Source organism: Gordionus sp. m RMFG-2023, chromosome 3 (assembly GCF_954871325.1).
Source record: "Gordionus sp. m RMFG-2023 chromosome 3, tfGorSpeb1-WG-v2, whole genome shotgun sequence".
NCBI lineage: Eukaryota > Metazoa > Nematomorpha > Gordioida > Chordodea > Parachordodidae > Gordionus > Gordionus sp. m RMFG-2023.
The window spans coordinates 48,061,291-48,133,379 of NC_088777.1; the positions used below are offsets into that span (position 1 = coordinate 48,061,291).

The 72,089-nt window shown below is 27.9% G+C and overlaps 2 protein-coding genes across 2 annotated transcripts; one reads left to right on the forward strand and one right to left on the reverse strand.

Annotated features, from left to right (window-relative positions):
- The first annotated feature begins 8,540 nt into the window (after positions 1–8,540).
- On the forward strand, positions 8,541–24,788 carry LOC135926323 (uncharacterized). The gene is made up of 18 exons (XM_065462157.1): positions 8,541–9,170; positions 9,632–9,778; positions 13,769–13,994; positions 14,190–14,643; positions 16,564–16,790; positions 18,096–18,249; positions 18,485–18,614; positions 19,614–19,733; positions 19,989–20,146; positions 20,610–20,920; positions 21,318–21,593; positions 21,727–22,019; positions 22,327–22,507; positions 22,583–22,772; positions 22,922–23,084; positions 23,382–23,574; positions 23,771–23,994; positions 24,287–24,788. The coding sequence occupies exons 1-18, from the start codon at positions 8,817–8,819 to the stop codon at positions 24,437–24,439; spliced, it is 3,954 nt and encodes a 1,317-aa protein (XP_065318229.1). The 5' UTR covers positions 8,541–8,816; the 3' UTR covers positions 24,440–24,788.
- Positions 24,789–28,789: 4,001 nt separating this feature from the next.
- Positions 28,790–32,267, reverse strand: LOC135926588 (H/ACA ribonucleoprotein complex subunit 1-like). Its single transcript, XM_065462514.1, has 5 exons — positions 32,095–32,267; positions 31,820–31,968; positions 31,714–31,773; positions 31,570–31,672; positions 28,790–29,041 (listed from the first exon to the last, which is right to left on the reverse strand). Exons 1-5 carry the CDS (start codon positions 32,228–32,230, stop codon positions 28,935–28,937), a joined length of 555 nt encoding a protein of 184 aa, XP_065318586.1. The 5' UTR covers positions 32,231–32,267; the 3' UTR covers positions 28,790–28,934.
- Positions 32,268–72,089: the final 39,822 nt, after the last annotated feature.

Here is a 72,089-nt window from a genome sequence, read left to right on the forward strand (position 1 = left end):
TCCCTCTGAATGAATCCCCTCATAAAAAAATATAAGATTAAGGTGGTGAACTTTATAACAGGTTATTGACAAAACTTATACCATTAGAAACTTGAGATTTCGTATTCTCGAAGCTTAGATAATATTTTTTAGCTCGAATCTTGATTTAACCGTTTTTTTTAAATAAATCGAGGTCAGTAAACAAAACCATATCATTTTCTATTTTATTTTTTTAAGCCCTAGCCCGGACAGAATTAAGACCTAATTGCGGGGGGCTCTACTATAGATACAATTCAATTTTCAACCATAATCCCATTCTCAATGATAATTATTGACGAACAAGGAGTTGCGTGGTTTTTTTAAATAAAAATATGGCAGTCCAAATTTGAAAGAAACTATTATAAATTAAAACGCCTTAAATGTTAACGGATTTTCTCGTGCACGCTCTTGTAGATTGAGGCGAATAAACGCAAATCTACAAAATTTAATATTTATTAAAGAAAAACAAAATATTATAATAACATATGCATGCTGGTTTTAAAAAAAAATAATTTTTTTGGAACTCTTTAGGAAATTGACCCTTCTCTCGAAAATCAGGGGGTGGAAAAAAATTTATTGAAAAAAAAATTATATTTGATCCTTGTGGGATTTTTTTTTAAAAAGATATTATGCTAAGCCCCTTTTTATAAATATTATCCCATCCTTTCGAAAGTGGATTGACAATTTAATGGTGTAATATTGGGTCTATTTAAAAACGGAAATACTTTTGATCAAATCGAATAATTGACCATTCAAATTCGTTTTTGAGTAGGTCTAAATTAATATAAATAAAGTATATTTTATTTTGTGGACCAGTTTGTGATAGCATATCAGCTTAGAGTGGGAAGGTGGTTAAAATTAATAAAAATGCAACTTAAGGATTCAGATAAATCACGTGGTTGTACTGATTTAACCCCTAGTTTTCGAGCCAATCATTTTGTAAAATATATTATATTTTTTGCGTTACGTTATACCTCAGCCATAAGGTTTCAGGTATACCACGTGATTGAGCTCTCTTCCACCCCCCTCTCCCAGTTTCCGAGCCAATCATTTTGTAAAATAGATCATACAGGTTAGTTAATGTTTAATTTTACCTCAACCAAAATTTTATATTTACTAATAATTCTATGAGCCAATATTGATTTTATTATTATTATACCAAAGAGAATGTTTTATTGTTTTTGTTTTTGTATTTTATATTAAATTTGATCATTTATTCGACTGCATAACCTTCCCTCGAATTATTACTTTTTAAATATATATTATCTCAGCCATTGTTTTTTTTTAAAAATATCTTTCCTCTAGGGAAATATGGGAATCATTTTTAGATCTATTTCGGATCAAATAATTTTTTTTATATATATTGTTTGCATGTATTCAATTTATCTGGATTTCATCTGCTAGCTCTCAAAATGTCAAAATATTGATAAAATCGTTCGCATACACAATCAGTAAAATAAGAAAAGAAAATACATATGATTTTATTTGTGATGCATTAGTCCAAAATTTCTCCGATACTAACATGAATAATGAATATACTAAATTTATCACATTTCTACTATTTTTCGTAATATAAAGGGGGAATATAATCATTGCCAAGATGGAATTAAATTCTAATCCCAAGTGGGTCCATATTTTGAAAATAAGATTAATCTTTGCAAACCTTACCAAAATATTTCCATGCTTCTTGACACCAGTTTTTATTTTAATTATCGCATTTTTTTTGTTACAGTATTTTTTGCTCCCCACCCCTAAGTGATAATCGAACTATTTTTTGTTATGGTTAGGCTACTAAGCTACCTCTTTTTTTAACGAAATTTTTTCTTGGCATAATAGATGAAGAAAAATGAATCATTGCACGGATAAATCAAGTCCATATCAAGTTTCTAACCATACTCGTGATTTAACCCCCCCCCCTCCCCCGCAACATTCTTTATACCCAAAACTGATTTTTTTTAAACTCCACATCCCTTCCTTCATATCCAAAAAATGATTTCACTCATCTGGATCCTAAAAGCTGATATTCCATTTCCATAATTGTATCAGCATGACCCTTTTTTCTTGGGCAGAAATATTTTCTCTCATTTGTGTCTTTGCTGTCAGAGGACTGGGAATATAAATGCCAGAGAGGGGAATAATTTTAATCCAGGTCGGGCCTAAAATTTTTATCTCTGCAGGTATCTTAAATTTTGCCACGAAAAATATATTAATTTACGTGATTGACATTAGTTTATAGCTTTCCTAATTAAGCTTCAGGAATTTTAACCTCGATTTAGCGAAAATTTTGCTAACAGAAACTTTAATCAAACCAATTTTATGAGAAATGTCCGAACCCGCCCCTGATCAATGTTAATTTTACGAAAAGTTCATAAATCGATCCTTGTTTGGTCTGCGATCTCAAAATTCCCAACCAACCAATTTTTAAATTTCTGAACCCTAATTAGGGCTCACTGTAGTGTTGTTAAACGGCTCGTTTTGAGCCGTTTTTTAAAAACGGCTAACTCAATATTTTAACCAGAAAAATATTGCCTAAGCCTCGAGATTTCTCTAATAGATGTCCAAAACCTTTGTTTCTTCTGCAAACAAAATCTTCTAGCTTGCGTGATAGTATTCTGGATGGAATATTGAGTTAGCCGTTTTTAAAATTCGCACGAGCCGTTTAACAACACTCCTTGCTTTTTTTTAAAAGAAACATAGTGTTTATTTCCGAAATTAAAGTGACATTAAGAAGGATAAAAGACACAACTTTTTCGAAAAAGTCACTATTATTTTTAAAAAGTTAACACTGTACTACTATAGAAAAACTATATAATCGCAATCTCTCACGCCATTTGGCCATAGCTTTATCTAAAAAAATTTAAAAAAATGCGCTGAAAATCGGTAGCAAACATTCAATTTTATATAAAACGGCTAATGCCATAATCTTAATATTATTACTGAATTAAATTTTTTTTTTCTTCTAAGTTTGTTGGTTCCAATGGAGTTGAGATTCTAATCAGTCAAAATCTAGAAGGAGAAGCAAAAATAGCCAAGATACTATTATTAATTTTATTTTATTTTTTCAACCCGCATAGCTTTACTTACAACCTTCGATTTGAAATCCTCTTTTAAAAACAATCTTTTTTTTACTCAATTACATTATAAATTCATATTTTTTTTTTGTAAAATAAATTATTATTTCTTAATATATTAAAACATATTTTATTTACAAAATTTTTATAAGCCTTTTTCCCTATCATATTTTTATAAGGAAAAGATTTTACAAAAATGAAAAACGATTTCCCTTTTCAAAAAATAAATCCTTAGCGGAGGAGACAACGACAAGAGATAGTTAATTATAATGAATCCTTCCCTCAATTTTTATAGCTTTATTTCTAATTTTTCTAGTGACTTTTTAAATCAAAAAAATTTTATTTTTTTGAATAAATTGGATATTTATTTTTTTTGCGAAAAGGCGGGGGGGGGGGGGGGATATCTTCTTCTTTATCCAAAAAATAATAATCCAAAAATGCTCAAAAAAAATACAAAATATTAATCAGATTCAGAAATTATATTATATATTATTATAATTTATTCATATATTTTATTTTTTAGCATACCACTTACTATATCCTTATTGATCTATTTTATTTTATTTCTTATTTTGCTATTATTATGCTCTTAGATTTTTTTTAAAAATAAATCAGCGAAACTTTTGCGCGAATTAAATTTTTTCGAACTCTAAGCCCGACCGGCCCGGTCAAATTTGCTCGACCCCGGGACCGAATTCTTATTTCTACAAACCAGTCGATCGACCCCGAATAATATAAGTTAAAATGCATTTTTATAAAGTAACATAAAAATGGTTAATTTTACTCTCCTATAATAATCCCATTTGAAATTTGTAATGAATGTCTATTTTAAATTTTCTCCAGCCCGGATACAAGCATTAGCTATATTAAATCGGAATACGAAGGAATCACTTGTCCAAAAATTATGATGGACATCTTTTTGGGTAATTTTTTTTTATTTAAAAAGAAAGTTAAATCTTATAAGAAATAACCAATAATAACATTTACCAGTTTGATTTTATCGATAAATTATAAATATTGTCGCTAAAATTTTCAAGGAAGAAAATTTATACTTTAGGCTGTGTCCTAAAACCCGTTTCAAAATTCGAAAAAATAAAATAATAACTTTCAGATGTTTTTAAATTTTAATCAAATCATATGTTAAAATTTTATACAATTGTGTTTAAGTACAAGTTTTTATATTAAAAATAGCTTATTTCTCTTTTTTTTCGTTAAAGTTACTAAGGTTTGCAAATTATATTTTTTATATTCAGACCACAGCCTTATATTAACATAATTATTGTTCCGAGCCATAGAAGCACTATTTTTTGCACAAAGCAAAACCTAGACACCCAATTTGGAGGCAGTGGTATTATTTTCTTAATGTTAATAGAAAAAGTGGGGGGGGGCATTTTTAATTAAAATACTGACCAACTAAACAAAATAGAGATAAAATGACAGTGCTTACAAATTGAGCCATAGCGATTAGCGGTTGTGTTTTTAAATAAAACGCTTCGTTGTTAGTAATTTAAGCGATAAAATATAAAATACTCCTATACTTATACACTCGAAGAAAGCAACTAAATGCTTCAATTTGTATTTTAGCCAGAAAAATAAGTCTCGAGATTTCGTTAATAGATGTCTAAACCTTTGTGCCATATAACAAAATCTGCATAATATTTTTCTGGACAAAACATTAAGTTAGCCGTTATTAAAAATCGGCTCAAATTGATATATTTAGCAACACTAGTTGCACTACTATTATCCTCAGAGACCTGCAGGCCCGGTTTTAAACCCGGCCCTGTCAGTATTTTAATTTTTTAAATATACCCGAGCCGGGCCTGAAATTTTATTTAAAAAAAAATTCGGGCCGTATATTTTAAAACCAAATATTCGAAATCGCCATTATTAGCTATAAAAATCAAAAATAAATATAATATATTTTAAAAAAAATCCAGGCCGGGTCGTGTAAATAGTACCCCTGCAGGTCTCTGATATAATGATTAAATATTTAAACAAATTATTTATTTTTTTTAAAAAAAAAATTCCTTTAAAATTTAGGCAATTTTAATTATTATCCGGAAATGGGTATAATATAATTTTCATCTTTTTACAAAAAATATGCATGAGCTTAAACCTTACTTTTCTTTCTTTTTTAAAAATTTAAGATTTTAATATTTAGATTAAAATTAAATTAAAAAATTTTTTTTTTATTTTACTCCTACATAATTATCTTTGCTTAATTTTTTTTTCTCTTTTTTAATTATATTTTATTTATATAATGTAATATGACTATGAAGATCTATAAAAAATAATAAAGTTTGTTATATAAAACTTAGTGTAACAGAAAAGATATTAAAATAATGTTATATATCTAACAAAAAAAAATGGAATTTAATAACTATTAAAAATAGCTAAAAGGAAGGAGAGTAAAAGTTAGGTAAAGGGTAACGCGGCTTAATTTACAGGCGTATGCGACAGAAAATTCGCCACGCATTGAGGGTACGAAATAATTTAAATGCTGAGCTGTCTATTCAAAAATGTAATGCTCGGTCACAGTGTTGTCAAACGGCTCTTTTTTAAGGACGCGGCTGAAAGCCGGGAAAAATGGGGCTTGGCAACGAAGCTCTCCAAAAAAAATTAACCCCCCCCCCTCATGGATAAATTTTGGATACGCCATTTGAAAACGGCTAATCCAATATTTTAGTCAAAAAATATTATTCAAGTTTCTTTCGTTCTTTCTTTAAAGATTTAGACATCTATTAACAAAATCCCGAGGTTTGTTTTGAGTAAGGTTTTAATATAAAATTGGTACTCTAACGGACAGATAATATATATTTCGAGTCTGGCCTACCGAGACAAATGAAAGGAAATTCGTTCGGACTGGACTTGAAAAATTAGGCTCGATGAAGAGCACTAAAATAAATAGCCTAATAACAGGTATGTAGATGCGAATAAATTCTTATAAATGTATCTAGTAACGATACAGATACAAATTTTATTTTATCTGAATAATTTAAGAATCCCGATTCATGTAAAAATAGTCGCTCACCGATGAAAAACTCTTCTTCCTTCTTTTTTCTATTCAAAAATTAAAAACGTGTCCAAAATTAAAATTTGTTAAAAATTTTTTTTTTTAATCGTTGGACCCAAATGTAAATGTAATATTTTGAAATAAGTAGAATTTCACTATGCGTGCTTAATATTTTTCAACATTACGGAATTATTGGTTTTGGGCCGGAGAGTAAAATTTGGTTCGCGATGGCAAATTTTTTTTTTACTCTGCTCAGATTCACAATGGTGATCGGTTATATAGTGTTTAATATAGTTGGGGGTAAACGGCTAAATGCCTGCTAATTTTGGTTCAATCTTCAGGCGCCTGCTGGGGAAATTAACATTAAGACGTTTTCATTTATATTAGTTTCTTTCAAATTTGAACTGCTATCTTTTTAAGAAAAACCCCTAGGTCAAGTGATTGTTTTCGGTTAAAAATTTGGTTTAGCCGATTTTTTAGTCCGCTAAAAATATAGTTAATTATCCAACTATAGTGTTTATGTTAAGTGATAATTCCTCAGGCCAAACCTTAATCAAAAAAATATTCCATTATATTAATAATTTATTATTAGTATTTACTATATAAATATAAAAATAATAAATATTAATTGAAATCAATTATTTTAATATTAATATTTATAAAAAAAAGGAGGAAAAAAAAATATATTTCAAAATTAATAAATAATTTATAGGATTGCGGTACAATTTTTTTTTTTGAAATTGTTATGATAATAATTTATAAGCAATCGGACTCAATAATTAATAATGTTTTATATAAATAAGATTGAAACCTCCAAAAGATGACCACTTTAATTTCTGCAATCTACTTAGGTCCGTCTCCACCCTGGCGAATTACTATTTTTTTAAGAATCCTAATAGTTGATTCTATATACACATTGATAACCTCTACTATGTTAGAGCCGCCAGTTTCCTTGGAGGCTTCACTACTGGTTTTTGGATTTATTTTACGGAATTAGATCATAAATCATTATATTTATGATTTTTTCAAGGTTTTTTTTTATTGAATACACTCATAGTCATACATATAATCCAAAAATTATGGATGTATTTAATAAAAAATACGGAAAGAAATGAAGAGAGAGACAAAAAAAATATTTTATTATTTGTCGAAAGAGTTTTTACTAAAGAAATACGAATAACATTTATTTTAACTTTGATTCGAACTACCGCAAAAATTTATTGAGCCCCACCAACCCCAAAATTTATTTTAGGTGGGTTCAGTTAAGTTCCTGGTCTAATATCTAATTTTTAACTCTGGCTTAGAACGGAGTTGATTTGGATTCATGGAAATATGAGTAAATTGTGTCTCTAACTCCCTTACCCTAATTCAAGTGTTTTGAATTTGATTTAGTCGCAACTGCTTGAAAATTTTGCATTATAATGGAATTTGTAGTTTGACGGCTATATGTTATAAATTTATTAAAATCGATGGTTCAAATACCTATTATATTTAAATTTATTTCTTATTTATTTTTTAACCTGAAAATATTATAAAAACTTCGTATTTTTTTAAATTTTTAAAAGTAATAAAAAAAATATAAAATAAAAAGAAAGCATTATCGAAATTTTCTTTTCATTTTTTTTGTCCAATAATAAATATAAATACTCTCGCTTAAAAAATTATTTTCAAAAATTTTAATTTCATAAAAAGCAAAGCACATTAAAAATTTTAATTTAATTTATTTATTTTAAAAAAAAGTGTATTTTTAATGGGGTCTCTTCCCCTCTTGTTGCGAATGATTTTGATTTTAATCTTTTGATATCGTATTTATTTTTAATTTTTAAAAATAAAAATAGGAAAAATTTAGGTTTTACTTTTCCTTCGTCGTTTGTATATACCAGGAATATAAGCCAAAGTTTCTAGAAAGAAGTATATAATTTTTTTTTATTCCTTTTTTTGGGAGGAATTCGCGCCCTCTGGGACCAAACAATAATGCGCGGGATTAAAAAACTATAGCTTACTCATATTGATCCAACAACTAAAGAATCGTCACAAAATTATCGAAATAGATCTTAGACTTGAACATATTCGCAAATTTTTTTTTTTTTAATAGCCAAAGGTCGCGAAAATTAGCGTAAGTGGATCCAAAAAAAACGATTAGCAGCCTTTTTCAATATCGACACATTCGTTATTAAAACTTTTTAAGAGATAAACGAATTACCTCTTCGTGATAAATTCTGGAATCATAAACTTTTATTTGAAACTTTTTTACCAAAAACTAATCGTTTAGCCTAAAATTAATATATATTTTTTTAAATTCTACCTTAACGCAAATCGATATAAGATCTCTAAAAGATATAATCATATTTAATGCGCCTTTTTTGAAATCGAAAGATATTTCCTCGACTTATTTCATCTTTTTCAATGATGATTATTATTAAACCTTATCGATTAAACAATAATTTACCAACGTATCTAAAGTATTAACACTTTTTAACACTTGAATATTCAAAATAAATAATCGCATCGATAGCGTATATATCCATACTAGCCCAGAGGAATTCTGATTGAGGATAAAGAAATTTGTAATAACAACATTACGAGATGCCTAGATCTTCTTCCTGCTATATTCAAATTATAAATGATGATTATTTACCCGCGTTTTTAAAATCCCTATTATAGCGACTCTATTCAATTTTTTTTAATATAAATTTAAAAATATTAAATAAAACATGCTGACTTCCAAGTTTACTCCCGACAATAATATTAATAATAGCGCCATCTACAATTACGATGACGATCCCAGTATTTTCCATCAAGTTCCTGCTCCGCCCCCTCCACCCTCCGCTTTGAATTATCGCTCATTCATGGAGGGTGGTAAAGGGGTCAAGGAGTCTTACAGTATAAACGTCAGTTACGGACCTTCCAAGGGAGCTTTGGACGGAAGATTCGAGAACGAGGACGGGAAACGGGGATTTTGGGAAAGATTGAATGGCAATACCAGACCTGGCGAAATATCAGGAGGTGATAACAAAGATAATCGGGAACTGGTGGAGAGAAAAACCCAGCAGAGAACAACGCAGCAGGTTTTGTATGTTACTTTAAAAAAATTTGCTCAGAAACAAAGGGATTTTTTTATAAAACGATTTGTATTAGGAAGCCTAGAGGTCGGCGATGGCCTACCCGTGGAAATTTTTGAGGGTTGCCCATCACGTGAACAATTTTGCCCGGGCCCGTTTATACTAATTGTCCGACCCTACCCATAATAATTTATTATGAAAGAAGGAGATATAAATTTGCCTAGATACTTAGCTTTAAAAAACTATCATTAGGCCCGCCCCCGAAAATACTTTTGCTCGGTCCGCTCCAACCTCTAGCGCCTCTCTTTTTGTTTACATAGTTTTTGATCTATATGCGATGATTTGAATTACTTCCCTATTTTCTCGAATATTCGAAAATTTTAATTATAGCTCTAGCTGATTTAATTAAAAGTTTATAAAGGTCTTTTTTGTTAAAAAGTGCTTATACTAAATTATTTTAATTTTAGGTGACGAAAGTGACCAAGGTCTACACGACTCGAAAATTTGGAACTCCTCAATTACTGGAAAATTCGGACGCCAATATATTTACCATGGACAAAGATGGAAACATGGTCCCTTCCGGTCACACCGATACTTCCAATTACTTGGAACAGGTAAAGTCTAGCCAAATTATATTTTTTCCTTATAAGACAGCATTAAGCCTAGCGGTTCATACATCTCCATCACTATGTAAATGTTGTTGCGCACTTTAAGAGGTCTAAACTTTGTTTATTAGGAATCCAAAAATTTCCATAAGACCTCAACTCAACCCATCAGATTTACTATGGTCTATATCGGTCCAGATATCCATTATAATTTGATAGTTATCTTAAAGTTAGAACTAAAGCTAGACCACTTGGGGAGGGGGGGGGGGGTCATTTTTTTTATAGGAACAAAAATCTCGTCACATTATGGTGCCCTACCAATGCAAATAGTATTTTCCTCCTTATTTATCTATCTTGTCAAGCTTCCATCTAATCTAATATGATTTAAAACTTTATAATAACATTATCTTATATTTTAATGCCTTAGGAAGCAGAGCCCAATTTTTTATTCGCAATATATTTATACCATATAAACAGATAATTTACGTGGCTCAGCAACTAATTTCTCAATTTTTTTTCGAAAAGCAAATTTTTTTTTCTCGCAAAATACGCTAATTTGGGCTTTGAGAATGCAAATTTTTTTAGAGGAAATTCTATGTAATCAATTGTACTTTTCATTTAAGTTATCAAAATTTTTATAAGAAAATACCTTTCTTGCATCCAATTAATTAGTATCTAAGGCTGAGTTTAAATAGCAAATAAAATATAGTTTCCACCAATTAGAAACTGCGAACTATTCTCAAATTGCAAGTGATTAATCCTTTACCATTTTCTCTAAAAATATTGCGAATTCGCAAAATTTTAAGCCTCGAGATCGGAGGTTCCCTTAAGTTCGAATCTAGGAAATAATCCCCTTTTTTAAGGGTAATCAGTGCAAGCTAAAGGCTAAAAATCGATCTGATCTGATAAAATAAAATAAAATTTATCGATACATATATAGTACTTATATGAATGTGAAATACAATTTTTAAAAAAAATTTGACCAATTATTTAAAAAATATTAATATTTTTATGGGAAGTAGCGTTGTTAAGAAACTAGATTTAGCAAGGTACTTTAACCAGTTACTTTTCAAAAATAACTTAACCCTAATAAAATGGTATAATTCAAAAAAATATGCCTTGTTGAGATGAGGGGGGAGGGGTTGGATGATATTTCAAACAAGGCGCAAACAATGCTTGTCCCCCTCCATAGTTACCACTACTTGATTTGAATTATTTTTTTAAAAAATTTAACTAAATTTTAATTTCTTGAAAAAAATATTTATAAATGTAATGTTTGGTAAATTTTAAGAAATTTAATGTGATATTTGAGTCTTTAATTAAATTTAAACTTTCCATTATCTCGTATATCAATTGATACACGTAAAGTTTATTCTAATTAAAGGTTTAAAATATTTATTAACTTGTTTTTATTTTATTATTTATTTCTAATTGCTAAAAAAATATATTCATAATTCATAACAATTATTTACATTATTCCCATATTATAAATTATTATTATATATGCTATTTAATTATCCCGTTCTTCAAAAAAAAAAGAAAAATATTCTATTTCTTGTACGGAATAGAAATTAGAGATCTGTAAAATTAAGGCCGGCCCGTACTCGAACCCGGCCCGAACGGGATTTAGGCCGGAAAAAAATCGGGTTCGGGCTGAGTCGGGATAAATTTTTTTAAATATATCTAAATTTATCTATTTTATGTTGAATTTTTTATGTAAAATAAAAATATTTGATTTTATCTATAGAAACTAGACCTCATAACATATATTCGTTCATTTTGAGTAATTATAAAAATTAATTTCTATATTTAAATAAATTTGGGCATGGCCGGGCCGGTAAATTTTTTCAAAAAATATTTCGGGCCGGGCCGGCAAAACTTTTTAAAAATTTTGGGTTCGGGCCGGGCCGGGTAAAACTTTTTTATAAAGATTTCAGACCGGGCTTGAAAAATTAGGCCCGATACAGATCACTAATAGTAATAGGCATGGATTTATGGTAATATAACATGATTAGATATTAAACGAACCATATTTTGCTACCGTCTATATAACTTTAACAAGTATTTAGTCTTTATAATGTACAAAATAAAATATGTTACTTTTAATGGCGTGGAAGCTCAGAGATAACTACCTCGTCGACCGAGGAACGCATGTATCGAGCCTAAATCTAGAAAAAAAATATTTCTGAAACTAATCTTTTGGATACTAAGGAAAACAGGATTTAATCAAAAAAATATCATAATTATTTTTAGTTGGGATTGGCTGAATGTTTATAACAAAATTCTCCAAATGAGTCGGTTCATTTGGCTCTAAACAATACTATCCAGAACGGACATTTTACCATCTCTCCATACTTTTTTTTGGAAGAAGAAATGTTGATCAAAACATTGTCAGGAAATGGTATAAATAAACTGCTGCCTCACGCGATAAAATTTTTTTCGATAGCACTTTTAATTGTACGCACGACATCTAATGCTAATATTATTTTGTTTTTAGAGTTTGCAATGCATTTTTCCATAATCCTGACTCCTAAAAATATACTCTATCGAATTGCCTAGTAAGCTTTAAAAGCCCGGATAAAATCATCGTTAACTCCAAAAAAGTTTTTTTTTTGCTCCGATGATTTTATGCAATTAAAAGAGAAATGCCATGAATATAATCGAAATAATTGTTATATTTTTAGCTGGCTTAATAAACGAAATGACTAAACCTGGTTTAGCATCACCTCACCATAGGATTTTTTCTTTCAAAATATAACTCAAGCCTTAAAGAAGGAAATAAATTTATCTCTCGCGTGCGCTCGTAAATCGAACCGAATTACCCGAATTTTTAGCAGTTACCCAAGGTCTTACTCACTTTCCTAAGCCAGTGATGATTTCCTCTTCCCCACTCTTCTCTTACCCCTCTCTCCAAATCAAAATTAGCAAACTTTCATGTTTTTAAAATTATCATCATTACACAAATTCGATAATATAAATTTTTATTAATATCTTTTTTAAATAAGTTAAAATGTCACGTTTCCTCCCCTTACCAAATTTCTATGAATAATACATAAAGTTTTTTTTGTCTCTCTCTGTGTTCGGTTTCGTTTCATAACTTTTGAAAATTCCGAAATGTTTATTGGTTTCTTTACACACAAAAAAAAATATTAGAATGAATCTAAAAATTTTGACTCAAATATTCCTCTGTTTTATCCCCCTTATCTATTTCCTTTCATCTTTATTTTTTTGCAAATTTTAATTTTAATTTTTTTTAAACAAAAATTGAATCCATTTAAAATAAAACCAAAAATCAATTTATTTCTAGTTGAATTTTTATTTTTTTTTATTTTAAATATAAATATTATATTTATTTTTATTATAATTAAATTTTAATTTGCGAAGTGTTATGGTGATGCGATGATAGTATGTTTCTATATAAGAGAGTGAAAAAAAAAATTGAATAAATTTTTTGTTTGTCTACCGGAGTTAAATGAAGTTAATGTTCCCTTCTCTCTATTTTTGAAGAAATAAAATATAAAGGCATTCTTTTATTTTAATTAAAAAGGTGACGCGTTATCCAAAGAATGAGAACAAAATTTTGAAGTTTGCATTTTAAGCGTAATGAGGTAGGGAGAGATCAAAAGAGAGATATTTAATTTATAAGTCAGTGGGGAAGGATTTAAACAGCCTGCTTTTCCCGCAAATTTCCTTTTTAAACCAATTTTGTTTAGTCCTTCCGCCCGTCCAATGTTTGAAAAATAATTTGATTGATTCATTGAAACTTTTTTTATCCCTTCTCGGGGCTGGGTAAATCTCGAATAATTTAACAATCAGACTCGCAATGGTATGATTAAGACCTTTTTCTTTTTTCACAATGGTCCGCTAATGGGTAGAAACCACATACTGCCCTAATTCAGTTTTAGCTAGGCATAATGCCTGCTAGGAGTTTACAACACTATGATGGTATCATTAATTTAATAAACACTAATTGTTATCACAAAATTTTATAAACATCAGCCAACAAATGTATCAACTTCCATGATAACCTGCCCACCCCAAACTTTGGAAGAGAAGATTATAACAGAAATGTATGATTCTTCCTTCGACAGCCCAAGACACGAGGAGATAACTTACAAATATTCTCCCAGGTACCTCTTTCTGCCTAACACTTCCCCCAACGGTGCGAACGACCTTTCATCCCGTCAGACTAACGAACAACACTCTAAACCGTGTTTTATGCCTGGTAAGACCATTAAGAGATTATTTATAATCGAATTGGATGAAAATTGAAAATATTTTATATTTAATGACTTTATTTTATTACCCCAGAATTTAAAATGCTATTGTGAAATTGTTAATATAAGTTGAACATTTCATTTTGTAAACCTAATTACAAAAAATATTTTATAAATTTAATATTCCATATTTTAAAAAAAAGATATGAACGGCTTATATTTAACATCCAACCCAAACCTTTTTCATCTCAATAAAAGAAACATTCATTCACGCCAAGCAGACGATTTGGAACTCACGGCAGACGACGAGTATCCCATATCAGAAGATAATTACAATCCTTCATCCATGCATCATAAAAATCATCAGACTTTTAATAATAATTTTGATAATCGTGATGTAATAACACAGATGTCCGAAGATAATTATAATTATCCTTCATCTCTCCATCTTAAAAATTCTCAAACCAAAGAAGATTTTAATTATTACGAAAATCTTAAAACAGCTGCGCGTTTAGAAGAGGAATACACAAATTCGTCATCGGAAGGTGCTAGTAGCAGACGATACAATCATGGAGGTGGCCATTTTTTGGGAGAGAAACTTTTCCATCATAATCACAGCAATAGCAATATAACAGACGACGAATTTCCTCAGCATAAGTATAAAAAAAATAAGTAGAGATTTAAAGTGTTAAAAGCGGTAAACGTTAATTCTGAAAAATTGTAGGGAATCCGAAATAACATTATTATAAGTTGAAAAAATCTTGTCGAGTTTAGATCTAATAAAAAGTATGGGTGGTTCGTTATCAATCACTTCGGTTTCTGGTTGAGACCAAATTCGACTGGATCTATGACTTCCATTAGCATAATTGTTATAAAGATTGTATGTCGACTCCCCCCTCCCAATCACGGCAAGATGATATTTACCATTTGATAATAATATTCATTAAGTAGATTCATTATATTCTCTTCACACCTAAGAAATGGACCTGGCTTTTTAAAATAAATTGGATAGAGGCTATTAGAGATAAAAATGTAACATAATTATGAATAAAAATTCAGAAGTTTTATTTCATTGATGTAGCATGGAAACTAGAGATCTGCAAAGTTAGGCCCAGCCCGGGGCTGGGGCCTAATTTTATTTAAACTAATCGGTTTCGGGCCGGGCCTAATATTTTTAAAAAATTCGGACCGGGCCGGGTCTGGTCGGGTCGGATTTTGGATTTTTTTTAAAATATATCTAAATTTTATATCAGCCCGGTCCGGTCCCTAACGAAATTTTTTTTATCCCGAAAAGCTCCTGACCAAAAACGAATTTATTAATTTAATTATTTATTTTGATTGTAAAAAAAATATTAGCGCTTATAATAGCATTTTTATCCAATTCTTTTTGAGGCGCTAGATTCTTCCTGCGGGTGATGGGTATATCATGTTAGAGTTAATTGACCTATTGCCAATATATATATATATTATAAACCACCTAAAGGTTAATAAAATTTTTTTAAATTTAATCGGGAATTCTTTTTTTTGGCAAAAATCGGATTCTGCTAAAGCGATGTATTCCAATGTATGTAAAATGCCTTTCCTATAAATTTCAGGAAATTTTGATTATAACATATAAGATTCCAAGAAATCATCCTAATGCTACGATTATATTTGTAGGAATTGACGGAAAAACGAATATTCTGGAAGATATCTTAGAAGAAAACAAAATTAATATTAAACTCATAAAAATAAATAATTTAAATTAGAGTATAATATGCTAATTTTTAAAAACGGCTAGCTCAATATTTTATCTGGAATATTACGCAAGCATGGCGATTTTGCTCATAGATGGCAGGGTTCGAACATCTATAAACTAAATCTCGAGAAATAGTCAACATTTTTTTCTGGCTATAATATTGAGTTAGTCTTTTTAAGAATCGGCTCAAAACAAGCTGATTAGCAACACTAATCAGGGCCATGCAAAGACTTGTCGAGGCCCATAACGAAAATGAATTCGTCGACCCTTTTAAAAAAACCTCCTATTCACCTAAGCTTTAAAAAAGATCACAAATTAGCAGACCTAAGTTTATTCGCGAATAAATAGCTTAGAACAAGGATTAGACAATATTTATGCAGTATATTATTTATAATAGCGAAATATAAATAATTTGTAAGAAAAAAATGAAATGGAGATAATATAATATTAAGCATAATTTATATAATAAATATACTTTTTTTATCAAAAAAAATATTATACTTTCATTGTATAACAAATTTTGGCGGCCCAGAATTTATATAAATACAGAGGTTTCGCTATGTTTTGAAAATGATTTTTTAAAAAAAGGTTAATTTAGCATTTCCTTTTCGTTTTAATAATTAGCAACTTTGTATTCGCCTATTTTAAAAAATAAATATCATTAGGGTAGGGGTGCCCGAAAGATTAGAAGTATATAGCACCTCATCGCCCCGCTCTTCTGACACCACTTTATAAAAATGGGACAAATTTTTTGGTAACTGAGGGATTATTAATATCCAAATATATTTTAAATATTTTTTCTCTAAATTCTCATATAATTTGATATTTAAAATTCAAAGATCTTCAGATTACCAAGACAGTCCTCGCATCATATTCCCAACCCAACCGCCCATCCCTTATTTTCCCCGACACAAATTCAAAAAACAGTCACTCAACTATCCTCATTTATCGGATGCCAATCGCAGCAATCACGTTGATCAAAATGGTGGCTGTGACGATATATACATTACTCGTCTACAAAAGGTGCCCGAAGCCGCTGAAGATTATGGTGCGGATGATAGTCACGGTTTTCCAAAAAATACATTATTTGCGTGATAGAATCCTCTAAAAACACGTTCGGCTCGTGATTCATCAAAATTTTTATTATTTGGAGGGCTGGACAGATTTAAACTTATAATTTTTAAATAGGATTGAATCGGACCATAAAGTTAGACACCCTCCTATACACTCATGAGGTATATGTACTTCAACACTATTTTCGATTTTTTTTTATCAGAGTTATTAAAAGTATCAAAATATAGATACAAAATGTTATATCCTATCTTGTCACATTTTTATAAAAAGTATAGGTATTTATTTTTAGGTACATTTTTATTTTACTTTTTTTTAATGATAATGATATTAGAATTAAATAAACGCGCCAGACAAATTTTATTTAACAACTCTGATATTTATATTTTAAACACATTTTTTAAGAACGTATTTGTATTTATATTCAAATAGCTTTTTGAATTGTATATATATTGTTGAAAATATGCCCAACCCTGTTGGTAAGTAAGCACATATTCCGTCTTTATTTTTATTTGGGGAAAATGCTTTTTTGACAAACTTTTCCTTTTCATAGTATATTGCAAAATAAAAATGAACCAAATTAACTACTTTAGAAAAGTAATATAAAATAAAATAGGACGACCCATCTAACACTTACATCTTCTATCCACCTCATTCTACCCTTAATTTTTTCTCTCTTTTATTCATTTCCTATTCATCTACCTTATCTTCCAATTTTTTAAAAAAGTTTTGCATCGCATTTAAACCGAGAATAATACAATTATCCTTATTAATTAAATTAGAAATGATTCTAAATGATACTTTATGAAGTAAAATCCTCTATGTCAGATTCCCAGCTCACCTGTAACTTTAAATTATAAACGCACGTAGTTTTAATGTATTTATATCCGTCGGATACTTCAATGGCTGCTAGAAATCTGCAAAAATAATTTTTTTTTAAATATATCTAAATTTATCAATTTTATAATGAATTTTTTATGTAAAATAAAAATATTTTATTTTATTTATAGAAACTAGACGCCATATGACATATATTTTTTATTTTGAGTAATTATAATTTTTTAAAAGAATTAATTTCTCGGGCCGGGTTTGAAAAATTAGGCACGATGCAGATCGCTAATACCTACTAACACTGAATTCACAGTTAGCGCGAATTCACGCTAGCCGTGAATGCATGTGTTTTGCCATAGATTATTACAGCTGACTGTCAATTGTGCCATTTTTTAATAAATGTATCTTCAGCCTATAAGATAATATTTTAATATCATTGAGATACCTAATGATATATACATATATCAAGATGATAACGGTAACACAAAATGGCGCGATCCAGAAATGGTCGATATATTGGAATACCTCTCATCCCCCGCCACAGAAATTTCCGTCAAAATACACGCCTCGGCTTATTTACAACATTTATGTTTCAACCACGACGATCACAAAAACATGGCCAGGTATGGTAGAGTATGATATTTCTGTTTAGGCACCTAAGTTTATAGCGGAGAGTTAAGTGAATGTGGTTAACAAAACCTTTGGACTCAAAGGAAACGTAGTGGTTGAGAATAAAAGGAAGACCACGATAGATTAGCATTATTTGGTTAAAATGTCGGAAAATAAATCAATTGAATATAATTGTTTAATGAATTTATTCTATAATATTAAAAAAAAATTAAAAAAAATTGTGTATAGGAAATTGGGTGCGATTCCTATATTAATCAAATGCCTGAAACCGGGACAGCAAATTCCGTTAGAGCTGATCGCAGGCGTATGCGGAGTTTTGCGTAATTTGGCCTACGGAAAAAATAATGACGAGAGCAAGGTTATTATCAATTATATATATAAAATCAAGATCTATAGCTCCAGAGTTACATAACGATATTTTTCGGGCTATATAACCATCATTCCTTACTTATATATAAAAATGCGAATTTAAATTCTTTTTAACTTTATTCTTCCAATTCAGAATCAAGGCTATTAAATTAAAATCTTAGGATACGTTTAATTTATACCATAAAATGTGATATTTAGATGAAATTATGTCTTTAAAAAAAAAGAACCATAATTACATTTAATAAATTCATTCTGTATTTTTCGGAATAATATAAAAATGGGTCGTAAATAGTTCCAGACTCTGGGCAATGATTTAAGATTTGTCTCAATTCGGTGAAAAATGTTGGTCAGACAGATTCATATTTTTATCATGACGAATTCATATTTATTCAATAATTTGAAAAATGTATAAACTGATGAATGCAAAATCACTCGTGAGCCGATTTTTAAAAACGGCTAACTCAATTGCCTAAGCCTCGAGATTTCGCTAATAGATATCTAAACCTTTGTGCCATCTATGAACAAAATCTTCACCAGGCTTGCTTAATAATTTTATGGATGAAATACTGAGTTAGCCGTTTTTAAAAATCTGATCAATTGGAACCATTTTGCATCACTAAATATGCCGAACCAAGTAACTACAATTATTTTAAAATCGATTTTACGATTTCCTTCTAAATTAGGACAGCCGATTATTATTAATTCCTAAAGTTTATAAGGCTTATAAAGTATAAATATAAATAATTTATAAAAGATGTATTTGGAGTGGGGGGGGGGGATTAAAAATATAAAGCATTTGAAAAGAAGTTTATAAAGGTAGTAGTATGTTTATTGAGAGGTTGGGGGGGGGGGAGTTAGAGGGGTTCAAGTCTCCCGAAATTTTTAATGGGTTTTCTTTAAAAAAATGAATTTTTTTAAAGAATGGCTAACAAATTTAATAAATGTATATATATATATATATATATCATACCTCATCCCTATGATTTAGAAATTGATCGCTGCCTATGATGGCATACCCCTCTTATCCGAGTTATTTGTCAATTCAGACTCCGATGATTCATTGAAGGAGATTATAACCGGAATACTATGGAATATGTCTTCTTTAGAGGTATATATTTTTTGAAATAATTTTTTTTATTTCTTAGGATCAAATCTATACAATTCACGATTTGCCCTCTTTATAAATATTTTTTACCTTTTTATAACACTGTTTACATTTGTCCAATACTTTGGATTCTACTTTGTACTTTGAATATATTCTCAAAAAAAAAATTTAGAGAGAAATTGGTTCTATTTTTTTTAAAAAAAATCTTTTAAATTGCAAATAAAGAATAGTTGATACATAAATATATGCTTATTCCAGGAAATTAAGGTGCACATTCTCCAACATTGCACGACCATATTTCACAACTTGGTTATAGCGCCTCAACTCTCGGCCATGGCTTGCGTATCCCCTAAGAACAACAAGGCGAATATGTTTCAATGGCCTACCATATTCAGAAATGTAACGGGAATTATAAGGTATTACTTTATTATTTGTTTCTAGATGCAACCATAAACGATCACACTCCTTCCTGGCAAGATTAAGTTATAATCAGAATTTTGAAACAAAATCTGTAAATCTCAATAGGAACAAATTCAACAACTAGAACCTTGAACTAGACTGCCTTTGGCCTGAGCCATTTCTCAGCCATGTAACAATTTTTTTTAGATCTTGGTCCTACCCTCGGCCCGTTTTAAAAAAACGACAAGCTTGTAGGGAAAAAATCCTAAACTCTAAATATTTATTTTAATTTGAAAATTTTAATGGTATTTAATCTATTATTACAAAATATGTTATTAAAATTAATCAGTCTTAAAAAAATCTTTAATCAACCATTTTCTATGATTCAAGCTCTTGCTATAACTCCGAGATTAGTAAACGAAGAGATTTATATTAGAAATATATCGAAATTATATTTTAAAATCTTCAACCTTTTTATAGGAACTGCAGTTCTGCTGACGATCCTTACTGTCGCAAATATCTTATAACACACGGTGGGGAGCATTCTTCACCCCTCAACGAATCATTAACACCCAAAATTCCTTTCAAAAACACCCATAACTCGTCGAAACCCGCTCTCCCTTTGACCAACGACTTGCTGGCTATCTGCCTTTTGGCGTTACGAAATCAAGACTGCGATAATCAGTGCGTCGAAAATTTGATGTGCACCCTTAGAAATCTTTGTTATCAGCTACCCGTATCTCTAGCTTACGATGTTCATGATAACAGTTATAAAAGCGACTCTACTCAAGGTACACAAAAAATCTATAGTATATATCGGTAGGAAGGAATTAAGGGGGGGGGGGGGGGGGTGAATGAAAAATTAAGCTGAATGAAAGACGAAAAAAGGCACGATGAATTAGATAAAATATAGTAATATTTATGGTAGATTTACTTGAGATTCTAATTATGATAAGAATTTGAAGCCGAGAAGAAGTAATTATATTAAATATAGTTTCAAATATAATCTGCTTGGCTAATGGATGATTTATTTTATTATTATTGCAATATAAAAAATGTCATTTTGGATTCTACAAATATGCAAAAAAATTTAAGAGAGATAACACCCCCAAATAGTTAAAATTAATGTATGCCCATTCATTTCACGTAAATTTATCATAATAAACGTAACCTATATATAATATTTAGCAAACAGTGGCGGTGTCAAAAAGAAAATCTCCTTAAAGAAAAACTGCAAAACCCTTAATTACAAGAGTGCCACATGTAATCCTTCTTCTAAAATCTCCAATGGTTTAAATATTCACAACCCTAATAAGAAGGTTATTACGAACAATGTAAATGGAGTGGAAAATCAATTGACCAAGCTCGAAGATACACCGAGTACGTCTTCAGATTATTCGTCTTCTCAAGATTGTAATAACAATAATCAAAATCAGACTAGCCCTGAATCATTGATTAATGATGGTTTGATTTATTTTTTTTAATAGTTTCGTTATTTAAATTTTAATGGTGTACCCATATGAAATTTAAATACAAAAAAAAATATAATATCTTGACAAGTTTTTCTATATAAAATAATATTCCCTATTTATTATAGGCCATCACACATTGGGCTGTTTCAACATTCTTCAATCTTCTCTGACCCCTTACAATTCGAACACTATCAATCCAAATTCCAACAAAAATTTTCACAATTCTTCCAAACTAATCTTCGGCGAAAACGACAAAGACGGTAAAAGCAATAATGTGGTATTCCTCCCTTCCATTCTTTATTCACAAACTCTAGCTATCAAATTGTGTTTGGGTATATTGAGAGAATGCGCTAACCCTTGCACCTTAGAAGGCTCTGCCGGCACCCTTCAAAATTTGGCCGCTTACCTAAATTGGAAAGTTTCATAATATTATATTATACTACCAATGATTCTTTTTAAGTAACCTGCCTACCCCTTAATAAATATTATAATAAACCTATATTTATTTTTATTTATATATCGAGTATTTATGCAGAAGTATCACAAAAATCTTGCCCCCTCCCCTTGAATCCTTCCCCATCATTTGAAATCGTTGTTTCTATAAAATGTAGGTTCTACCTTCCTCATGGAGGTTTCTGTTGGCTTGTGTTTATGTATGATTTCTAATGAGTTAGGTCAATCTTTTTTTTATACAACATAACCTAAAAAAAATAAAATAATTTTAGCCTTCCATTGAAATCCGTACAGCCGTTAGGAAAGAAAAGGGTCTGCCAGTGCTAGTCGAGTTACTCAAACTCGACAACCTTCACAAATCTTCCATTAGTCCCTCCACGGATAAAATCGTGTGTTCCGTACTTATGGCTCTTAGAAATCTAGCCCTAGATAATCGAAATAAGGAACTTATAGGTTTATATTTTTTCAAATTTTCACTATAATAGTATAAATAATCATATTTAAAATCCAATTTTTTTTCTTCCTAAGGTAAATACGCCATGAAAGATTTGATAGAGAAGCTTCCCGACCCTTCAAACTCAGACCACATTAATCAATCAGTCAATCACGTTAAAAATTCTGACAATTGTGACAGAACACTTCGAGTCAACCAAGCCAAATTGAGTGCTATTTTAGCCGTTCTGCACCAGATCGTGAAAGATAATCCGGAATTTTCCCAGTACGCGTTTCTGGAAATTCGCTCATCTTAAGATTTTTTTTATTTATCAACGAGAAATGGTGAGGGCGCTAATAAGACATTGATTTATTCCCTGAGATGCAATTTAATTACCTTTAGAATGCTATTTAACATTTTAATTTCTACTTAAGATCCTTCCTAGAAAACAAAGGCATAGAACGATTGGTGCATCTAACCAACCATTATGACCAAATATGCCCCGGTACCAATTATAACCCTAATTCGATGTCAACTTTAAATGGCAACGGTCCAAATAACCAAACGCTACCAAGACCCGTCAAATACTCGTTTCAAGTAAGACCTTATATATAATCCCTTTTTTTTTAACTTTTCTTCTCCCATCATTAAGTATCCTCAGCTTTAATTCAAAAATTTTATTTTTTAAAAAGATCATTTATTACATATAATGCTGCTAGTTTTGGGGAATAATTTATAGATAAAAATTTAATAATATACTCTATAATTGAATATGATTTTATCTAGACTAAGTAAAAATGAATTCTTATTATTTTTTAAAATCTTTACATTTTATAACAATGTTTTAAGTGTAAAAAATATATTGTTTAACCCAAAATTTTATGCGCTACATAGATATTGCATTCCCTTTGGGGCCACAAGTCGATGCGCGAAGATTATTCTAAAGCCGGGTGGAAGGAAGAAATTTTCAAACCTCATTTGAATCCTAAATACAAGCATCTGTTTACCTCCCATGACATCAAACAACATACACCCAGTACCGGTCTTGAAAAACAAAAATCCATCAAACAGAATGGATTCAGAAACTGTGAGATATTCTATTAAAATTATATAGATATTATACAATTTTTCATCAATCCTATCATAAAATATGTTGCCTTCTCTTTTAATTTTTGAATCATTTTTTTATTTATTTAGCCTAAAATATACGATACATTTTTTTACGAAATGTGAGAGTTATTACCATTTTAATACCAAAAAAAAATATTTAATATAAAAAAAAGTAAACGGCACCCTAGCCACACCCTACTTCGGAGAAAATAACACCTTGAGTAGACCTATCCAATCCCAATGCCCAGATGATAAATCATTTCAGGCCTCGCCGGATCGCGTCAAAGCGAAATTTGCCAAAGGTCCCGAAAATATTCTACCCGGAAGCGACGCCCTTTTGAACCAGGATCATTATTACTATTATCTTAGAAAGGCTGCAGCACATCAAAATAACGGGGTAGAAAAAAAATAAATTTAATTTGTTGTCAGAGGCCTGCAGAGGTCAAAATTTCAGAACCTGGTCAGAAATTTTTTTTAACCTGGATGACAAATTTTAGTTACTATTTCGTATTTTTTTTAATTTAATTTTTCTTGTAAATTTTGTTAAAAAATCGTATTTAATTTTTAAAATCCATTGATTATCTTTAAGGATTTATACTCCTTTTCAATTTTCTCGTAAAATCTTAGAGTTTCCCTTGAGATCTTCTGACAAATTTCACTGCTTATAACCCTATTTTTTAAATATACAGAATGGACACATCTTTAACAGCGACATGGCAAACATGAATAGCAATATATTTTTTAAGGAACCCATCTATTCTCAAGTCAACAAATCTCGAAACAACAATCATTTATTACGTCATCACTTGGAAAATCAATCAGCAGCCGACTCATGGGTCTAAAATTAATGAAATACCTCTTTCCCATTATACACCGTCACTAAATTTTTGGAGTGCTTGAAATCTCCAAACTGGCATTCAGAATATGACTACTAATTGTTGGTATAATAATTATGAGATTGGGTCAGTTTAATCGCTCAAATATACAAAACCAGAATATATATTTTTTAAAACCAATAATTAATTTAAACTCTGTCATTAGGATCCAAAATATAACGATTTTCACTTGGATCAATACCAAAAAAAAATCGTGATTATTTTAATTTATAGTACAAAACCAAATATAATATGTTTTTTTATATATTTTGATATATTACTATAATATTTTTTTTTAAATATAAGAATTATGTAATGGCTTTAATCATTTGATAAGCTTGCAATCTCTGTATTTTTTTTTAGTTGCATTATAATATTATATAATATATAGAAATTGTAATATATACATTCATTTTTTTCAAATTCACATTCGGTATAATAGTTATCTAAGAATATGAATATTATAATTTATTATATATTTTCCTTTTTTTCCCCTAAATTCAATTTTTTTTTAAAAAAATATATAGAATAATTCTCATTCTCCAAAAAAACATTTAATTTACTCAATTAGGAAAATCTGCCAACATTTAAAAAGAATAAAATCTTTCCTTACATATTTTATAACTCGATTAAATTTCACAATTAGTGGTTAATTGTTTATTTAATATATTTATACTATTTTATACTCAAATTATAATTTCTTTCATTTCATAACATCTTGCATGTTTTTGCATAACATTATCGTGTACATATTATAAATTTTAAGACCCTTTTCTTTCAAGTTTTCGATAATTAAAATGCTATATATTTTTTTATAGTATTATTATACATAAATTAATTTTATTTATATTAAACTCTATTGATGATTGGTTATATATAATTTTTTTTATATTCAAATTTTTTTTTATGACTATAATAAAAAATTCAACATTTTTATAAAAAAAAAAAGATCAAGCAGCTTTTTAAAAATTTAACCAAAAGTAATAAAATTTATTTTATTTTGAACTAAAATGACGAGGAATATAAAAATGTCAATAAATGTATTTAATCATTTTATTTTCTCCCTTTAATGTATAGTCTAATCTGGTGCATCATTATTTCTAAAAAGAAATAAATATCTTTAATTCTGAGAGATTAAATAGGAGCCGTTTTATTTTTTTGCATAAAAATAAATATATTTTTATAATACATAAAAAATATATAACTTTAAAAAAAAATTTGCATATTTTATTTCAATATTCATATATTTTAATCTAACTTTTGTTTTTTAAAAAAAAGGCGAGAAACCTTAGACCACAAAAAGTATGAAAATTTTTAACCGCTAACATAAGAAAAAATTGTATAAATTTTGATATATTTTAGAGGACAGATTTTCGGGTTGGTCAAATTGTATAAAATATTTTTACGGACATTGTTTGGCCGTTTTGAAAATGTTTCTAGCCCTTCAGTTGGTGCAAATTCGCGGTGAAGTACGCTAAAAAATTAGTGTATACATGACAGGATATTCACTGGTCCAACCCCCCCCCCCCCTTCAAAAGCCTCTTACCTACCTCCTAAAAAGATTTAACCGCCTTTGGCGGCGATATTCCTATTTTATTAAGTACACGTTTTTAATTTTAATGGTATACATTTTAAAATGAATAACTTAAATCATCAAAACTTTACCAACTATAAAAAAATTGTGAATATAAGTTATTTTTTAGAACATGAAATAAATTAAAAACACCTTCATTTACATTGAATGCATTATTTGTATTGTTTGGCATGAACATGAATTTTCTGTAGAATGTTTTTAACCCTTTTAAATTACATTTAAAAAGATATTTAGATATTATTCAGAAATATTTATTTCAAAAATAATGACTATGATTGTATGCAACATATATATATGTCGTATGGGGATTCGGAATCTCTTGGTTTTAAATCCTTTACCCAGGGAGATTTAAAAAATTTAAAATCCGATTTAACCGGAAATGTAATTCTAATGTGTAAAGTATTTACCCTATAAATTTCAGCCAATTTTGACATCCACTTAAGAACTTATTCTAATTTATATTCATTTTTATACAGATTTTTCATTTAAATTAAAAAATACTAAAATGTTTTTGTTTTCTAAATCGCTCTCGGTAAAGGATTTAAAATCAAGAGATTCCGAATCCCCATATGACAATATATATTTGGTAAATATTTAGCAATATCTAATAAAGGTATTAAATATTTTTTATATCAATATATTTTGCACTATTTTATCTAAAAATTTGATAGACACCCCCCTCCCCTAATAAATTATAAAATAAAGATTTAAAATTTTTTATTTTTGATAGTTTAAATAAATTGATTAAAATGTCGGATTTTCATAATTTTAATAGTTAAAACATTTAAAAAAATTTAAGATTTTAATTTATTTAAGAACAATCAATTTATTTATTTTTTTTACGTTATAGCAAAGATTTTAAAAAAATTTTAAAAACAAATTAATAAAATATATCTATGAAAGATTAGCATTCCCTCAACCAGATAGGACTTCTTTTTTTTAAATAGTTTATTCGACAAAAACAAAAAGTTTTCCTGCCTGAAGAATGTATATTTAATTATAGATTTAATAATTATTTTCCCAAAAAGGAGCCACAATTCTATCTAATGATTTGAATTTTATTTTCGTCTAATGTATAAAAATTCTTTAGATTCTCGCTGGTAAAAATGTAATTTTTCCTTCTATATTTTTTTAAAAAACTTGAATATCATTGGCGAAAAGAGCCGTTAGTGTATCTAGGAAATAAAAGAAATTTGGGATCTTTATATTTTTTAATCCTTTTGGGTTTCGCTTGGGTTAACAGATTGAAGTTAATATTCGAAGGCATTGAAGAGACGCAAATGCTTGCACTCATTTTATTAAGATTAAAGTTAATTTTTTATAAGAAATTAAATTTGCTATTCCAGCTCCTAATTTTGCAATTTTAAATAATAACTATTAGTCAATAGATTGAAAACATATTGGGTCCACAAGAAGTTTTAAGCCTAGCCAAAATTTTCGTATAACATAGGTTTGGTGTTGATTCCCGATTTGGTGGGCCTTCCGGTCCCGGGTTAGGGCATAACTTATTTCTCATTGAAATATTTTTTATTAACTAATCAAATTTGTGAAAAACATTGGCTACGTTATGACAGTCTCATTATCTTAATATTTAATTCATAATAATTGAGCATTACATATAAAAAATTTTACTCTAAAAATTAGTGCACTGCGTATATCACAATCCAATATTTCTGGGTTCGAATCCATCAAGGACCACGTTTTTTCTAAAGCCTGGCTCCTTACTTGGGGAGATGATTTCAGTTGATATATTTATTTTTAAAAAATAACACAATCCAATATTTCTGGGTTCGAATCCATCAAGGACCACGTTTTTTCTAAAGCCTGGCTCCTTACTTGGGGAGATGATTTCAGTTGATATATTTATTTTTAAAAAAATAGCCCTTATTGTATTTTAAGAAATTTTGGTCGTTGTTAAGCAAATGGATATATGCCAATCACCATCATTACCTTATTATACCTTTGCTACTTTTATAATTTAATAAGGGGTATCAAAAAATGAATAGTTAAATAGATGTTTGGCATTTTTGAAAAATTTGACACTCATAGATATGGATTGGTTTATGGCGAAACTTAAAACGATTATAATTTTTTTCTAGAATTAAATTCCTTAATATTTATTACTAGTTTGATAATGGCTAAAAATCGGCTAGATCAAAAAGCGCGTACCGAAAAAAATTTACTAAGCACTGAGGTTCGAAATAATCGATTTCTAATTTCTTCGAAGTTGAGCTAAATCTAAAAAAAAATCCGAGGCTGAGGTGATCAATTTAGGCTAATAATCGAGTTACCCAACTCAACTATACCTCATCCCAAGAACCAGGATTTAGCGGTTGCTTAGTAAGGTAAAACTTATAGTAAGTGCTGGACATTCTTGATTTGCGTAAAATATCAACTTCCGTTCAAGAAAGAAGGAAAGAAAAATCCCGAAAGTCTTTATTCACATTATTAATTTTTAAAAATATTTTCAGCTGTTTCACGCGCCTTTTTAAATGGATAAAATTTGTGGTAGGAAAAATTCGATGTTTTTAAGGAAGAATATTTTTTCTTCTAACAATTTAAAGGCTTTATGAAAACAAATTTCATCGAATAATATTTTTGTTTTAAAAATAAATCACTATGAAGGAAACATGTCGAAATAATAAAAAAATTTACAATTTATTATCTTGAGTAATATTAGAAATAACAGTTGTAATTAAATATAAAAAAATTTTGATCCTAGAGATACCCAATATCTAAATGTTAGACATTATTTAATTTTTTTTTATTAATACCAATCAAAAAAAAACATACTTCTTTTGAAACAAATTTTTTATTCAATATTATACAATCTTAAAAATGTTCATTTTTTTAAATTCCCATAATCTTCTAAAATCTTTTGCCACCTCGCCCTCCTCTGAAAGATTGAAAACCACGTCCTCCTCTACCTCCTCCGCTGCCGCCCCTAAAGGAACCACCTCCTCTGCTGAAGCCTCCTGTGTTGATTATAAATATAAAGTAAAAATATTATATATAAAGGTATATGGACATGAAAGAATAATTATATTATATAGTGCCTCAATTATAAAAAAAAATCATTTTATATCCTGATGACCCCAGGTAGTGTTATAAATGGTCAGGTTTAGTTGATATTAAATTAATATTATATCCAAAGATAATATTAAACAAGCCTCGAGATTTTCGTTAATAGATGTCTCTAAACCTCTGCTATCTATGAGTAAAATCTTCAGACTTGCGTAGTACTTTTTGGCTAAAATATTGGAGTCAATCAAGGCTGTTTAACAACGTCACCCATAGGGATATTTAATTTTAGGAACATTATTCGGAACTAAAACCCTTTTAAACCCAAGAAACTCTGAAAGTTTTTTTTTAGTATATGTGCATATGGATGTTATTTATTTCAGGATATTGCAATAATGGCCTAATTATAAAAATTTCTAAAAAAAGTATGTTTTGGCTGTTAATAACATTTTAAGAACCTCCAATTCTTTATTAACAATTTAAAAACGGTCAAATTTTAAATAAAATAAACAGCAATTTATTTTAAAATAAACTGTCAAAACCCTGAATTCATAGTTATTGCGACTTTGCAGCAAAGTATTATAAAAATATTCAAAAATACAGCATATTTTGTATACCTTGCTGCGATATTCGTGCCAACTGTGAATGCAGCAATACCTAAGTTTGGTCAAATTATGAAAATACACTATTGATAATGATGATGCAAATAATTGTTTTACTATTTTTATAGTGCTACATCATTCTATTAGTTTTAAACAGTCAAACCTGTATAATTTGAGTTCTTAGTGATTTGGACAACTTCTTAATTTGACCAAAATTTTAAGTTCCAGTCAAATTCCTATTAAATACTATTAGAAAATGTTGCTACAATAGAAAACTGTCTATTTCAAAAAGTGGGCAGATTTGTATTTTGTCTTTGCATAAGACCCCTAGCAAAAAATTTGTTGTTTTTTGCTGCATTCATTTATTTATATTAATAAATTTAATCATCTTAAAAACTATATGTTAAATAATAAAATTAATAAAGAAAACAAATATAATAAGTTGTCAATCATTGGTTATTAAATTTCTAATCATCATACTCAAAAAGAATGTGCTAAAAAGATTTGATATCTAATAGAACTGTTCACAATATTATTAAATCCAAAGAAAACATTAACAAATGCCATGCAAATTAAACATATTATACCAAATAAACAAACAAATATAACATCTTATTTATTTCATAAATTCATGTTATATTTTTATTGTCATTTTGTATAAAACCATTTTATTTTATAATTTTATATATTCTAATATATATGCTTAATTTTACTCATGAATTGGATAAATTAATAAAAAAATTATTTGATCCCAATACCCAAATTAGACCAGTTTGATTGTTAAAAGGGTCAAATTTTTTATAAATATAAGTAAGAGATTGGTGTTAGAGTAGAAAAGTATCATTAATGGTTTGAAAAATAAAAATGTGCCAACTCAGCCTTTTGTATGACACAATATCAAATTCTATCATAATTTACCAATAGGGGAGATGTGGCATAAATGGTCAAGTTAAGACTGGTCACCACCCTTTAACTTTTAACTATTTGACCAATTTCTCTCGAAATTAGTCAAAATGTGTATATTTATATGTACCTTATATAATTTGATTTATTGATTAGAGTAATTCAATAAAAGAATATCTTAACTGTTTTTAGTACCTCTGAATTTTTTTTAATTTGAACTCTAAGTAAAGTATTAAACTCTAAATAGGGGTCGATTCTATATAATATTATATTTTCATCAATTAGTGTTAGATGCTAGAGGCCTCTACAACCTTGCCCAAAGCTCATCTCAAATCGGCCAAGAAAAAATATTTATAGACTGAACAAATGCTCTATTATTATGTGCCAGGACAAAGTTTTGAAAATTTATTTAAAGTTGATAAATGATTTACTTCAGAAAAAATTATTATAGACCAGGCCAGACAAATTGTCAGTTAATGCTGGGTTTGTGACTAAATACACTAAATAAAATTATCTTTATTTACACTATTATAGGAGGGGAGGGGGGAAAGCATATATGAGTTGGCCAATATTTTAGACAATTCTTTTAATTCAAATCTTTCACTAATCTTGCCCAAATGTCTATATTTAATAGTTTCCTTACTCTATGGCAATTTTATAATCATTATTAAAATTACATTTTTTTTATCATCAAAAGTTTTTTATTTAATTTTTTGTGAGCACGTTATAACAAAAAAACTAACGAATTGGAAAATTTTTTTGGTTAGGATTATATAAGTATTTTTAAGATATAAAGTTTTACAAAACTTTATGAGATATTTTGTATACAACAAGATTTACTCCCTGTATTCATTTTTCTTTACATTATGTCAATCAAAAAAATATGAAATAAATATTTTTCTATCTAATAAGATGTTAGTTACCAGGCCAAAAATATAAATTATTAAATAATTTAAATTATATCCATATTTATTTACCTCTTCCTCTCCCTCTAGACTGAGCTTTGAATTCTGATTTTGGCATAGTAGGTTTTGGCAAAAATCTTTCAAGAGGAAGTAGTTTGTTAGGATCAATATAGAACTAAATAAGATTATACAAATATATAAGCAGAAAAAAATTACTATTTGTTGGGTATCAAAGGATTTAGCCTTTATTTCTTCCAAGGGTTTTACAGAAAAAAACTATGAAATGTATACAATTAAAAAATACTATATAATATTAGGTTACAAAATCTTGTATTGGTCCAAATATTTCATCAACTTTGCCTATCATAGTTTTATTTTCTAAAAATATAGGTGCATTGAAATATGGGATTCGCTTGATTGTTGATTTACAGATAATGTATTCTTCACATGGATATTCATAATGGCAACATTCTAAAAGTGGTTGATATGATATTACATTTTAAAATATAATTTAGTTTTTTAGCTATTTTATAAAATAAAACATTTTCAACATCCATTTTCATAATTTTAGCTAATATTATTAATAAAATATTTTACCAACAACTCTATCAGGAATTTCATTGTAATTTGAGTTTTCTCTGTTACCACCACCACCCCCTCTTCCTCTTCCAAATCCTCCTCTGCCTCTTCCAAATCCACCACCACCTCTGCCTCTACTGAAATTTCCCCTCATAATTTTGAAAAAATATATTTTGACAGCATGTTTTTGAATAGATGATATTTAATTTAGTATAAATGTTTCGGGCTAATGCTAAATCCTAGCCTGAAAATAACAGAATAATTTGCATCAAGACTAGACGGGCATAATATCCTAACCAAAGTATTTCGTTATGTCTCTAAAAATATTTTTTTTAAAAAACGGAAGAAATTACTGTTATACAGCACTATTATTATATTGTTTTGCATGAATATCAGTTTGATGAATTTTAAATTCCTATTTAAACATTAAAACAACTATATAAAAATATATAAAATTACTAAATAAAAATATATATTAATAGTATCGAAGGCTGTAAAAAAAGCTTAATTTAATAATAAAAATGTACCTAAAAAGCATGTATAATTATGTTTAAAAATTTCCAATCGAAGTTTTTGTTTAAGAAAAGGGATTCGTGATTTTCGTTTGTTATACTAAAAAATTTTCGTGATAAAGTTTTTAAAAAAATATATGTAGACTGTGAAAAATTGTCGTTAGTTGATATGACTATTGGCTGAAATATAAAGTTATTTAATTTTGAATATTTATTAATTTTTTTTATTTTCCCCACTAGTAAGAGGGTTTGTATTATTTGTTGAAGGAATGGATGATAGGCTGGTTGCATCCCAAATAAGTGATTTTCCATTGGACCAGGGGTTGCAGGTTAAGCCGTCCGGTCTGAAGCCGTCTTGTAATGAGAGGTTGGTAGGTTCAAGGATGTTGGGTATTTTAGCCTTATTAAAAGCGTTATGTATGATTTTATTAATTGCTTTATGCCGGAGATGGCGTCCTTGGCTGCGGGTGCAGTTTAGAGCGTGTCTGGCGTTAGGTTGAACGGGTAGACTGAATTGGTGGCAAGAATGTGAATGTGCAAGCGAGCATCCAAGTCTAAAGCCTATAGTAACTCTCAGTTGGTCATTGGTTAAGAGATTATCCTAAGCTAAGGTTTGGCTTAGAAGTGCTTCGAGCCATTCATGCCCGCCGTATTTATCGTTGTTTTGTAATAGTTGTATATTGCTGATTTCGGTAGGGTTATGACTGAAAATCGCGAAGTCCATTTTTTTTAAACAAAAACTTCAATTGAAAATTTTTAAACATAATTATATTTGCTTTTTAGGTACATTTTCATTATTAAAATTAGCTCTTTTTAGAGCCTTCGATACTATTAATATATATTATTATTTAGTAATTTATATATATTTTACATAATTTTATATGGTTGTTTTAATATTTTAGTGTTTTATCATTTTTTAAAAAAATTATACCAATATCAATATTATTTAAACATTTGTAAAAATTGAACTATTTCTTACCTGTAGTGTTGTTAAATGGGCGAAATCCTAGCAGTCAAAATTGCTCAGTCTTGTAGCAAATGTATATTTTTCCCAAAATGAGTTATCCTTAAAGTCCAAACCTCTATAGAGGCTAAGATGATATTTTTCGCTAGATTTATATAAAAATGGTCTATAAATTTATTCACTTTATTTATATAATTTTAGGGGATGATTTATATATTTTACTATAATTAATTATAATATTCATGTATTCACGAATAAAAATAATTTTTAACATAAATATAGAATCTTATTCAAAAATCCTGATACAACCTTTAATATCAAAAAAAAATGGAAAAATATTTTTAACAAATTCGTTCTTAGATTTTGCATTTTATGAGATTATTTCAAATTGGAAACAAGTAATTGAAAAATAAGCAAAACTTTTACTCAAAAATTAGCGCGTAAATTAATTTTGTTAGCGTCACTGTGTTTTTTTCCGGCAATATCTTATTCTTTAAACCTTAAATCATTTTTTAAGAGCGTTTTTAAAAATTTAAAAACCGGATTTTACCTAAAATATATTCTATCATGTTTAGAATATCTATCTTATGAATTGTACATTGTTGTTAACCTTTGAGTCATTTATTATTTATATAAAAAATCTAAAAATTTATATAAATTATATTAAGTTTAAAAATTCGTGAAAAAATTATCTGAAATTTATAGTATAGGAATAACAAACATGATGGCATCAATGATATATATAACATAGATTGGCGATTCATTCATTAAATGCATGATAAAAATGTCCTCACATTGCAATCAGCTGTAGCGCCAAAAATTTATGGGGCTCCCCCCATACCCCTAATTTGCGGGCCTTTGGATATCCATTATATGTCAGCATGAAATATTAATACATATATAATATTCAAAACTAGTCTAGAAGATAATTTATTTTGAAAAGTTTCCATTTATGATATATTATTTTTCTTATATTCTTAAATATTATGGTAAGATTATAATTTGTTTTAATTATTTCTTAGTCTAGTGAATTTTTATGAACGTAGATTAGCTGATTATACCTAAAAAAAAATGATTCTAAGACTAACCCTCCTTTTAATTTTTTAAAATATAGTTTAACCCTTCACTACAAAGGTGGAAAAAACTCCCTTAACTACAAAGGTGGGGTCTATTTTACCCCAAATTTTGATTAGCTATATCTCAAACATATTAAAAATTGAGATCATGATGTTATTGAATGGAATGGGAGGTTGGTAATTCCAACCATTTTGAGGAAATCAATTTTAACGATTATACACAGAGGGCATCCAGGAATAAATGCTATGAAATCAATTTTTAGAATGTATTGCTGGTGGCCGAATTGCGATAAAGATATTGAACAATATGTTCGTCAATGTATGCCTTGTCAAAGTAATCGGTCGAATATTATGGAGGTTCCTTTATATTCGTGGAACATATCTAATATACCATGGGAACGAATTCATTTGGATTTCGCAGGGCCTATTGATTCGTATTCATGGTTAGTTGGAGTTGATGCACATACTAAATGGGCTGAGGTTGAGTTAATGAGAGAGACCACGTCCACGACAATGATCAGGGTTTTAAGGAAATGGTTCGCACGGTTTGGAACACCTAGACAAATCGTATCAGATAATGGACCTCAATTTAATTCTGGAGAATTTCGAAAATTTTGTTTCGAGAAAAATATTAAATTGATACATACAACACCGTACCATCCAAAAACGAACGGTTTAGCGGAAAGAACGATACGAACCCTCAAGAGTCGATATTTTGCAACTAGGAAAGACATCAGGGAGCCCGAGGAAGCCATGGGAGAAGTTTTGCTAGCATATAGAATGGGTGAGCATCAATCAACTGGACGTTCACCGGCTAAGTTATTATTGGGGCGAAATTTAAAAACGGGATTGAATTGGTTACGTCCTAATGTTAGTTATGAAATGGAACGATCGAATATAAGACAAAAAGTAGCGCATGATGAACATAGTCATATGAGAGAATTTGAGATTGCACAACCGGTATGGGTGCATAATGAAATAAATTCAGGTTGGAGAGAAGGAATTATAAAATCCAGAACTGGCAGATATTCTTATTTGGTAGAAAGCAAGGATAGAATGGTACGAAAGCATGCGGATCAACTTCGAAAAAGGGAGGTAGCTAAAGAAATGGAGAAGTCTGGGCCAGGGAAAGATAATGGAGAAAATATGGAGTCAGAGAGAGAAGAGGAAAATATAAAAAATAAAGAGTCGGATATAGTTGAGATTTTAGAAAATGTGGAAGATAACGGAAAACTAGAAACGCGGAAATCACAAAGAGCCAGGAAACCTACAAATCGGCTTATTGAGGAATTGTAAGATCATATGTGTGGGGATATGTTATAAATGAGATTTATATTATATATTATCAATGTTATAAATGTCATATATATATATTATCAATGATATAAATGTCATAGATACAAATCAATCATATTAATATATTTCATGAAGTGATTGCCAGTAAAATAAACTTAATTAGTATATTGTATAAATAAATTTCTTATATTTGTTTGGATGTTGGAAATATATTTAGAAAGAGAGATGGTAATTAAATTTATAAATGAATAATATAGTTGAATAATTAGTGATTTTGAACTCGGCTAATTACAATATTAAATTTATTAATTTTTAATTAATAAATGATTATATTTATTTAATTAGGGTTGTAAAATAATAAAACTCATTTGATCTGCAACTGTTAAAACTAAATTATTTTTTAGACATTATGAGTGATATTGATATTCCATTTTAACAGAATTTGAGTTTAAGCTAATATGATTTATATGTATTAATCTCTTATCTAATAATTAAATTAGCACCCATTTAATAAAAATTTAGATAGTCTTATTAATTTTAAATTAATAAAATTCTATGCATAATATCTAGTATAATTATAAAAGAAATAGTTCAGGGGCCTATCATTAAAGTTAATTTTACTTCCAGGGGATATTAGGGAGCCATTAAATTATTTTTTGCTTCAGTGGTATATTAAAATTTTCAGAGGTCTCGAGCCCCTGAGTTTTATTCCATCCCCTCCCCCTGAGTGAAGCTGCTGCTATATTTTTAAACTGGCTAAAGTAAACGATATTTATTTTTTAATTTATTCAATATATTTAATAATAATTATAATTAATAGTGTTTATAAAATGGAAATTGTTATTAAATTTCTTCAGGAATCAAATTTTCAAGATTTAAATTAGAAATTTTTAACAGCATTACTTTTAAAGGTTTCTTTTTTATATCTTAAGATTATATTTTATAATTTTGTTTTTGAGTTTTAAATATCCGATTTATAAACTTATAAATTAATTAATAATTAAAAGTCTAAGCTTGAATTTAAATCCAGATTTTTTAAAATACCTAGTATTGTAGATTCATATTATATTTACATTTAGCATATTCTACTTTATATTTTTATGGTCTTTCGTTATAATTTAATATTACAATTTATATATTGTTTTGTAGCTATAGATCAAATATCTAAATTATCGTTAAATGTAAAAGTTTATCTTGTTGAAATAATATTTTAATGTTTTTTTTAAATCCAATTAACTTTTAGTGTTGTTAAACGGCTCGATTTGAGCCTATTTTTAAAAACGGTTAAATTAATATTAAAGACAGAAAATTATTGTCTAAGCTTCGAGATTTCGTCAATAGATGTTCAAACCTTTGTGTCAACGATGAGCAAAATCTTAAGGTTTGCATAATATTTTTCCTAATAAAATATTGAGTTCCGTTTTTAAAAATTGGCTCAAAATGAGCCGTTTAATAACACTAACTTTTACCGATAAAAATATATATATATCTATATATATATATACGTATAAATTGTGAGAAAGATCATTATTATTTTATTACCACTTAAATAAATATCTTTAATTCTTATCTAATTCGATCTAAAATCCTTACATATACAAACAGATAATATATAATTACAAAAAAAAATCATTAAAATATAAAGTAGAATAATATCACTACATATATGTTAATCAAATGGAATCATTAATTGTTGATTTAGTTAATTTAAGAAAATAACAGTGAAAAATTTATACTTTCGTTTTAAAATATATTATGTGGAGAAATGACTGTTATTATTTTTACCATGTATTATATTGATTTCCTTAATTTTAATAAAGAAGGATAAGATGTTTATACTTCAACTCGCGTTTTTTTATATTATTTTTATGGATATAGATAAAAAGTATTAAAAATGTGTAAATGCATAAAACCTAGGAAAAATACCAACACATGATATCAGGAAGCCTAATAAAGTATTCTAACACTATTACGATAGCAAGCAAAACCCAGCTCCATAAGAGTTACCCCTCTGGGAAGAACAACTTAAATTCTCTATCTCAGTCACCTTGGCTGTCAAACAGTAATTCCATCTAATTGTGTTGACTGTAATAGTATAATAGAGAATAAAGGGCATCAACCCACTGCATTGCAAATATTTCCACAAATACCAACCCTGCCACAAAGCAATGAAGAGCATTATAGTACAGCTTTCAAAAAGGCGAATACACCCTCCATTTTTAAAATTTGTCTACTAAATGATTGATCAACAAGATCGATAATATTACCTTAGTTTAACAACCTTCCTCTAGACTACTATACTTGTATTAATTTCTCAGCCAAATTAACTAAATAATGCAGTATATTTCTTTTTTACATTTAATTATTCTCTTCTTTACTATATGATAAAGGTATATTTTATTACTCTCTCATGCCAAGCGAGCTCCTTTTCCTATATTATTAATTGCAGTTACTTACCCTTCATAAATTTTTGATTTTATTAATTCTACAATACATAGAATTCTCAATATTATTTATGAATGATATTGTTTTGATACATATTTTTTTTTAAATAAAGAGAATAATTAATCTTTCTTTTAACAACCGTTTCTTCATCTTCAGACCCACACCAGGCGCATAAAGGTTGTATCCAGTTTCTTAACAACGTCTCTTCATCTTCAGACCAATACCAAGTGCACATGGCTTTGGGGTGAGTCTTGCACTGAGATTTGGTCCAAATTGTGATTAAAGTCTTTATTTGTGAAAACTAAAATAAATTATTCATGAAGTAAAAAAAAGTCTTTTATTGTATGCGATAATATAAAAATTATATAATGATTTATTTTCTGAAATAATATATACTAATTTCATTATAACATATCCAATTAAAGTAAAGTCTTTAACCATGATTTAAAAAATAAACATTATTATATAAAATGAAATAAAATAATACAAGTCCAAATATAACATAATGCCTTAAACAGTCATCAATTAAATGGACAAGTATAATAACGCTTTCGACAATAATAAATAAAAGACTTTAAATTGAAATGTTACATACATGTAACATTAACTAATTCACATTTTGTCCAAGCCAACGTCGAACTTTAAACAAATATTCCGACCTCAAAATTTATTTTATGTTCGTTAATCTCAGATATGCATTGTGATCAATCTGAATAAAATTTTAAAAAATTATCAATGAATAGATGATATATTGTGAGTATCTCCCGAAAGAAAAGAAATATTTAGACGACATAATTTCGGAAAAAGTAAACAACATTTCAATTATTTAGATAAATAATATTTGTAAAAATTAAAAAAACAAAATATTTTGCTGACTTCAATTTTCAATATACAAAATATTTTAAAATGTTAATATTATATAAATAAAATAGCAAGTTAATTTGTATAATATTTTTTCTGATGTTAAATAAAATTTGTTATATCTTGTAACATTGTGTTCATAAAGATATGATAATATTCGTTAGCCATAATTACAATGGGCTATCATTTATTTATTTATCTATAAATATTTTTTTTAAATGATATTTTTATCATTTTATTAAATATTTTTTGTTGAATGATATTATTATTATTGAAAACTATTTAGCCATTTATTGTAAAAAGGTAAATAAAAACGAGATAAACAGAATAAAATTTAAATAAAGGGAAGGGCAAATTGGGTAAAAAAATGAAATAATATATACGGCGACATATTTTCAGAAAAAGTAAATTAAACAACATTTTTAATTATTTAGAATGATAATATTTAAAATTAAAAAAACAAAATATTATGCTAACTTCAATTTATTTTTTCTGATGATTAAAAAAAATTTATTATATCTCGATAACGTGTTCATTATATTTATTTTGGAGCAAAGATAAATTCGATATCAAAAGATTTTTATTTCTCAAAACCAGCTTCAAAATTGTACTCGATTGATGACCCAATAAAACCTATAAAATTTAATTTTTCCAGCGACCTACTGGCCTTTATTCACCTGCAGAAGACGGGTGGGACTTGTTTTGAATACGTTTTAACCCACGACGTCATTGGTGCGCCTAGATGTCATTGCAAGAGAATTGTGAAACTATTCGATAGCATTACTTTTGATATACAATTCCCATTTCTCTTTATAATTTTTGTCATACTTTACCCATATAGGCAAACATTTCCCGAACCATATGAAGTGAGGATGAACTCCGCAAAATCCTGAATTGTCATTGGAAAAAACCCAGGATTTGGAATGAATCGAATGTGTTCTTATATATCCTTGAGACAATAACATGTGTGAACTTGTTTCACATTTCTCTTGCAATGACATCTAGGTGCACCAATGACGTCGTGGGTTAAGACATTTTCAAAACAAGTCTCAACCGTCTTTTGCACGTGAATAAAGGCCAGTAGGTCGCTGGAAAAATTAAATTTTATAGGTTTTATTGGGTCATCAATCGAGTACAATTTTGAAGCTGGTTTTGAGAAATAAAAATCTTTTGATATTGAATTTATCTTTGCTCCAAAATAAATATAATGAACACGTTATCAAGATATAATAAATTTTTTTTTAATCATCAGAAAAAATATTATACAAATTAACTTGCTATTTTATTTATATAATATTATCATTTTTTGAATATTATTTATATTGAAAATTGAAGTCAGCAATAATATTTTGTTTTTTTTAATTTTTACAAATATTATCTTTCTGAAAATATTGTTTAATTTTACTTTTCCTGAAAATATATCGCTATATCAATATTATTTCTTTTCTTTCGGGAGATGCTCAAAATTTATCATCAATTAGATAATATTTTCAAAATTTATCCAGATTGATCCCAATGCACTTTCTATCACAGAGCCCTTAGAAATCGAACAATAAATTGGGAATGCCTAGAATATCAATTAAAAAATTACCACAAAACTATCAGAGTAAGCCCATTTTAAAAAATAATTAAGGGATCTATTTACAAATTTTTTTTTCTATCAAATTATTTTATTTAAAAACGATTTCAAATAAACATAACTAATAATATATTTTGATTTAATGAATAAACCTGCGTAATTTTATATTATATTTCGATTTAAGAAAGGGCCTTTAAATCTAAAAATCTAAAGGTATATAAAATATTTTTATTGTTAAAACTTATTTATATAATAAATAACATTAAATCTATTTACATTTTTAAAATAAATTTTATAAAAATGAAAACAGTCATTTTATCGGATCGGAAAATTTTATAACATAGGCCTATAACCGATATTTTTTTAAAAAGGTCGGTATATCCTTAATTATTGGCTATCTTTTATTTATTTATTTATCTGTCGTTATATTTTTTTATATTTAATTTTTAATATATCCTTATTTAATTTTTTTTAAAATATAATTTTAATTCAATAAGGCGAGATGTCCGTGGTAAAATCAATTGTATAGCATGCGTTCTACACTCTTTCGCTATGTTGTTTGCTTTTCCACCTAAAGCATATTACTATTTTTTATGATGAAAAAAAAATTCACAACAAGAAAAAATAATATGATTGGTTGAAATTTTATTTATCTATTACGTGATAGTAATAAAAACGTTTTCGTCCTCTGGTTGTGGATACAATAGAGCTACGATAGGTTTTACTCAAATACATCAAACTGGATATTTAATTTAGCGGGAGAATAATGAGGAGCTCTTCACACGTTTGTGGGCAAGCCGCACGTACTTGTACGCACAACAGTTCGAGAACTATTGTTTTAAACGTCTATAGGCTAATAACAGAAGAGTTGGGAAAAGCAAAAGCCTATACCCGAGAATTACAATATAATTTAATTAATTTAAGGGTGGGTGGTGGCCGATTTTAAGTTTAAATTCTTTAATCTAAGTCTTTATGATGATTACTATCTATATTGAGATTTAATGTTCATATCAATTGAATTCCAGTTTATCCTAAAAGTGAAAAATAATTAAAAGTATATTATTAACTTCTGAAATAAGATGTTTCATTTTAATATTTTAGTTCGATTAATATGTTTTTTTTTAAATCTTGGTATTCTATTATTTTCATTTGTAGCATCATCCACTTGTACCGGAAGTAAATTCAATCCATATATTTAAATAATGGTGTAGTCCCTCGTTCGAGGATGATAATTAATATTTTATCTGTAAAATCTTTACAAGTGCAAACTCGCTTTGCGAGGGCTTGATTTATTTCTAGTATTTCATGAATTTTAAAGTCATCAAAGTCTATTTCGTATTTTTTTCTTCAAAGGACAAATGTGGAATTATTTTACCTATTTCCATCACTGAATTTGTGTGGGTAATATCTGGTAATATCATAGTTGGTCCTGTGTATCTATTATTTTTATTTTTATTATCTAAAAACATTGGTTGTTAATTTTTACACATACATTTAGAATATTATTAAATTAAAAAAAAATTTTTTTAAATTAATTTTTTATAATTTGTTTAATAAATGTTCTTGCTCAATGACGGAATACCTGGTCTATTGCTGATCTTAATTCAATATCTTTATAAATGGTTTAGAAGATATTATTCAAGCATTTCCTATTATAAATATATAGAAACATATATTTAATTACACATTTTTATTTTTTAAATTTGAAAAATAAATATTTTAAATAAAGAGTCAAGTGTTGAATTGTATGCTCAAATAATATGTAATTAGAAAAAAATATAAGCGACCATTGAGAAAGAATCATCTGTTAAATTCATAAAAGTATGCAATCTAAGTAAGAAAAACAATTAAAAAAAATATCTAAATTATAAATCTGCTTTTTATAACCCATAAATTTTTTTTTACCCAATTTCTGTCCATCTCGTTTTTATTTATCTTTTTACAATAAATGGCTAAATATTTTTCCATAATAAAAATATCATTCAACAAAATAATATTTAAAAAAATGATAAAAATATCATTAAAAAATAAATATTTAGTAATGATAACAAATAAATGATAGCCAATGGTAAATATGGCTAACAAACATCATCATATCTTTTATTTATGAACACAATATTAATGATAATACTTAAACCATTATATATTTTAAAATTTTACAAAAAATTAAGTTGTATAAATTAAATATTCTCTTAAAAATAAATAACTTTTTGATAATTTTTACTTTGAATATTTTATTAAGTAGATTTTCTGTTTGTGAATCAATTTTCATTATATAGACACTATTAATTATAATTATTATTAAATATATTGAATAAATTAAAAAATATATATCGTTTTCTTTAGCCAGTTTAAAAATATAGCAGCAGCTTCACTCAGGGGGGAGGGGGTAAAATAGCTCAGGGGCTCGACCTCTGAAAAAATTTAATAGACCCCTGAAGCAAAAAAAAATTTAATGGCTCTCTAATATCCACTGGAAGTAAAATTAGCTTTATTGATAGGCCCCTGAACCATTTCTTTTAAAATTCTATTAAGTATTATGTATAGAATTTTATTAATTAAAAATTAATAAGACTATCTAAATCTTTATTAAATGGGTGCTAATTTTATTATTAGATAACAGATTAATACATATAAATTATATTAGCTTACAATCAAATTCTGTGAAAATGGAATATCAATATCACTCATAATGTCTAAAAAATAATTTAGTTTTAACACTTGCAGTTCAAATGAGTTTTATTATTTTATATCCCTAATTAAATAAATATAATCATTTATTAATTAAAAATTAACAAATTTAATATTGTAATTAGCCGAGTTTAAAATCACTAATCATTCAACTATATTATTCATTTATAAATTTAATTACCATCTCTCTTTCTAAAAATATTTTCAACATCCAAACAAATATAAGAAATTTATTTATAAAAATAGTTAACAACTAAATAGCATTTCTCGAAAGAGGTTGAGTATGTTTCAAAACGTCTTCAAAATAAATAACATATTCAAAAAATGGCCGCAATATCTAAAGCGAGGAAAAATTGAAAATGTAATTTGAAGTAATATATAAGTTTTAACAGTATACTGGTTTGGATTTTAGAAATTTTTTAAGGAAGAGGCATAGTAAATTTAACTTAAAAATGAATAATTAAGTTGATTATTGATTTTGAACTAATTTAATAAAAATCACAATTAAATTGGATTAATTTAATTTTCAATTAATAAATGATTATATATAATTAATTAAGATTGTAAAATAACTCAATAATATAAAATCAACTAAGCTTCAACTGTTAATGCTTGATTAATATTTAGACATTATGAGTGTTCTTGATATTCCATTTTTGACACAGAATTTTTGCAATTGTTAACATAGTGAAAATATAATTTATATGAATTACTCTAATAATTAAAATAGCACTGATTTAATAAAGATTTATATAGCCTTAATAATTTTTTAAAAATAATATCAAATATTTATAGATGTTAGCCACAGTCGCCAATAACATTGATTGCTATCTTAGAATACAAAATATTAAATTTAAGTAATGCTTATACATATTTTATCTATTATTCTTTCTAAATATATATTATATATATAGTATATGTAATTTATATTCTTTAAATTTTCTAGTGGCAACATAAAATGAGTATGGTACGCCTATTTTGATTAATGCTATACGAAAAAAAATAAAATTATAATAATAAAATGAATATGCCACATGAAAAATAGTAGTATCTGCATCTGGCCTAACTTTTCAAACACGACCCGGCCCGAAATATTTTAAAAAAGTTTTACTGGCCAAGCCCGAATTTATTTAAATATAAAAATTATTTTAATTACTTAAAATAAACGATATAGTATGTTATATGGCGTCTAGTTTCAATAAATAAAATATAATATTTTTTATTTTACATAAAATAATTCAATATAAAATTGATAAATATATATAAACGAATTACTAAGGCCCGACACGGCCCCAATTTTCTTAAAAAATATTAGGCAAATTAATATTTACTTTATATGCACTAATAATGGTGTTAAACGACTCGATTTTTAAAAACTACTATGCCAAGATTTTGTCCAAAAAATATTGGGTAAGCCTAGATGATATGTTGCATATAGATGGTTGAAAGGTTAGTCTATTAACGAAATTTGGAAGCTTGAGTAATATTTTTTGGCGAAAATATTGGATTAGTCGTTTTTAAAATTAGAGCCGTTTAACAACACTCTACCCTAAAATTTCGTAAGATTACTATTTAAAGGGTTTATTTAAAAATTGGGTATTCCTCTAGAGCGCCAATACATTTTCAAAATTGGTGATAGCTTTGAAAGGGGGGGGGGGGGGGGGTGCTCTAGCCTATGACACTTAGCTATCGATACCCCTGCTATTAACTATAATTATAGAAGTGTTATTGTAAAATATTACAAGAATATTTTATTAGTCTTTGTGATTTCAAAGTGTTAGTGTTTTAAGTTATCTTAAATTTAATTTTTTAGAAATTGTCAATTATTTGCAAATTATCTTTCGGCTCTTTGAGACTATTAAATACACTTTTTGTATTTCTGTCTATGTAAATTTGTTGGTTGATTTATATATCTATTCCTATTGTGGAGTTGCCAGGCACAATTAATTTATTGCAGTTAGGGTAACCGATTATATAGATTTTTAGTGAACCAACATTTGAATAAATATTGACCCGTAATCTACTTTTTAGCTTATAACCCGGAAAGAATTTGCAACTATTTTTTCTATGTAATTATTAATTCCAATACAATATTATGGTTATCACGCTAATCGTGAATTGAGAGCTTTATTAATATTTTTATTCAGTATCAAAAATATACATCTGCTATTTTATCTTTGGAAATAAATTATATATAAGTATATCTTTTACTATTTTATAATGAAACAAATAAAGATCAGATACCTTTTTCATAAAAAGTAACTTGTACCGAAGATACTCTTATTTGACAAAAGATATAAGTAACTTGTATCTTTAAGTTTTTTTAAAAATAAGATCCCTTCTTTCCCCATATAATATTCGAATTCATCAATTCATATATTTTTTATAATTTTGAGATATTTTGATATTTTTAATATCATTTGTCAATCAATTTGTATTTTTTGGGAAAAAAATTGTTACAGATTGATTGACAAAGATGAAAAAATTAAAATTATTCTAAATCTAAATACCTCAAAAATAAAAATATATCAATTGACGAATTTTTATATTATCTAGAAAAAAATGAATAAGTATTCATCAAAACAATCTCAATACTTTATTTTTAATAAGATACTTGTTTCTTTATCTACAATACTATTTTCAATAAATAATTTGTATCTTTATCAGATCCTGTTTTTATCAATAACTTGTCCAACTCTGGCCTGATATAAAACCTAAAACACCCATATAAAGATAAGTAGTCATCTACCAATTTCCTTTGGACGATGGAATGCACATAAAATATGTTTGTATTCATTTTCTAAAGAAGTTGTTTGATGAAAAATATAGATGAGTATGAAATATGTGAAATCTTTTTCTAAGGTAAAATATCTGTTGGAGTAGTAGGCCCTCATACTTTTGAAGTTGTTGGAAATCTTGTCGAAAAAAAGATGGTAGATCTTATATTGAAGGAGCAGCTTAAGTTATTGCTGTTGAATGTGACTTGAATATTATTATTCGAAATTTACAAGTAAATTGCTTTTAACTATTTTTATATTGAAAAATTTGTTATGTTCTTAATAAATGTCTAGTTTCTTCAAAATAGGACTCACCAGCCAACTATGATTTTAACACCAGTTTCATATACTTATTTCATATCAAGTTTTTCAGGGTTCTAGACTCAAATTCGTGTTTAGAGATTTAAAAATTTGGGCATTTTAAGACCATAGACCAAACAGAGACTGTTTATGAGCAACCCATCGAACCTAATGTAATATTGATCCGGGGCTGGTTCGAACCACTTTTAAAAGATCGGGGTTTGATTAAGTTACTGTCATCAAAATTTCCGTTAAATAGAGTTTAAAATTCTTTTTTTTTATGTAGAAGAATGACAGTATGGAGCACAAGCGATTTTTAAAACGGTACCGTGTTCAATTCCCAGTTTAACCCTTATCTGATGAATCCTTTTAGGACAAAACTACTCATATGTGTAACACTCACAACAATTTTTTAAAATAGCAATAGTTTATATATATAACTCACTTATAAATTAACAGAAATATTCATTGTCTCGTCAACTTATTTAATTTAAGTTGTTACTTATTACGAATGACAAAACTTCCAATTTTATTTATCATATAACACTATCATTCATTATAATAAAATCTTAAACAAAGGAGTTTCACCTTTTCTTAACATGGTCTAAAATAATTAATTGATTGACAATTTTTTTTATATTCGACATGCAAAACTTATACAATTGTCATATGATATTGTATAAAATTAAATATAAAATCTACGAATTTACATTTAAACATTATTTGATTGACAACAAACACCATGCAAAGATAATAAATCAGCAAGTAAATATGATATAAAGAGACAATTTGAAAAAAAATAGCTTGTTTTCGTATAAATATATGACAATTAAACTCATATTAATGTAAAATACAATAATATTAATTTATAATCGTCTGTTTAGAGAAAAAAATAAATATATTTATGATTATTAACTCCTTTAAGAATAGAGTTAGTAATTTTTAATTTAATTACAAATGTAGTTGCCTGCCAAGCTAGTTTTATTTGCTAATTAATTACCACTCTAGGCCCCTTACGTTCCTTTTTTTTCAATCGAAAAACGGCTTTATAACTATAAATTCTTATTTGCCTCTTTCATTTCATTACAAATTATCCTATATTAATTAGGCTATTAATATTTTTTTTTATTACCATTGCTCAATTCTTGATCGATAGATAAAAATTTCTATACTCAATTTTGTTTATACTAATTATTAATAATCTGTAATCGATTTATTAAAGATAAATTGTTATGTTATAATTTTGTTAAAGTTCGTTGCATCGATACTATTTAAAAAAACGTATTATATGTTTTTAGGTTTCTGAAAAACTTAGAACGATCATAGTTATATTGATATCTAATGTAAGTTCAGAAGGCATGAAAGATTGAAATGATCAGCATAATTCTTATTGAAAGCTAACGAAATTCATTTTTGTTTTTATCAAAATATTTTGAAAAATTTAATTGAATATTTTGGATCAGAATTTTTAATTTTCGTATAATTTTAATTAAATGTATCTCTAAATTTTACGCGTGTATCTGTTCCCAAATAGATTTATGCTAAACAATCATTTTTCTTGCTAATATCTTATAATGTTTACAAAATTGAGTAGAGGAGTGTTTTATGTTGCATTTTCTTTCTGTTTTTTTTTACACTCAGAAATAATATTTATACAAAATTTGTACGTTACCTTAGAAATACATTATATGTGAAAAAGAAGAAAAACGCAAAACAAAAGCGGCTTGAATTAATGGGGCACTATTTATGGAACCAATTCAATTTTATGGTTATGAAACTGAGTTATAATCAGAATCTTCTTAAAATTAGGCACATTTTATATTTTTTTCTAAAAAAAAACGCAAGCCAATAATTATGATAAATTATACATATCTAAACCCACCATTGGTTATCTATCATTATATTTATTTACATTAAGAAAAATTAATATCCTTTTCAATCTACCAAAAAGAGAGAATTTTGGGACACAGAGTTGCCAGGTCAAATCTTTGAATTGTGGTAAATATTCTTATATAGTTCCCTTTCGGGCGCACGGCCCGCTTTTGCCCTGCCTTTGTCAGGGTTTTACTCTCACTAATGCCATATTTATATTTTGTTTATTTATATATAAAAAAAAATTATTTTTTATTATATGATTTCGAATAAACTATATTAATTAAAAATTAGCTTATTCATTAAATTGTTAGGAAAAACTTTATTATAGAGAATGTTTTAAAACTAATCTAGAAGAAAACACAATATAACAACATATTATTATTCATAGATTTATTTTTCATATAATAAAATAAAGAAAAAATTAAATCAATAGTAAGACACTGCCAAACCTGATTTTAAATCTTTTAATGATATTTGTTTGTTCCTTTCATTCGTTTACAACATATTTTAATTATTCTGTTTTTTTAACCTATTAAATTTTAATTATCCCTTCATTGTTTTAACATTGTCTCACAAAATGTGAAATTGACAAACAATTATTCACTTTTTTTAATAAAGACAAAGGGCTATTTGGGGAGTATATGAGCACCTATTGGTTGTTTGAATGAACACTTAATAATGCCGGTTTGTTTTCGATGTTTTAATTGGCTTAAAATATAAGCACATACATCGAGAGAAAACCCTTATATGAATACTTGGATTATTTGTGTTTATGTACTTTTTATCATTTTTACTTATATTTTTAACTAATAAAAATTGACTCGTTTTATTGAAATAGTGATCCTCCATATATATACTGATCTTACATTGGAAAATAAAGGAAATATTCAATATTGATATTGACATGTGTCGTTTTTTTTACTTTTAAGTACTCTTATTTTTAGTGATTCTTCCATCTATTGACAATGGTCAAAGCTATTACTCCTAATAGTAACCCAGAGTTAGCCGATGCATCTAATCCTATCATTACACTCCTTCCTTCAACGTCATTGACTCACCATGAACCTTGTACCCTCAAATATAACAATATTATACCGAAAATATTTAGAATAAAATCTATAATATTTATTTATACCTCTTATGTCCAAAGCATTTAAAATGAAATTCATATAAACTCATACATTTAATACGAAATTTGTATATTAAATTCGTAACAAATTTAACAGAGCATAACTGATATAATGTATTATATAAAAGGAAAAGCATATAATTAATTTTTTTGACAAGCTTAAATTGAATTGTAAAGGTGTGCCTGGCCAGATATGATTTAGTATTAATATATTCTTAGAAAAAGGTGGTTTTCATAAAATTGGTGCTTGTTTATTAATTTAAACCCAATTCCGAGGATCATTATGAACTTTTTAAGGATTTTTAAATAAATAATTCGGAACTTCTCACGTTTTTAAAAAAATTTGTGTCGTATTGGGATATGGGATTCACGGGGATTCGGAATTTCTCGTTTTTTAAATCATTTATTCAGGGAGATTTATTAATTCAATTCCCTAAGAATTTGCTCAAAGATTTATTCTAGCATGTGCAGAGTATCCAAAACCGTGAATTTTTGAACCACTCTTTTTTTACATTTTTTATGTAAATGAAAATAAAAATGCACAAAGTTTACAAAATGCACAAAGTTTACAAAAATGCTGTTATTCGATCAAATAGGGTTAGAATTGAATCAATGACTTTTAATAATACCTAGACTGAAGATGCATTCAATGAAAAACAGAAGAAGACTCCATTATGACGCCATTTCCGGTTACTCATAGCATATTTTAAATAAAAATAATAATGCTTCCTCACAATTATACCAAGGTATTCTCACAAGAAAAGATGTATTTAACGGACAAATTCAAATAATTAGAGATATCCTGGATATACTATGTAGGCTATTAAAATGGCGTGCCACGTGGTCTCCGGCTGATTTGCATTCATCGACACCTTAAGCTGCAATATTATGAATGAATGTGGAAATTCCTTAATTTCATATATACCTATAGGCCATATATAATATAGCACAAAAAAATAAGTAACCACCTTGCAAATTATAAAATAATAATAATATTATTTATTCTAATTTTTATTTTTGAATATAATAACATTTAAAGGATCTAAACCAATTGATAAAATATTAATTTTTATAACTTTATTATTTAAATATATCCAGCAAATTTAATTTTGAAGACTTGTTTTTTTATTATAAAGAATAGAAATCTGAACTTAAATTAATGGTTTATGTAAATAATTAGGTCCGTGAAGGTGCCCTCACCCCACTTTTAGATTTTCAATGGTTTATCAGTTGGACTGATTTTTACCCAATTTGTACCGTTTTCAGTTCGTTTTTGGGATATTCAAAGAACAAAATGGGGGGAGGGGGACAACTTTACCAACCTTAATTCATATCTGCAGTATATTCGTAGTTTACCTAAGCATTTGTTGTATAATCGAACCATCTTTTTAGTTTTATTTTAATCAAAACATGTCTAGACAGTTTTTAATTAATTTGAATATTTTTTATTTTATTTAATTTTTTTTTTGCTAACGAAAATACTCTCAATTCCCCCCAAAGGTCATAGGTACTTAGTTAAAAGATATTTTAGGTTTTTCCAAGTGAAAATTTTAAAGGCCACTTGCGGAGATTCATCTTTAAAACCATCCACTTATATATAGCTTGGATATAATTTATTTATTATTTAAAATTTTGAATTATGAATTACTCACAATGATTTTAGTTTAGAGAAGGCTTTACTAGACACCGAGACGAATAAACTCGCTAAATATCCGCCATCGCTTTCTGCTAACTGTACATTCCTACCACTTATCGCCAAGACTCTAACATCGATCGGCTCTCATGCCCTGGCCTTCTTTAAAGAGCTGGGAAAACGGATCTCTGCTAGGGCCGAGGAACCCACCGAGAGGGATTCTACCTAACGTCGAAGGTTAGCCATAAACATAATAAAATGTAACTGTCTCAGCTATATATACTCTCAATGACCGAAACCCCCTAATTGAACATCTTATGCATAAGATAGACTTAGGCTATTTTGCTTTATAATGTTAGACGCTATAAGAGAACTTGGGACCTCAATCAATAAAATGCAGCAAAAAGTAATGACCTGACCTTTATATAATTGTGATTTACTAATGTAATACTTTTTTTTTATAGTTATATATTTTCTTAAATTTATATAAATAAATTTTTTCTTATACAAATTATGATAATCCTTTAGCAATAATGTATACTTTTCAAAATCTTAAAAAATAAATACGACGTCAATTTCGAGATATGAATTTTTTTTGATATCATTTTTTTAATCTTCGTCGTTAGGTAACGCCGAAAAAATAACGCGAGCGATAACATGGAGGATTTAATATCTCACAAATTTTAATTGGTTATAACTTAATAAGTTTTGAAAAAAATTTAAGGTTACATAATTTTGCATTTATATTTGCATATCGTCATCATGATTTAAACAAATCTAAAAAATTGATGACCAAAGACTATTAATCATAATGAAATGAAATTTTTTGCTTCTAATAAGAAAAAGAAGATTTAAAAAATAAATTTTTTTTTAATTGAAGCCCACAATTTTGGCCTAAAAATAAGAAATATATTATAAAGAGCCATGCTAAAATATCTGCTCATATTAATATAGATTTTTTTTTAAAAAAAACTTGGTAGATAATTTAACACCCACGTTATTTCTTGATTGGTTACTCTCTTCATGCTGTTTCTTGATTGGTTACTCTCTTCACGTTATTTCTTGATTGGTTAATCTCTTCATGCTGTTTCTTGATTGGTTACTCTCTTCACGTTATTTCTTGATTGGTTAATCTCTTCATGCTGTTTCTTGATTGGTTACTCTCTTCACGTTATTTCTTGATTGGTTAATCTCTTCACGTTATTTCTTGATTGGTTACTCTCTTATCGTCAATAGACATATCGGTAACTACAATTTTTTTCTTTTTCTCTCTCGAAGATGCTGCAAATAAATCACAAATATTTTAAATGAATGGATACGTTTTTGGAGGTGTAAAAGATTTCCTTATGAGTTTTGTAATTTCCTCTCTGTAACCGGGGTTGAATAGGAAATTGGAATAAAAAGTAAGAGTTACAAACATGTATTCCACTAATGTACAAACAATCAAAACCAATTCGTGGCGGTCAGATATTGAATGAGAGTCCACAAAGTCGATGACTATCATATATAGAGAGACCGGAAATAGGAAGATTATAAATTCCAAAGTATTTATAAGCAACATTCTCTTATTTATATTGTATTCCTTCCATTTTCGTTCCATTTTAAATTCTTGAATATTGATCACATTGGTGGGGCTCGTGGAGCTGTCCAGGTGAAAAATCTTTGAGCTTTTCCGTTTTAGTCTCATGTCATTAGAGATATTGATAAAGTCAGGTTGAAAATTTAAGCTGCAGGAAGTTGTGCTTTCGACTTTTTTTCTATCTCTTAGAAGTAGATCAGGTGTCGCTAGATTCAGCAATTTATGCTGCTCAGATTTACGTCTCAGAAAATTCTTCTTACGTTTCAAGAATAAAATGTTGAATATATAAATTGCGATTACTGGTAGGTATTTTGTCATGAATTCTCGTAGGAGTCCATAAATTATCCACGAATTCCGTTCCCGCGACGTTTTGAGAGGTACTAAATTCCGTAGGTACAATAAAAAGTCGGGCTCCATATCACAAATATTGGTTATTTCGATGACCTGGTACCACCAAGCGGAGGGTATGAACCATATTAGCAAGTAAATGAAGCTTCCCAATATTACAAGTTTTATTCTACGGTTAGTGAAATACTCCCTGTAATAAAAAGGGTACAATATGGCTACCATTTTGGAAGTCGCGAATATGAGGCATATGCTGAAGGAGAGATTCAAAAAAGTTTTGGCTAGAGGAAAATGTAAGGTAGCTAGGTAATGTTTCCAAGCATAGCCATTCCAATTCCACAGATAATATTCACCGAAACTTTCCAATAAAGGGTAAAAAAACATGAAAAGCAGGTTGACCAGGTTTATGGCGTAAAAAGCCTTCAATAGAATGACTCTTATGCATTTTGATTTATCCTTCCAGGCTGCGTAAAGTCCAATCGAGTTACCTATCAACCCAATTACCCACATAACTAAGGTAAAAACGGCCATTGTGAATACTTTTCGCGCTCGTGACATCTTAAAATGTGTGCAATTCAAGGTTGCGTTAAAAATATTTATATTCAAATCTAACGATACATTGTTGAAGGTCTGGAATATATTTTCTCTAGAATTTGAAAGCATTTTTTTTTTATTATTATTTTAAAAAAAAATATAACAAAATATAAAACACAAAATCTAAAATTAATAAATATTTCAATAATAATTATATTTATTTTATAAATTATGAAAAATAAAATATCAATAATGATAATTAACATTATTTAAAATTTATTTTTAAAAAAATATTACTTCATACAGAATTTATGGATTAAATTGGAAGAAAGAAAACTAGTTTAGGATCCTAAATAAAATAGTGTGTTTAAAGGCTCTATTTGGCAAATTTTAAACTAGGATTTCAACCAAAATGTTATTGCGTTAGGCCTATATATTTTGTATAATAGATGTCCAAGCGTTTCCATCTATATGATTAAAAATAATCCAAGCTTGCTTAATAATTGTTAACTAAAATATTGGGTTGGTCATTATTGAAAAATCTATCCGTTTACCAACACTATTCAATCGCCAGCTCACTCCGGCTCCTCAAAGAATTCATCATAAATGGGAAATATGGAAAATTATCAAAAAATAAATGAGAAAACATTCTGGTTCAGTTTGCCTCCACATAAAAAAATAAAAAAAAATAAACTTTCGCTTTTAAAAATCGAAAAATTATTAGTTTATGCAAATAAAATAAAGAAAGAAAGAAAGAAAGAAATAAAGAAAGAAAATCGAATACGAATAATTGTTAAAATAAATTTATTTGTTCGAATAATAACACTTTCATTATTTCAATTTAGATTAAACTATTCAAGAAATTAAAAATTACTAAGGTCATGTCCTGGTTAGTCTTATTTTGTCCCAGGTTAAACAGATTTTGAATTAGGACACCCTTGGTTTTTTTAAAAGGTGTGCACTTTAAATAAATACCTTGGTTTGGAAAAGAGTCACAAAGATACTTTAACCGACTTAAATCCATCTTTCTTATTAGACTGTTCATTGGAAGCTATATAGACGGCTAAGCACCATCTTTCTTCTTAGAATGTTCAGGGAAAGCTATATAGGACACGGCTAAACATTATCTTTCTTCTTAGACTGTTCAGGGGAGACTATATAGGATGGCCAATTAGAATTACTGATTAGAAATAAAGCGAACCACCAGGACACGGCGTCCGTTTCCATGGTATAATAATTTATATTCTTCATTTCCACTCCTTTATTTTTCACAAAATTTAAAATTTATTTTTTCTTTTGGAAATCGTTTAAAAAAGATAGAAATCGTTGAAGAAGTAGAATATCTAATCGTTTCAAATGAATGACACCAGATACGCATGAAATATGAAATCCAAAAACCAGAGACTTTTACCCCCCTTCCTTTTGAGATTCGAACCAGAAATAGGAATCCAAACTCATTAAGAACCAATTCTAGAACCGTTCCTATCAAAACTGCGTGTAATATGTGTGATTTATTTTAGAAGATGTTTATATATTTGCTTAAAGATTTTTGAGATTTATTTTGATTGCTTTAGCAAAGTTTGTGAACCAAATCTGAAACCCTAAAAACTGTGTCAAATTGAAACTGGAACGTATATCAACTTTTTATCTTGAATCGGAAAAAATAACTTTCTTTTACAGAGCCTAAATGGGAACTAGAGACCACTTTTGTTAAGATTCCAAAACTCTTATTTTCTAATTATTTTTCCCTCTGTTTTCCGAAAGAGTTATATAGAATCTATGAGTAGATTGGCTGAAAGGGTCGCTTTAGAATTATTTATTTAAAATATTTTTATTATACTATTCAATTTTAAATTCAAGCTTATATAATTAGTCTTGTTAAATGGCTCATTTAAAGCCGATTCTTAAAAACTGTTAACTCGACATGTTAGCCAGAAGCAATATTGCCTAAGCCTGCCTCGATATTTCGCTAATAAATGTCCAAACCTTTGTAGCAACTATGAGTAAAATCTTCACCGTTTTTATAATATTTTTCGGGATAAATGAGTTAGCCGTTTAACAACACTAGGTATAAAAGTCCAGATATCAATTCAGGGTAAATTCTTAATTTGGGAATCTAACAGCGCTATTCTATCTTGGATATTTTCTATTACAGCGAAGTTATACTAAGGACTTGATTTATTTTATTTTTTAAAAATAAAAATTTAAATTTTGAAAATATTGTACTTTGATAAATGAAAACTATTAGAGTGTTTAAACGGAAAAATGTTTTTTAAAACATCTATATATAAAATTTTATATTATATAATTTTAATAAAATTTCAAAATATATAAAAAATAAGTGCTCAGCCATAAATAATTAATGAGAACTTAATATTTTAAATATCGAAATTGAAATTCATAAATATAAAATCGAAATTAAATTCTCATATTCTTGCCAGGCCATTTTTATTGATTTTTATATATTTACAGGGAATCATAATGAATATTTGATAAGAAAATGAATCGTTTTAGAAAAATTAAAAATTTATAAAACGAATTTTAGGACACCGGTTCCTAGAAAACTTCCAGGGTTTTGAGATCTTATTTATCGCAGCAGGTCTGTCATTATAATTCCGATGATAACTTTATAACAAGATATTAGGGCAAGTGTTGTTAAACGGCTCGTTTTGAGACAATTCTTTGAAACGGCTAACTCAATATTTCATCCAGAAAAGTATTAAGCAAGCCTGAAGATCTTGCTCGTAGAAGGATCAGAGTTTTAGACATATATTATCGAAATCTCGAGGCTTAGGCAATATTTTTCTGGTTAAAATATTGAGTTTGCCGTTTTAAAAAATAGGCTCAAAACGAGCCCTTTAACAACACTAATTAGGGCTTTCCCTCACAAACATAATCTTAAAGATAAGTTGTTAAATATTTTTTTAAAATCTTTTACCCTATATTGTAAATTCTGATACAATTACTTAAACTTACAGCAAATTTTTAAAAAATTTAAGATCTGAATTAAATTATTTTATAAATGAATTAAAGGCTAAATTAAATTTAAATAATGTAATGGATATGGATAATCTCAAATTCTTATTCATTTAGCGTTCAAGAGTACAAGGCAATACAAATCAAAAATTTTCTTTACAAACCCAAAAATTATTTTAAAATAAACAAATTAATAGCAGTATAATATGAATGTAAGCATGATATCAAGAACAGGCATAATATAATCCTATCATAAATATAGGTCTAAAAAATACCTTTAAAAGTGAATACGATCCTCCTAAACAATGATTTCAAGTTTAGCCTTATCAAGAAAGAGGGTAAGCGGAGAAATAATTCCCCGGAAAAAAAAACCGGAAAAAATTCACCGGAAAAAAATCCCCTGGAAAATAATTCCCCAGAAAAAAAAATCCCAGGAAAAAAAATCTCATGAAAAAATATCCCCTGGAAGATAATTCCCCGGAAAATAATTCCTCGGAAAAAAAATCCTTTGGAAAATAATTCCCCGGAAAAATATTCCCCTGCAAAAAATTCCCCGGAAATAGATTCCCCATTTTTTAGATTTTAAATTATATTTAGGTGGTATATTCTTTGTAATTTTGAAACAAACGATTTTCATTTAGTTTTTTTATTACTTTTTATAAAATTTTCTTTTACTATTTTAAGCATTTTTGATAATTTTAATAAATTTTTTATGTTTATTCTTCCGTTAAATAAGCATGCTAAAATTTTTCATGAGGGCTATTCCTACAATTTTCATAAAAATACGAAAAATTTTAAAAGATATAAATGTACATTATATAATGCTGAAAAATGCCCAGTTATTTTGAAATATTACAATGAAAATGACTATTCAATCCACTCATAGGAAGATTCAAGAATTGGGGTTAGAATCATCATATCGGAATGATCCAACCTTATGTTTATTTGCAGCTATGATCGATGGATTAGCATTCTTACCTATACACGATGTCAAACGAGGTATTATTTAAAAACCATTGTATCGTATGAAAACCAAGAATTAATGATTTATTTTGATAAAAATTATGTGAATGGAGAATTGAGATATGGGAGAAACTTTCAAAGGCAAGTAGAGGCCATTGTTCCCATTTGAAACATGGAATGTGTTCAACGTTACGATTGCTGGGGAAAATAGAACAAACAATGTATGTGAAGGATGGAATAATCGATTTCAGCATATTATAGGCCACAAAAAACCTAAGATATGGGAACTAATCGAAAAAAATGAGGATGGAAATAGCCGTCGACATGGGCAAAATCGGCCAATGGAGTATTGGGACATACACTCCCAAAAAAATCGTCGTTATGCAACGAAACAAAATATTTAAAAAAAACTTATGTATGATTTTTTAGAAGAGAGAAGGGACTTGCCTAATTTTCTCTCTTCAAATGGAGAACATAAACGTTCTAGATTTGTTTCATTTGAATAATATAATTTATTATTTCATATATCATTTAATAAAATTATAATTATTTCTTTTCTGTAAATTTTAAAAAAAATTCATAAGCAAAATAATAATTTTTAGATTCGAAAAATATAATATTCACTGCTGATAATCACCTCTGGATGTATTTTGATTAAAATGGTTAGCATTTTTCATTACTTTTGGCAGTATTTAATTAAAATTGGGCAGTAAAAAATATAATTTTGTAAGTTTTATATTGATTTTGTATTCAGTCAGTTAAATTCTTAAATTAGGTAAATACTTCAGTAAAATAATTTATATCAAATAGAGGGGATCAGATTGAATTGCAAATTTACTATTTCGCCACAGAATTTATAATTATATTATTTAATAGCTTATCCTTATAAAAACAAAAAGGGGCGCTATTTAAGAGTTAGTAAATTGTGAAAAGCCTCTTATCTCCAACTGATATTTAAATTTTTAATATATTTCTAAAAAAAATGATTAAAATTTGTGTAAAAATAATTTTTTTTTTAAAGTAAAAATTTGATTTTTAATAAATATCTAAAGTTGATGAAAATGTGTAAAGGTGAATTAGATTTATTTAACTTTCGTTTTATTATTTAAAACCTCAAATCCTCGAAGGAATTTGACTTTAAAAAACATTTCTATTTAAATAAATAGTGCAGAGCAGATCCGGCTCAAAAAATGATATGAATTTATGCCAGGCCAAAATAAAAAAGCTGGCCTTTATCATTACTTAACTTATAATAATATTTAGCTTAATATTACAGAGACTAGGTAATTTTTGAATTGATAAATCCGGGCCTTAATAAAAAATCTGAGCTGGCCATAATATTTTGCATAATATCAGAGAGACTTGGTATCCAATTCGTTTATTTTATAAATATTGCTTTGTTTAATTTTCACTAAACCTGGGTTCGGGATAAGTCCATAACATTATACATTATATTTATTAGTATTACTTAAGAAATTTAAGTTTTTGTTAGGTTTAATATTAATCACAAGAATATTTTATTTTGAATTTTTACAGGAAGTTTTGACGATTTGTTTCAAAAAATTTTTTAGGGATTTTTTTTTCCGGGGATATTTTTTCCTATATTGTTAATTTTATAAAAATAATTTAATATTTTATAGGATTTAAAAAATGGGGAATTTTTTTCCTAGGAAATTTTTTCCGGGGAATTATTTTCCAAGAGAATTTTTTCAGAGATTTTTTTCAGGAGAATTATTTTCCTAGATTCAAGAAAGAGCGTCTCACATATCTAGAGTTACCCTTAGGGAATTAAAACTCCTCCAAATTTTTTGCAGACTCTTTAAGGTATTTTTTACATATGAATGATAACCCACTACCAAATAGTCCTTTTTCTATTAAAGAATTACCTTGTAATTCCTTTTTTTTACTCCGTATGATCGACACCTATTTTTCAATATCTTACCATCTTTGCTACCCACGAGCATGAGGTGATAGTCTTGACAGAACGAATATTCAATATTAAATTGAAGGATTTATTTTAGCTACGGACTACCCTACCCAACAATGCAGGTGAAATTAGTATACGCTAACCTTCCTTACTCCTCGCCCGCACCTTCAATCTCATTCATCATATGGCTAAATCATCAGCAAGTTAACCACACATCTGGATCCTTTAATTCAGACCATCGACCTTAGGAAGTATTATTTCCTCGACTTACCTTTAACCTCCTTGTAGAGAGATTAGAATCTACACTTTGATTGACAATACGGTCGCATTTCCTAATGGAGAAGCTAACCTGAGAAACGGTCTCTTTTCAACTTACTCTAGAAACTGTTATGAATTCCTTGAAGCCATCCCTTTAAGAAGATCAGCTTTCTCGCGCCATTAGACTCAAACTTAATTTTCTAACTTATGCAAAAGATCGTCACTTCCTACATTGCAAACGATGTAGATACATATTCTAAGACATACTAAATACAATGACATTATATATCTTGTCTTGAAATCTGCTGGATTTCTTCATACACTTTTGCAAACTGGACTTTACAATACAGGTAGTAAGGGTTCTGATAATTCATCCAAGATATCACGCTCGTTTATGGTAATAGCCTTTAAGGCATAAACAAATTGAACAAATTAAAACTAAAAACCATTCAAAATCATCATAAAGTGATGCCCCATATCCTTCCTCGTGTAAATTAAGTTAACCTCGAATAAATACTTGGATTTTAATAAAATTAGACATAAATGGTATGCAACAGTATTACTAGCAAAGCGGATTAGACATCCATCACTGTTCTAACTCGGTCTCCATTAAATATTGCATTATTATTATTATTATATAATGAATATATGGATAAACTATCAATACTTATCTAGACTGACAATGAATCATTTACAAAGGCATTAAAAAGGGTAATAGTTTTATTGAAAGGCATTTAGTTTAAATCTGAAAGATATTTCGACAATATGTGAAAGGTGCATTCTCTGATTTCCATATTGAACGCGATAAATGAAATCAGGTTAAGCCTTTTCTTAAATTAATATATTTATCGATTGTTAAGCTATAAGAGTCAAGGTATTTTAATTATTTTGCATATAACATAGGTTTAATATTGATAGGTTGAGAAAAATCAACTTGTAAATGAGTCAATAAAATATATAAAATATTATTATCACTAATATAAAAAATATGTTTTTTCAATCTTGATTTAAAATATAACTCACAATGATCACATATATATATTTGTTAAAATAGTGCGTTATTAAAATATCAGGCGCTTTGCGGCATTTATCATCTATTAAGCGGTAGGGTAAAATAAATTTTTTAAATAGTTCATTTAGATTTGGAAAATTTAATAATCAGAAGAAATGAATCAGTTACGATAGAAAAAGCATTATAATAATTAGAAAGTTTATAAAAGAAGATATTCCTCTTAAATGAATGCCGAAGCTCTAGGTTTAAGCGATATTTTTTTAACGAAAATCTAAATATATTAGATGATCATAGCTCTTTCGACTTAAGGCCAAACGTCAATCTTATGCTGGAAAGAAGTGTCAGGTCCATATCCAATATATAACCATCTTGGGACAGAGTAGTCCCCATCTGTCTTATCTTCCTCATTCTTATTTTTTTCTAGTTTCCCCAAATTAGATAAAAAATTGGTTTGGAAGAAAATAACGATAAAGTCTTCCCCGTAAATATTTATATAAAAAAAGGTCTGAAATAGTTATACATTATTTTATATATTTATTTATAACCAAATAATATCGATAAGTATTTGGATGAACAACGCATACGAGAGAAATTTACGATCATATGGTTTATTGTTGCTAGACGGCTATGAGCCAATTTTTAAACGACTAACTCAATATTTCGTCCAAAAATTACGTTACGCACACCTGAAAGATTTTGCTCATTGATGAAACAAAGATTTGGACATCTATTGGAGAAAATCTCGAGGTTTAGGCGATATTTTTCTGGCTAAAATATTGAGTTAGCCATTTTTAAAAACACTGCATAAGCTATACTATGCACCACCCGGATATACCAAAGATCTCAATTTCGACCGAATTGGAGTTAAAACTTTACAATATTCAAACAATGATTTGATGTGCTCATTAAAAAAAAATCATATATAGTCGTTGTGTCTCGGCATACCAAATAAATCTTTTATTTCGATACGAAATATAAAATCAAAATTATCATTACTAAATAAATTTGATCATAGATGAAAATCTTATTTTAAAATATAAATCGGGAAAATAAAATAACGCATTGGATATCGTTCATTTTCATTTTTTCTAAACAAAATTTTATTTTTTATTTTTTATAGATTCCATTTCTCTTCATATCTATTTTGAGATTTTCTTAAAATCTTAACGACCTCTTCCCGGTAACCGGGGTTAAACAGAAAATTAACGTAGAAAGTAAATGACACGTACATATATTCCACCAGGGTACAAATGCTGAAAACAAATTCTTGATGATCAGATATGGTATGAGATTCTAAAAAATCAACGAGTATCATGTATAGGGGCACCGGAAATAGGAAAATTAAATATTCCAACATATTTATGAGTAACATTCTCTTGTTTATTTTATATTCCTTCAACTTGAGTTTTATTTTGAGTTCCTGGATATTGATCAGCTGAGTGGTATTAGTCGGGCTATCACAGTGAAGAGATATGGATCTTTGAATTCCATTTCCAATACCATCGGCGATATTAATAACCGCAATTTGGACCTTTGAGGTAGAGGAAGCTGTTTTTTCAACCATTTCATCATTTACGAGCAGGTTGGGTATCTCCGTTATCCCTTCTATCCCATCTGTTAATTTAAGGTCAGGTTTACATTTTAGGAACTCCTTCTTGCGTTTCAAAGACCAGATGTTGAAGATAGAAATTATTGCTAAAGGTAGGAATTTAGTCATGAATTCTCGAAACAGTCCATATGTTATCCAAGCGTTTTTCTCACGCAACGTTTTGAAGGTTACCAACTTCCATGAGTACAATAAGAAGAAGGGGTCGCAAATATTCACAATTTTGATTACATGAAACCACCATGCAGAGGGCAAAAACCAGATCAGCAAATAAATAAAGCAGCCTAAAATCATAAGTTTGATTTTTCGGGTAGTAAAATGTTCTCTGTAGTAGATTGGATATGATATGGCTATGATTTGAGCAAATGCGAATATGACGCATATACTGAAAGAGAGATTCAAAAAGGTTTTGGCAAGCGGGAAATGTAAGGTAGATAGGTAATATTTCCAAGTATATCTATTCCAAAATTTCCATAAGCAGTATTCAGCGAGGCCATCCAACAAAGGATATAAATACATAAAACATAAGTTAATAAGATTTATAGCGTAGTAGGCTTTCATCAAAGAAACCCTGATGTATTTCGACCTGTCCTCCCAGGCCGCGTATAGTCCAATCGAATTGCCTATAATCCCAATTGTCCATATCACCAAATTGAAAACGATCCTTATGTATAACCTGGGCACATGATGAGTCTTCCAAGATGTGCAATTAAGGCTGACGTTAAGAAATTTTTTGTCCAAGAATGTGCTTCGATTTAATGACCCGTTATAAACCTCATAGATAAAAAATATATTCTCTGTCAACTTCGCGATCATTTTTTTTAGATAGAATAAATTTAACAAGATAAATTAGTAATTGATAAAAATTATATTGATTGTTTTTTTTTAAAATTTCCGATATAGTATATTTTACAAAAATTATTAAAAAAATCAATGTATTTTTATTTTATAAAAAATAAAAATAATGACAATATTTTTTTTTTAAAGAAAAAATAAAACGTCAAATTGTATTTAACCTAGAAGGTAAGATAAAATCAGAATTCCATTCTCTGGCCTCGTCGAAATGTCGAATGTTTTCAAATGAGCCTAACAAAATAATTATCAAAAGGCTCCACTCTGAGAGATCTAAAATCTTTTCTAAGCACCGATAATTTTTTATGGGCTTACCTCCCTAACTTTTTCATTTCCATACCAAATCTTCGATTTTTCCCTATATAATCTAACTTGCTCTTTCTGAAATACCTTAATAGACTATCTCCAAGTATTTTATCTTAATATCAACCAGCTCCCCAAATATTTCCGTATTTTATCGTTCTCAATGCAAACCTTATCTGAATTTTCCAGAATCCATTTGTCTCACTTTTCTTCCTTGGCCAACACAATTAAACTCCAGTGCCGCAACTATCAAAAAGGTTTTCAAGACTTCAGTAGCAATTTCGCTTGTTTTTTCGATTATTCCAAAATACTTTCGTTCTCTCTTCCTCAAGCCATATTTTCCATAATGCAATAGCCATGCCTCGATTTCCTTTAATTTCTAGTCTCCTATCAATACAGATTCGGATACCAGTAAACTGATCTTTATATCTATGAACCCCTCAAAGCTTAAAGCAATTCCACCTTTGATTTTGCCCTATATCACAAGCCAACAAAATGGGCTCCGCCTCAATGTCTAGGTTATCGAAACCTATTAACAAAAAAAAATGGTTAGTCAGCTGTTTCCTATTCCTACCTTCATCTCAAAATATCTAGACATCTTCCGCGTTGTTCATTATTATTGTCTCATTATTATTATTGCATATTCTTTATCACCTTCGACCTGCTCTCCCTATGATACTTCTTAATCATCGGTCTAACAGCAAAAACCATCTGCGCCGTTAACCACCACATTTGCAACGGTTTAGCCATCGCAGTTAATCAGTAATACATCTCTTAATAAACTTAGTATTTCGCCCCCCTTTTAAAAGATAAAATAAAATTTATTATATAAAAAAAATTTCTGATTTTTGTTTGCATTATGTTAGCGACAATGTGTTTTTTCCGGTTAGCGTGTTATTTTATTTTTTTAAAACTTTAAATCATTTTTTGAGCGCGTTTTTTTTTAAAAAAATTTAAAAATCTAATTTTACCGGAAATACGTTCTATCATGTTTGGAAATGCCTAACTTATGAATCATAGACAAATTTTGCCGTTAACCTATGAGTCATTTATTAATTTATATAAAAAAATTTATGGTGCATGGCAAAATCGTCTGTTTATAGGGTAGGTATTCCAAACATGATGGAGTACATTTCCGGCAAAATTAGATTTGGAAAAAAAAAGAAGACATTGACCCTAACATATATATTTAATTATAAAAATTTTAATTTCTAAAAACCAAACGTTTTATAAAAAAAATGTTTCAAGTCGATCTTAAAGTAGATAATAAGTTTAATAGACATTTTTTTGGTAAAAAGAATTAGTGTAAATATAATATTATAATAAAAAAAATTTTTAAACATTTTCTTTTAATCGCGATATATAAATCTAATCTAAGGAGACTTAAATAATCCCATTATTAAATCCATAAATTTTATGAACAAACATAAATTAGTAATACTACACTAAGACTAACTTTCTATCGATTAATTGTATAATCCTCCTCCGACAATATTCAATTTTCTCTACTCTGCGTCTTTTTTATTTTTATTTATAAAACAATATATGATTTAAGCTTCTTTTTTTAATATCTTTTCCCATTTTAGCCCCACATGCACAAATTATCTTCATCGAATATTTATAATTCATATTCTAGGAGTCTAAACGCTGGCAAACACTTTAGAACTGCCTGAAAGTTCCAGGATTTCATTTTGCCGATAGATTTATCTTCTCGATATTGATCCTACACTAAATTCTTTTGGAAAATCGTTAAAGTTTTTCTTAGCTAATCAAAATTGTCTTGTTAAAATATTTTTGATAGTTTAAAATTATCACATTTTTAGAACTCATTAAGGAGATCATATTTGGAAGCCCTTTAAACTATGAAGTCTGGAATAATGTTTTTTATTTTATTGGATTATTGTCTTGCCAATTTGATTCAGCAGAATTTGTCAACCATTAGCCCCTTAAATAAAATGTGGGATCATAGTACAAAAAAAATGGCAACAATTTGTAACTTAAAGTAGATATTGTATATTTTTAATATAAAATAATATTAATTATATATACATAAAATTGAGTACCATTAGTACTTACATTCACCGGGGGGGGGGGGGCTAGGAACCATTTGTCCTTCATAAATTTTTGAGCTGGGGAAAGTGATAAAAGGATGTCTTAGGGAGAAAGAAAGAAAGAAAGAAAGAAAGAAAGAAAGAAAGAAAGAAAGAATTTTTTTCTCTCTCATGTGAACGTTTAGTATAAAACATTATTGATATCAAAAAAAAAATATAATGAAATTACTTGTCTCGTGAATTATTAATAAAATCTTGATGTTCAAGTTAGAATAACATAGTCAACTCCTCTTTAAAAAATAATGTATATATAAATAAAGTTCATAAACAAATCCAAACAAATACCTTCTCATAAATTATTAATCTAACATTTAAAGGTTTTAATTGATGATTATCCCTATTTTTGCTTCTGGCAATTATCGATCTCTTTAATTTTATCGTAATAACCTGAGGAATAGCCGGGGAGAGGGAAGAGGAAATCTCCCCCCCCCCTTATTCGGAATTTACCTAAATATAATTTATTTTAAACTAATAAATAATTTATAACCTGGCCAAATATTTACAATAAAGCGGGTCTAAAATTCTTGCCTGTACAAATTCCCCGTGAGATAGGAAGTTCATGGCTATGCTGATCATAATTACAAATGGCTTAGTCAAAACTGTTATATAATATATATGTATATTTTTGTCAAAGGTTAAGATGTCACTAGTCCCATTATGAAAAAATTACGGGATCGGTCCTAATTTCAAACATATATTTTATCTATTTTATCCAAAAATCAGATAGAATTTATTACGTAAAAAAAATAAATATAAATTTTTTTGAAAAATAGTTCTTTAGCCGGCTCGGCTCTGTAGGAACTCTGATGCAGGGTTAACAATCTCAAATAATAAACCTTAATATATTCAGAATTTCATTTTGCACTATAAAATGAATGAACGAAAATAATTTATTATAGATCAAATTTTTTAGAATTTTTCCTTCAAATTCTCAAAAATATCAGGTATGACTAATTACTGCATTGCTAAACTGTAAGCTGCATTGCTAAAAACCAATTCCTCATCAATAATAATTTTATTATATATTCTATTTTTACTTTTAATATTAAATGGGGGGAAAAAAAATATATTTACTATCTTATTATAAGTCAAAATTTATTTTTCAATTTTAAAATTTAACAAATATATATCCATAAGAGGGCGTTAAATATATAAATATGAAAATTTCATTTTAGGAAAACCCTAATGATTATTGGCTAGCGTTATTTTTAAAATTTGGGTGTAATTACATTTGGAAAACCTAAAAATTAAATTAAAAAATGATAGGTTTATTTGACATTTAATTTATAAAGTAAGTTTAGTATCGAAGAATAATGGAAAATTTGTAAGGCACATATTTGCTGGCATTATTGCTCAAAATCTTTTCATTTTTGTTTCCAATGGCTTATATTTTAGTGAACATTATCCTAAAAAAAATTTTAAGAATAATATTTTGATTTGAACGATTGACACACTTAAAACCGACCATTTACTAAATATTCTATTGACCAAATTTGATTACATGTTATCGATCAAATCACGATATCTTTAAAATATTTTTTGGGGGTTGAGATTTCGATTGTTACAATAATTTAACCTTTTACAAGTCAAGGTATTAAATAAATTCCAAAATGGAGCTTAATATATTCCCCCCCCCCCCCCATTATATTTTTTTCTGAAATCTCTGAGAATATGAAATGAACAACACTGATACATTACATTATATATTAAGAATTTAAATCTTTTATGATGGAAAAGTTAGAATTCTTTGAGAACGCTTTCAGTTCCGAGTACAGGGTCTTTAGGGCACGGTCATACCCTAAAAAAATAAAGGTGGGACCGAATATTTGAACTTGATTTTCTTTCTCTAATTAAATTTAATCAAGTTTATATTTGCCATTTTTGCGTATACTTGTTAAGGGCTAATTGAATTGAATACGAAAACTGATCTTTGAAATTCATTATAATTTGTAATCATAATAGTATTAACATTAATTGGTAAAGCACATTTATTCAGTTGCATCTTCAAAAAATGAAATTAAATCACAAAAAAATTAATTAGAAAAATTTTTTTTTGGTTATAGGTAAAATCTTGTTTTGTTTTAACTATATATTTATTATTGGGAAATGGATTTTCTTAGAAGTTTGGCGATTTCCTCTCTGTAACCTGGGTTAAATAGTAAATTTAAATAAAAGGTAAGAGACACATACATATATTCTACTAAGATACAAGCACTGAAGACTAATTCTTCGTGATCATTTATAGTATGAGAATCCACGAAATTGACAAATATTATGTATAAAGGAACCGGAAATAGAAAAATCAAATATTCCAACATGTTTATTAGCAACATTCTCTTGGTAATATTGTACTCTTTCCATTTACGTCTCATTTTGATTTCCCGGATATTGAAAAAATTAACGGTATTAGTGGGATTATCTCGGGGAGAAATTTTTAAGGATCTTTTTGACTTTAAATCTAAGTCATTAGAGATATCTTGGAAATTTATTGCTGAGAAGTTTCTGTCTTCATCTCCAACAATTCCATCTCTTATACGGTTGTCAGATATTGAGGCAATACCTCCTAAATTATTCAAAAAATTAGATTCAGGGTTACCTAGCATCTCCTTCTTTCGTTTTAATGACCAGACATTGAAGATAAGGATCACGGTCACGGGTAGGAATTTCGTCATAAATTCTCGCAAGAGCACATACGTTGTCCAAGAATATTTATCCCGCGACGATTTGAACGGTTTCAAATTCCGCGAGTATAGTATAAAGGTCGCATCCTTATCACAAATATTAGAAGTTTTGATGACTTGAAACCACCAACCAGAGGGTAAGAACCATATTGATAAGTAAATGAAGCATCCCAAAATCATAAACTTGATCTTACGGGTAGTGAAACGTTCCCTGTAGTAGATAGGATGCAATACGGCTACCATTTGTATATACGCGAATATGACGTATATACTGAAGGATAGGCTCAAAAAGGTTTTAGCTAACGGGAAATGTAAAGTAGATAAGTAATATTTCCAGTGGTAGCTATTCCAAAGTTTCCAAAGGTAACATTCGGCGAAAGTTTCTAATAAAGGGTACAAAAACATGAAATGCAAATTGACCAAGTTTATAGCGTGAAAGGCTTCCATCAAAATCACCCTTACGTATTTAGACTTATCCTTCCAGGCCGCGTAAAATCCAATTAAATTGCCAATATACCCTATTACCCATATAACCGAAGTAAAAATGGCCGTTATGAATAATTTGGGTTGGTCTAAACTCCCAACATGCGTGCAGTTCTGGCGGTTCTTAGAGTTGTATTCTTCTAAGGATGAATTCTGATCTAACGATGTAGCATTGTAGTTGGAGAGAATAATTTCTGTAGAGTTTGAAATCATTTTTTTTTATAAAAATATATATAAAATTGCCAGATCTAAAAATTAAATAAATGTTCACAAATGAAAATTATATTTATTATATTTTAAAATTAAATTATATTAATTCATATGAAATTATATTTTAAAAATTTCCCATTATTGTAAAAAAAAATAGAAATTTTATATAATAAAATTTATTAAAAATATTTATATTTTCAGTGGCAAAACTGTCAGAGCAAATGGTTAAAAAATTTGAAACCTTGTTTATTGAATATTTTGTTTTTTGAGGTAATCTAATTCATAAATTTTTAAGCATAAGGTATTTTTTATATGTCTAATATTAAAAAATTTATTATGTTTATTTGAACGTTTCTACAGCATAACAAAAAAAAAATGTGACGAGAAATCTGAAGTAAAATTTGATAAAATTGGTAACAAACAAACACTTTAAAATTAATTAAAATTCAGTTAACAATTAAAAAAAAAATTTATGAATGTTTATTTTAAAAAAAACTATTTTATTTACAATTATATTTATTAAATTTTTATAAAATAAAATCAAAAATGTTACCTAGGCCTATTCAAAAACGAATTCGAATCGAATAGTGCATTATTCATATTCGATTCGTTTAAACGAATCGAATATTTAATATTTGAATTCGTTCGAATAATAAAATCTACTATTTGTATTCGATTCAAATTATTCGAATATTTCGATTAATTTGAATTAATTTTTTTAATAAAATAAATCATACTCAAATATATTGACAAACTTTTTTATTACAAATTTGATTTTAAAATTATAATAATATGAAATCAATAATCTGATAAAAAATAATATATAATCAAGTTATAAACAAAATTAAAATGTATATTATTAATTTATTTTATAATTTAAGCCAATTTTTAAGGCAAAGAGTTTCTCTTTTATTTTCTTCCTTATATTCGAGAGCATGGGGATCCGATATGCATTTGCCTTCCACCATATACGAATCATTCTAATAATGTTTCTTAGTTTTAGAATTGAAGGATCTAAAATTTTTAAAATTTCTTTGGATATAATTACATGGGCAAAGCATCGGATGTGCCCTATTTTTATTAATGGATATTTAAAAGAAAATGTAATAATAAATGTTTTATTATTAGTTGCATTATCTAAAAGTTATATAAAAATTTTTATTCTCAAAATTATAAATTTTAATTATTTTAACAAAGGCTTTAAATATATTTTCACTTGAATGTGTTTCATTTGGACTGACATCCAAAATTATGTTATTTATTTTAAAATTATCATCAATAAAATGGGCTGTTAGCCTTAAAAAAGGAACCTGTGTTGCTAGTCCAAATGTCAGATGAAAAATTAAACTGACTTTTATTTTTATATATTTTTCCTTTACCAACTGTTCTTTATCTGCAAATATATTATACATGTGCAATTTAAAAGTATTGGAGCATAATGATTTTACAGAACAATCAAGATCACTTATAAATTTTTAAAATCATTTGAATTAATAATTTAAAAAGGTATATTATTATTTATCAATAATTTTAATAAATTATTCTTAAAATTAATTTTTTTTTGAAGAATTTGGTGTAGACTTTAAAAATATGTCAATTTTATTATTTTTTTTACTAAGGTGTGAATGAAACCTATTATAATAATTAATAAGAGGAGAGGTTGTTTTGCCTTTACATTTTATAATACTCTTGCAATGATTGCAAGAAGCCTTTTCACCTTCTTTAAGGATTTGATATTGATCCCATATGATTGCTCTCTTTTGTGAGGAAATTTTCTCATCTTCAACATCAAGCATAATTTCATCAGAAGCATTCTCCTCTAACATAATTAGGTTAGCTAACAATAATTATTGTTAGAGATGTAATATATTTTTATATACCTCTGGTTTGTTTAATTTTTAATATAATTTATTATGAGATTCAAAAAATAAACTTTTCGTGAGATTCAAAAAATGTGGCAAATAAAAATTTAAATTCTCACTTCAGAAATTTTTAAATTTGTGCTAGAATCTTTATAAACACCAACACATCACCTGTCAGATTGGCAGGTCAACAAATAGAAATGACAAATGTTAGATTTATTAAACAATTTATTAAATATTACGAATAATTCGTTTTATTCGAAAAATTCGTTTTATTCGAATAATTCGTTTTATTCGAATCGAATAAATGATTATTCGTATTCAGATAAAACAAATAATTTATTATTCGTATTCGTAATCATTCGATTAGATTCGAATTATTCGAATCGAATCGAATATTCAATTATTTTTGAATAGGCCTATTACACTATACCATAAATTATTAAATACAACTTCTTCAAAATTCAAACGGTGAGGGTGACTACGTAGCAAGCAAACTTTTATATTTTTTAAAAAGAAAAAAAAATATTATATGATATGTATAAATTCATAAAACAGTCAAAACAAATTTTTTTTTATATTTCATAAATTATTTATTAAGGAAGAAGGAATAGGAACGTCAGTCAGCCACCCAACCCCCTCCCCCAATGTGTGTTCTGGCAATTTATTGATTTCCATATTTTTAGTGGTACTACTAGGAAACTAAAAATTTTATAACTTTGATGGATGGTACAAAAGTTCGTTTCAAAATTGTCTGAAGTTTATAGGGTGATGAAATAATTTGTATTAGAAATTCGTGATCTAAGAAATTAAATCTGATAAGGTGAGTTTTTATAGTGACCACACAATGATGGCTAATAACCGGTCACTTTATGGAGATGTTGATGGTCATATAAATTCCTGACAGAAAATGTTTTTATAAGTGTTGTTATAGTTTGATCAAATAATTTGGATATTTATTTGGGCGTTGAAATTTTATAAATATTATTTGTTACCCTGAAGTAACGGTTAATTCTACGTTAAGGCGGTTATACCTGGACTTAGTAACCTCGATTCTAAGAAAATACTAAAAATTTTATAACCAATTTTTTGTTTGAATTAAATTTAGGAATCATAATGTTATTTTAATCACTTACTGTTAATGGACTCGATTATTTGTCGGAAGGGTTTGGA

Bases quoted from the DNA above. Each gene is read 5' to 3' on its own strand.
- LOC135926323 (XM_065462157.1), top strand. From the start codon at position 8,817: ATGCTGACTTCCAAGTTTACTCCCGACAATAATATTAATAATAGCGCC. The intron at 18,615-19,613 runs GTTATTATCAAT...CCTATGATTTAG, and splicing joins AAAATAATGACGAGAGCAAG to AAATTGATCGCTGCCTATGA. The intron at 23,995-24,286 runs GTAGAAAAAAAA...TTAAATATACAG, and splicing joins CAGCACATCAAAATAACGGG to AATGGACACATCTTTAACAG.
- LOC135926588 (XM_065462514.1), bottom strand. From the start codon at position 32,230: ATGAGGGGAAATTTCAGTAGAGGCAGAGGTGGTGGTGGATTTGGAAGA. The intron at 31,969-32,094 runs GTAAAATATTTT...AACCACTTTTAG, and splicing joins AATTCCTGATAGAGTTGTTG to AATGTTGCCATTATGAATAT. The intron at 29,042-31,569 runs GTAAATAAATAT...TAATCAACACAG, and splicing joins GTCTAGAGGGAGAGGAAGAG to GAGGCTTCAGCAGAGGAGGT.